Source organism: Bufo bufo, chromosome 2, assembly GCF_905171765.1.
Source record: "Bufo bufo chromosome 2, aBufBuf1.1, whole genome shotgun sequence".
NCBI classification, from domain to species: domain Eukaryota; kingdom Metazoa; phylum Chordata; class Amphibia; order Anura; family Bufonidae; genus Bufo; species Bufo bufo.
This window is the reverse complement of record NC_053390.1, coordinates 659,837,971-659,910,059: the sequence shown is the minus strand read 5'-3', so window position 1 is coordinate 659,910,059 and position 72,089 is coordinate 659,837,971. Positions and strand designations below refer to the sequence as shown.

Sequence of the window (72,089 nt, the reverse complement as noted above, 5' to 3'; positions counted from 1 at the left end):
CCCCCTGTCATTGATTACCCCCCTGTCATTGATCACACCCCTGTAAAGCTCCATTCAGATGTCCGCATGATTTTTACAGATCCACTCATAGATGGATCGGATCCGCAAAACACATACAGGCGTCTCCCTGGAGCCTTCCGGGGGGGGGGGGGGGTGATCACCCCATATAGACTCCCTGATCACCCCCCTGTCATTGATCACCCCCCCCTGTCATTGATCACCCCCCTTGTCATTGATCACCCCCCCTGTCAGGCTGCATTCAGATGTCCGTATGATTTTTACGGATCCACGGATACATGGATCGGATCCGCAAAACACATACGGACATCTGAATGGAGCCTTACAGGGGGGTGATCAATGACAGGGGGGTGATCAATGACAGGGGGGTGATCACCCCATATAGACTCTCTGATCACCCCCCTGTCATTGATCACCCCCCTGTCATTGATCACCCCCCTGTAAGGCTCCATTCAGACATTTTTTTGGCCCAAGTTAGCGGAAATTATTATTTTTTTTTCTTACAAAGTCTCATATTCCACTAACTTGTGTCAAAAAATAAAATCTCACATGAACTCACCATACCCCTCACGGAATCCAAATGCGTAAAATTTTTTAGACATTTATATTCCAGACTTCTTCTCACGCTTTAGGGCCACTAGAATGCCAGAGCAGTATAAAAACCCCACACGTGACCCCATTTCGGAAAGAAGACACCCCAAGGTATTCCGTGAGGGGCATATTGAGTCCATGAAAGATTGAAATTTTTGTCCCAAGTTAGCGGAAAGGGAGACTTTGTGAGAAAAATAAATAAATATCAATTTCTGCTAACTTGTGCCAAAAAAATAAAAATTTCTATGAACTCGCCATGCCCCTCATTGAATACCTTGGGGTGTCTTCTTTCCAAAATGGGGTCACATGTGGGGTATTTATACTGCCCTGGCATTCTAGGGGTCCTAAAGCGTGAGAAGAAGTCTGGGATCCAAATATCTAAAAATGCCCTCCTAAAATGAATGTGGGCCCTTTTGCGCATCTAGGCTGCAAAAAAGTGTCACACATGTGGTATCTCCGTATTCAGGAGAAGTTGGGCAATGTGTTTTGGGGTGTCATTTTACATATACCCATGCTGGGTGAGATAAATATCTTGGTCAAATGCCAACTTTGTATAAAAAAATGGGAAAAGTTCTCTTTTGCCGAGATATTTCTTTCACCCAGCATGGGTATATGTAAAAAGACACCCTAAAACACATTGCCCAACTTCTCCTGAATATGGCGATACCACATGTGTGACACTTATTTGCAGCCTAGGTGGGCAAAGGGGCCCACATTCCAAAGAGCACCTTTAGGATTTCACAGGTCATTTACCTACTTACCACACATTAGGGCCCCTGGAAAATGCCAGGGCAGTATAACTACCCCACAAGTGACCCCATTTTGGAAAGAAGACACCCCAAGGTATTCGCTGATGGGCATAGTGAGTTCATGGAAGTTTTTATTTTTTGTCACAAGTTAGTGGAATATGAGACTTTGTAAGAAAAAAATAAAAATAAAAAAAATCATCATTTTCCACTAACTTGTGACAAAAAATAAAAAATTCTAGGAACTCGCCATGCCCCTCACGGAATACCTTGGGGTGTCTTCTTTCCAAAATGGGGTCACTTGTGGGGTAGTTATACTGCCCTGGCATTCTAGGGCCCACATTCCAAATAGCACCTTTCGGATTTCACCGGCCATTTATTACAGAATTTGATTTCAAACTCCTTACCACACATTTGGGCCCCTAGAATGCCAGGGCAGTATAACTACCCCACAAGTGACCCCATTTTGGAAAGAAGACACCCCAAGGTATTCGCTAATGGGCATAGTGAGTTCATGGAAGTTTTTATTTTTTGTCACAAGTTAGTGGAATATGAGACTTTGTAAGAAAAAAAAAAAAAAAATCATCATTTTCCGCTAACTTGTGACAAAAAATAAAAAGTTCTATGAACTCACTATGCCCATCAGCGAATACCTTAGGGTGTCTACTTTCCGAAATGGGGTCATTTGTGGGGTGTTTGTACTGTCTGGCCATTGTAGAACCTCAGGAAACATGACAGGTGCTCAGAAAGTCAGAGCTGCTTCATTTTTTTTTTACCCAAACATTTTTTTTTTATCAAAGACATGTAGAACAATAAATTTAGAGCAAAATTTATATATGGATCTCGTTTTTTTTGCAAAATTTTACAACTGAAAGTGAAAAATGTCATTTTTTTGCAAAAAAATCGTTATATTTCGATTAATAACAAAAAAAGTAAAAATGTCAGCAGCAATGAAATATCACCAAATGAAAGCTCTATTAGTGAGAAGAAAAGGAGGTAAAATTCATTTGGGTGGTAAGTTGCATGACCGAGCAATAAACGGTGAAAGTAGTGTAGGTCAGAAGTGTAAAAAGTGGCCTGGTTTTTCAGGGTGTTTAAGCACTGGGGGCTGAGGTGGTTAACGGTACAAACAATTTCTCTGAGGGGCAAGAGACCGGGGCGTCCCCCTGGGCCTCTAACACCTTCCCCTCCAGAACAGAGTGTACAGCAGAGACAACCACTCCTCTTTGTAGAATGGGTACCGGATCACTCACATTACCCCCTCCAGGGAAACTACGAGATAGTGCATCTGCCTTAGTATTTTTTGCCCCAGGACGATAGGTAATAAAAAAGTTAAACCTGGTAAAAAATAGCGACCACCTAGCTTGTCTAGGGGTGAGACGCTTAGCTGATTCGAGGTACAGAAGGTTTTTGTGGTCTGTAATCACTGTGACGGGGTGGATTGCCCCCTCTAAAAAGTGACGCCATTCTTCAAACGCTAGTTTAATAGCTAATAGTTCCCTATTGCCAATATCATAGTTCTTCTCCGCTGCAGATAGTTTTTTTAGAAAAGAAAGCACAAGGACGCCATTTGCCAGGGGACGGACCCTGAGACAGTACAGCCCCTACTCCCACCTCTGACGCATCTACTTCAACAATAAAAGGCTAGGAGACATCAGGTTGGATTAGTACAGGTGCCGAGGTAAACCTCTCTTTTAGAGAGGAAAAAGCCATTTTAGCGGCGTCAGACCATTTAGAAAAAACACTCCCCTTCCTAGTCATGTCAGTAAGGGGTTTGACAATCACCGAATAATTTTTAATGAACTTTCTATAGAAATTTGCGAAGCCCAAGAACCGTTGCAGTGCTTTGAGGTTCTCAGGAAGATCCCAATCTAAAATTGCCTGGACCTTCTCAGGATCCATACGGAAACCTGAAGCAGATAATAAATAACCTAGGAACTGTATTTCCTGAACGGCGAAGACACACTTTTCAATTTTCACATATAATTTATTCATTCGTAGGACCTGCAGTACCTGTCTGACATGCACCTCATGTGTTTTCAGATCAGACGAATAAATTAAGATATCATCTAGGTATATCACCACAAACCTGCCGATAAGATGACTAAAAATATCATTAACGAAATGTTGGAAGACAGCGGGAGCATTGGTCAGACCGAAAGGCATGACTAGATTTTCATAATGCCCCTCAGGGGTGTTAAAATGTCACGGCTGAGGATGGGGAAAATCCTCAGCCGTGCGATGGCGTTAGATGTCCAGTCGCTACTCGCCAGGAACACAGAATCAGGGAGCAGGTCACCTCCTTTTGCGTCCCTAACGCTGACCCTGTCTCCTACCGGCATGGGCCGACCTTGATGGTAGGAGGACCCATGTGCAGGAACCTCGGAGCCCTGACTTACCCTCCGACCGGTCCCTGGGCTAAGGAGCAGGGTAAGACAACCCACTCCTCCTAGGCACGGAGGAGCAGGAGTCTCACTGGCCAAGCAGCATGAAGAAGGGGGTACATAAACAGGACTATGGATAAGACAGGTGAACCAAACAGTTCCACACAAACCTGTCTCAGCCTTGCTGACTGGAACCCGTGCTAAGGAAAGGCTGTCCACACAGACAAAGGTAAACAGCACACACATGAAGACACAAAGGGACCAGGACATCCATAGCTGCACACAAACCAAAGACACAAGACATCAACAACACATCACGGTATCAGAACTTATGACCGGAAGGTGGCCCTTACAAGAAGATGGAAATCACAGGAGGCCGCAACAGCAAAGCATGACTGAAGCAACCTACTGAGCCATGCCAAAGTGAGAGGCTTTATAGGCCTAAGAGGCCACACCCAACGGTCAGACACACCCAGTGACATTACACACACACTGGGAAGGGAGTTAACCTTTCCAGCACCACAGGAAAGGGAAAACACCAACTTAAAGGTGAAGTGTCCAACACAACAAACCCACTGTGGTTGTTGCCGCAGGCAACGACATGGGTGGCAACCGTGTCCTGGGAGTCAGCCCCAAGGCCGGGACACTGCCACCACATGTACACAACGACAAACGTTGCCACGGGCAACCACAGTGCAGGAAAGGTGTCCGTGCACACCACACACTACACAGAGTGCACACAGACAAACGACAGTGCATACATACACGCACACAAACTCCAAAGGGACCGCACACATACCTGTTGTCCGCGGCAACCGCACTTGAGGCAAACAACATCAAGCCTCAAGCTGCGGTTGAAACAACAACCCAAACCGCGGGCAACTGTATGCGGCTCCCAAGGAGTCACGGCCAAAACCGTGGCCGTGACACTAAAGCTGTCTTCCACTCATCCCCTTCCTTGATACGAATCAGATTGTAGGCTCCCCTAAGATCAAGTTTGGAGAACCACCTAGCACCCGCAATCTGATTAAACAGGTCAGGAATGAGAGGAAGAGGGTATGGGTCTCGGATGGTTATCCGGTTTAGTTCGCGGAAATCTAGGCAAGGACGCAGGCCCCCATCTTTCTTTTTAACGAAGAAAAACCCTGCAGCCACAGGTGAAGAAGAGGGTCTGATGTGTCCCTTAGCCAAGCTCTCAGAGATATAATCTTTCATGGCTTGTCTCTCGGGACCCAAAAGATTATATAACCTGGTCTTGGGTAATTTTGCACCGGGAATCAGGTTAACGGGGCAATCATAAGGACGGTGAGGTGCTAACTTCTGGCAACCCTTTTCAGAAAAAACATCCTCAAAGTCCAAAACAAATGTAGGTAGAGTAGCTATGGAAGCGACTAAGCAATTGCTATTTAAGCAATTTTCTCTGCAATGCCAATCCACCACTGGATTGTGCGCTACCAACCAGGGAAGACCCAATACCACAGGAGTGGGAAGCCCCTCCAGAATATAACATGAAAGACACTCGTTATGGTGGTCCCCTACCCGAAAGTGTAAGTTATGGACAATTTGAGTGAGGTTTCTCTGAGACAGAGGAGCAGAATCAATAGCGAATATGGGAATAGGTCTCTGTAGCGGACAGAGAGACAAACCCATAGTGCGGGCAAAATGGGCATCTATCAAATTTACCCCTGCTCCACTGTCTAGAAAGAAAGAAATAGTCTCCTTCTTAACACCAAAAACAACAGCTGCTGGCAACACAAATTGAGATGTACGAATGGAGGAAACGTATACCCCCCGGCTGACATCCTCCACACAGCCTGGGGTTAGTAGTTCCGACGGTCTTTTGTTTTTTAGAAAGGAAGGACAGACATTAAAGAAATGACCCCTCCCCCCACAGAAAAAACAAACCCCACGCCTACGGCGAGCCTCAGGAGGACGGACCTGACGAGTAGTTCCTCCTAGCTGCATAGGCTCTTCTAGGTCCGTACAGACTAACTGCTGCTTCGGAGGGGTTACCAATTGCTCAGGATTTTTCAATCTGTCCCTAAGACGTCTATCTATTCTGATAGAAAGGGACATAACAGCATCAAGGGAAAAGGGGGTCTCATACAGCGCAAGTGCATTTTTAACCCTTTCGGATAACCCAGAGCAGAACTGACTCCTGAGAGCTGGGTCGTTCCACTGGGTATCCGTAGCCCACCTACGAAACTCTGAGCAATACTCCTCTGCTGGCCGCTCTCCCTGTAGGAGTCTCCGTAATTTCGACTCAGCCAGGGCGACTCGGTCAGGGTCATCATATATGAGACCCAAGGCCCCAAAAAATTCATCCACTGACCGGAGAGCCTGGGAATCAGTGGGTAAAGAGAACGCCCAGGATTGCGGGTCCCCCTGAAGCAGGGAAGTAACAATCCCCACCCGCTGTTCCTCATTACCAGAGGAGTGCGGGCGCAGCTTAAAATATAACTTACAGGCCTCACGGAACGTCACAAATTTGTCCCTTCCCCCAGAAAATCTGTCAGGAAGAACAACCTTGGGTTCCGCAGCAACCTGGTTACCCATAGCAACCGCTGGGCTTGCGGTCTGCTGCAATTGCTGCTGTTGCTGGAGGACCAACGCCCTCAATCCTGCCACTTCCAAAGACAGGCCTTGAAGTTGTTTTGTCAAAGCAGCAATAGGATCCATGCTGGATTCTAGATAGGGAGAAAGAAAAAGTTGAATATATATATTTTTTTTTTTTCTACCTACACAAAATAAGGGCCAGATATAATGTCATGACCGGCGTGCCGATCACATACGTGACGCAAGGGGAGGGAAAAGGGAAGGCCCTGTCCAAGGGAGAGGGAAAGGTGGTGACCCCTAACTCACCTTGAGGCTGGCACCTGACTGCCCTGACGTCCCTAGACGGGTTCCTCACCCGTACGCCGATCACGTGCCTAAACCCTGGCTTTCCCTAAGATGAGCCCTACGTAGTGAATAGGGCGGTGGGAACACTAGTCCGCGCCACTAACACTAAAGGAAAACACCAAGGAGAGGACAGACAATACAGACAAAACATATAGTCCCCGGTGGGCGACAACAGCAGACCACCAAGGCCCAACAGGGATCCGAAGGGTAACGCTCTGGAACAACAACCAGGAATCTCAGCTACACAGCTCCAGTGGGTCAGTATAGAAGTCCAGGCAGGAAGCTCTATATCTGGCAACCAGAGAAGTGGGAGAGGGGAATATAAGGAGGTTGGGAGTGCTGGACAAGAAACAGCTGAGGAGAAGAAGCTACGGATCCCTGAGTGAGCCAAAAAGGGTTGCAAGGCAAACTACCATTAAGAAACAGCACTATCTTTATACATATAGCGCGCAGCCACCCGCTGCGACTTCCTGACCCCGGGTATAACGGAGTCAGGCGTGGCTCTTGACACCCTCGTGACAACAGGTCACAGAGCATGCCTAGAAAACTCTCCCATAGAAGTCAATGAGGTATGGCTCATGTGCCTGCCGTAAAGCAATTTTCTTTATGCTTTCTAAATGCTGTTAAGAACAGCTCAGGCAAGATGGCCGCCCCCATAATAATGTTCAGGAAATAGAATAAAAAAATTTACAATCAGAATATAAAAAGAGATTAGAAAAAAGAATATTTGTTACGATCTGGTTTTAACTTGCAGAAAATTTGTTGGTGACACATTTCCTTTAAGCACACTTAAGCACGTATTTTGCAGGCCACAAATTACGGATCTGTAAAAGCTGTATGTGGTCCATGCTGCATCCATATTTTTTGAGGACTCATTGACTTAATTGTGTCCGTGATCCACATCACCAGCAAATTAATCCATGTGAGCATGCCCTTAAAGAGAACCTGTCACCATGAAATGCAGTGGAAACTGCAGTCAGCATGTTATAGAGCAGGAAGAGCTGAGCAGATTCATATGTAGTATTGTGGGAAAAGATTTAGTCTTATCAGTGACTGGCAGCTATCTCTGTATACACACTTAGGCCTCATGCACACGACAGTGTTTTTTCACTGTCAGTGATTTGGCTTCAGTGGTCCGTGTCCATTTTGCTTCAGTTGTGTTTCCTTGTGTCTTCCTTTTTTTTTTGTCTGACAGGGGGAAAAAAAGGAAGGTTAATGAAAAGTGTAATCTTATTGCACCAAACGGACACAGACGCAGACACGGATGACATACTAGTTGTGCATCCGTTTTTTTTGACGGACCCATTGACTTGAATGGGTCCATCCTGCGTTTTCCACTGACAAGAATAGGACAGGTTATATTTTTTTGACGGACTGGAATCACGGATGCGGAGAAAAAACGGAGGACTATCAGTTTTTTTCCACAGCTCCATAGAAATGAATGGGACCTCTGCTAAACTGTGAAAAATGACGGAACGGACGCGGATGCACACAACGGTCGTGTGCATGAGGCCTTATATACACAATGCTATCAATCACTGATAACTCCTCCCTCCTGTACCAGTGCTGTTCACAGAAGGCAGAAAATGTAGAGATATAGGGGCACATTCATTAAGACCGGCATTTTAGACGCTGGTCTCAATAAAGCCCCATAGCTGGCAGTGAATCGGCCGAGGTTATGAAGAGGTGCAGGCCTCTCCATAACTTCGGCACATCCAGCGCCTGTTGTAAATGTAAGAGCGCTTCCTAGCTGTCTTACATTTAAACTCTTTTCTATGACTAAAACAGGCGCAGAAAGTGGTAAATGAGCCCACAATTTTAGACCTCTCGTGAGCGGGGAAAAGTCACAGATAGCGCCCATCTCCACCTAAAATATGCCCAATTTAGGCTTATTTCACATTAGTAAATGTATAAATTACTGGTTTTACAGAATCTTTTCCCACAAGAATACATTTACATCTGCTCAGCTCCTCCTGCTCTTTAAAATGCTGCTGTGATATTGCCTTGCATTTTATGGTGACAGGTCCTCTTTCAAGTGATTATCAGTGATTGATAGAATTCTCTGTACAAGTTTTTATATAGAGATAGTCAGGCTCGGACTGGACTACAGGGGTACAGGTGAATCCTCCGCTGGGCCCCTGAGCAAGGTGGGCCCCTTGTCTTCCACCCTCTGCACAAGTGGCACATAACACAGTAGATTTACTGTATTACATACATATATTCAATGTACAGCACCTCAACCAGCCTATGTTCATATAAATAGAATATTTAAGAAACTCCACAGTTTATTATTATATACACGTTCAAGTGGCAGAGGTGATGCATAGGTACAGAGACAGGAGAGCCATTATCCTCCTTTCCCAGAGACCTGCCTCCTCAAAGTTGCTGCAGGGACCCCCATATTCAATCATCCAGTAGCATCTTGCTGCTGTGAGAGCAGGTAATATTTGAATGTATCCCTATGGTGGGCCCCCAAAATAAATTTTACTGGTGGGCCCTAGGCACCTTAGTCGGACACTGGAGATAGTTGTCAGTCACTGATATCATGGCCTTGTACAACTGAACTCAGAAAAAGCAGAGATATAAATATATGTATTATACTAAATCTTTTCCCATAAAACTATACATGAATCTGCTCTATATATGAATCTGTTTGCACTGCATTTCATGGTGACAGGTTCTCTCACTATAGTCGGACTATAGTAGGACTAAACTGCGTTTATATCTAGAAATCTAAAAAGTGTAGAGTTTAGTCAAAATAAACATTTATGTGGACACATTATGCGTCAATTAATTATAATGAATCACTGAAGAAATTGCATAATATACCTGAAAGTGAATTACATTTATGTATTACGGTCACCACTAATATTATGATGTGAGGGATACATTGCTTTGCTATTTCCTACTAGTAGATAAGTAGATATAGAGGGGGTAATTTATTAAGACCGTTGATTTAGACACCGGTCTTAATAATCCCCTGTGCTGGCGGCTGATCCACCGAAGTTATGTAGAGGCTCCGACCTCTATATAACTCAGGCGGATCCACGGCCGCTTCTAAATCAACAACAGCTTCCTTGCTGGAGTAGATTAAGACCATTTTCTACGCCAAAAATAGGCGCAGAAAATGATGAATGAGATGGTCGACCCCCTTCTCCCACCCACTTTTTTTTAGACCTGGCTGAGTGGGGGAAAAGTCGCAGATTGCGGAGCAAAGAACCTTTGCACCACAATCTGCTCCAGAAATAAACCTAATATAGACATATTTCTGTTAGTAAATATTCCCCTTGGGTTTTATTTTGCCATTAAAACCTTAAACCTTGTTATTTTAATGTTTAAAAATCTCAGCAAATAGAACATGGATTTGTGGATATTATTTTACATTCTACAAATAGGAACTTTGATTCGAAATCAAAGTTTTGTGATCCAAAGTTCAGGTATTTATTGATTTAGTTTCAGCAAATAAGCTCTTCAAATATCAAAGTTGAACTGCCAAAATGTTATCACAATGTGAGATAAGACATTGAGTCATCTGAGAACACTCCATGCTGAAGCTCCATCCTCTGTCCAAGCATTGCCCAAAACCTTCTGGTCCATGCAGTTTATTAACCAGTGGTTTCCTCTGTAGTTCATGGCACTGTCCTGGCCAGGCAGTAACATGATGTGGTGGACCACAGGTAGTATCCAAACATCAGTAGTGTTAATTGCTAATTATCTATTGTAATGAACAATTGCTTTGTCAATTTGCACCAGATAATGGGATGAGGGATACTATATGCATAATTGGCAGCTTTTGAGGAAAGACATCAAGGAGATGTGACATTTGAAGTGCCAGCAGAAATGTTTCCACCTTGTGCCCTACTTATTCATGTAGAACATCAACTAATAGCATGTAAATCACAAATTGTGCATATAGCCCCTTTCATTAGACCCCATAATAGACCCCAGTTCAGACCTCCTAAATACAGACAACCTAAAGAAATGCAGGGGGAGATTTATCAAACTGGTGCAAAGTAGAAGTGGCTTAGCTGCCTATAGCAACCAATCAGATTCCACCTTTCATTTTTGACAGCTCCTTTGGAAAATGAAAGGTGGATTCTGATTGGTTGCTATAGGCAACTAATCCAGTTCTTCTTTACACCAGTTTGATAAATCTCCCCCGCAGTACCCAGATCCCTAAACATATAAAAAAAACTCAGACCTGACCCCTAAATAAATAACGATCCAGAACTAAATTAATACAAATCCCAGACCAAAGCAGTCAAAGAAATACAGACTCCAGACTAGAATCCTAAATACTGACACCAGACCCCCTATAAAAATACAGGTCACAGACCGAACTCATGGAAGTGAAGACAACTGTATGAGATGGTAATGGAGAGAGGTAAGTACCGTATTTTTTAAAGTGTTTTTAGGTCTTTTTTTAAGATACACCATCAATGCATGATTATTGTGCCAATCAGCAAAATAATTGGTCAGGGACAATCCTTAGAGCCCATATCTCTGTCACTGTGCCTGGTACTGCAGCTCATGTCATCCACATGAGAAGTATGGCCCCTTTCTTGTGCTGATTCAGGGGTCTTGGAGGTCCAGCTCCCATGATAGTTCACCCATAGATAGTTATTGGACCATACAGTATCTCTACATATCTTTGATTTCATACAGAGGAACACAAAGTTTTTTCCCCTAAAAGATTCTGTTGTACTACAAGAGGTATTCTTCCCTAGAAGTACATCTCCTCATAGGGGTATTATCATCTTAGAATGGACTTCCTCCATCCCCTTCCGTCTGGATGTGGTGGCCATTAGTGCTCAGGACTATGGAAATAGCCACGTAGGTTGTGCTAGCCTATGCTGTTTCCATGGCTCTAATACAAGTGAATCAGAGAAACAGTATATACTATTTCCGTAACTTGAGAGATGGATTGTGAGGCATAATTATAAGGTCAAATTCTCTTGGAACCTCATGACAACAATAAGTGTAGAAAGCCTATAGATAGAATATAAAATGAGCAATCCTGTGAATACAGAAATGAGAAAGTTAGAGCCAAATATCTTTTAGCTATTTACTACCCAGAGCAACAGGGCAACAGCAAAAGAAATGTACTTGGACCAAACTACCACATAGTACTGAGTAACTAAAGATGTGCGTGAAAGGCAAAATGACCACTATTACAACTAGTAACATCAATATGGACTGGGATTTCATTTCCCACTGGACCACCTCTATAAAAAGCTAATTCTATGTGCTACCGGTAGGTTTACAAAAATGGCGCATGGACATATAAAGTACTGCCTTTCACTACAGCGTAGGATTGGTCTAAGCTGTCGTATTTGAAATGTCTGAAATTGAAAGCTATCTTTTTGCATGTGAATTCACGTAATCACTCAGAACAAAGGACAGGTTCAAACACGCTGTTTTGATTCCATTTTTCTTTTTTAGAAAACTTAGGGGGTCATTTATTAAGACCAGCGCCCCTGCGCTGTCGGTGGTCCACTGAAGTTATGTAGAGGCGCTGGCCCCTACTTAACTTCGGCGGATCGGCCGCCGCTTCTAAATCTACGCCAGCTCGCTTCCTGGAGTAGATTTAGACCATTTTCTACACCTAAAACAGGCGTAGAAAATGATGAATGAGACGGTCCTGCCATCCCGTCTCTTTTCCTTGCCCACTCCACGCCCACTTTTTTAGAACTGGCATGAGCGGGAAAAAGTCACAGATTGCGGCGCAAATAAGCTTTGTGCCACAATGTGCGCCAGAAATACGCCTTATATAGACGTATTTCTGGTTAGCAAATTACCCCCTTAGTATCCAGCTAATCTGTGAGTGAAATGGAGCACATTTACTAATAGTTTCATCAAAATGGTCACACTTCTTCTTTTGGCATGTCTATTTTAGTGAATGTGTCCCAATGTGTTTCAGTTTGATGAGTTTATATACATTTTGCGGTCCTTTTCTAAAAAAAAAAAATCACTGCAGGGTCTAGGTGTGGTGATCTGTAGGAAACTATAAAACATTCAAGTGTAATTGTGGCATAAGAGGCGATTTATGAAAACTTGTATTTCTTACACCATTCTTAATAAATAAATAAGCTGATGTGATGCACCAAAGAGTTGCATAATAATTGGTAATTATGCCATATCTCAGAAGACCCATGCACCAGAAAATAAAATCCAGAAAGGAGCTGGCGAACATTTTTGGTGTAATTTACACCAGTTTTCTGGCATCAGGCCACATAGGTTTTTTTTTTTTACTAAAACCTGGAGAGGATCCTAAACAGAGGAAAATCACATACCGTACTCTCTCATATTTTTGGCTCCACTCCTTGTTTTTGCTGAAAAGCATCAAAACTGCATTTAGTGAACAAGTTCCTAGGGAACTTTATATCTGGTGCAGATGGTTTGCTCCGTATTTTGATCTAGATTTTTAAGCCAAAGCCAGTGGATTAAAGTGGATTAAATTCAAAGAAGATGTGTATATCTTTCCATTACACTTTTTCTGTGCTTTGGTTCTGTATTCTGTAGTTGTTGATTGCTTTATTTACTTGCCTTTTTTTGGTAGAAAAAGATGGGTAAAGAATTAGCATTTTTTTTCCTATGGATGTTTTTTACATGTAACCTGGCCACTTATTTTGTCAGTCAGGGTGCTGTCACACGTCAGGTTCTTTGATGCAGTTTTAGAAGCCAAAATCAGGAGTGGGTCATAAAAGGAGTATTAAAGGGGTTATGCAACCAGTACATATTGATGACCTATCCTCAGGATAGCTCATCAATATCTGATCGGAGGGGTCTGACTCCCAGCATCACTGCCAATTAGCTGTTTGAAGAGGAGGCAGCACTGTGTGAGCGCTATTTCCTCTTCAAGATTACACTGCGCGGTCTTGGAAGTCTTGTCAGCACAGTATAATTACAAGTGCTTGTTTCTTTCACTTGTAATTACTGTTAAATCTTTAAGAGAAAGCAGCGCTTGTATGAGCGCCAACTCAAACAGCTGATTGGTGAGGGTGCTGGGAGTCAGACCCCAACCGATCAGATATTGATGGCATATCCTGAGGATAGGTTATCAAAATGTACTGACTGCACAAGCCCTTTAATAGATACAAATTTTCTATTTTTATTTTTGTTATCCACTCCTGGTTTTGGATTCAATAACTGCATCAAAAAACCTGAATGTGTTGCAGCAGCCTCAGTTTGCAGCTTATGCTCATGATAAATAGTAACTATGTAATGCTTCATTTAACCTGTGTTGGCCCTGCAAAAAATCTGAACATCTGTTGCTGTATTCTCTTACAGAATTTGCCTGATGGCTGGAGGTCCCACCAGCCAGACACCCTGTGATCAGATTTCAATCTGTTTAACACTACTGGATTTTGTGCAACAGGAGCGGCGATCCCATTCATTTGTATGGGATCACCGCTACTCAGTGATCCTGGCCACGGCAGCTGTCGAGTGATCAGTGTTGCCATGTAGCTCTAGCCTAAAAGGAATTTCCCAAAGCAGACAACCCCTTTTAATAACTGATGACCCAACATGCCTACATCTCTTTGTCTAATACCTTCTCATCCATTAAACTGAATATATATATATATATATATATATATATATATAAAAAGAGAGAGTTGGGCAGCACAGCAATCTCTAGAGTATAAGCGGAGGGCCAGCGGCTGAGGAGGCGATCCCCCTCCAAACAATTAGACTGAAGAAACTCCATGGCACATCCAAGGAGTAAAAATCAATATAAAGGCTTTATTCACCAGACACGCAACGTTTTGATCCGCTTCCTGGGATCTTTCTCAAGCAGTGACAAAGTGTGGTAGTGCAATGTGCATACTTATATAGCTTCATATAATCAATCAGGGATTATCATAATTAATCCAATAAAATACCAAACATTTCAAAATATCATAAATAAAGTAAACTCAGTGCAGTGATTTGGATACTGTTTCCAAGCAAATAGCAATCATAAATTCATATATTCATAAGTCTTCGACGTGATTATGATCTAATACATCTGTGCAAATATCATCTGTAAGTACCTTAGTGCAGGTGTATGTTAAAAACAATCATGGGGAGAAAGGTCCTAGAGAAAGCGGGGGATGTGGTACACATGGATGTTGGCGTGTAGGTTTCCTTAATGCGCATGTGAAAGGACCTATTGAAACTTCGCGATCACGTGATCATGTGTCCGATCACGTGATCGAGGCTCTAGTGTCAGATGGCTTCATTGCTGGTCCCGCGAGAGTACACACAGTGGAATGTATTTCATTCCACCAAGGTATGAACCGCAAGCATCACTATAGCGACCCAAATGCCAATCACGTGCGATCCACATAGTGTCTGTAAGTCGCGCACTCAGGCTCAAATTGCGCTCAATGAATCTGACGTACTCGCTCCTGTGGATAAACATAACTGGTACACTCAGAGATCACAAGGGGTCGAAATAGTAAAGGTGATATCACATATCCTCTGTAACTAGTAAAAAAGCATAGCGGAAGTACCGCATATAACAAATCGCATTGTTTGTTGAGAGACTGCATCCAATGACGGCAATCAATGTTACTCCAAACAATGCAATGGATCCTAGCTGTATCAGCCAAAAAGCATGTAAATAAATTATAAAGAATGAATAATAAATATGCCAAACATCTCTCAAGACATCCTGTCCCCCAGTTGGTGCCTATGCCGCCTTCTTCCTCCATGGCCACAGACAATTACAGGATGAGACGGTTTATCAAAAATTACATACTTACCCTAGATGGGATATATAAAAGGAAGATCCAAAACATGCTCCAAGAAGCAGTGACAGCTGGATTTATTGAAACTCAAGGAGTTCCTTTCAGTCACACATCCAATGACACCTTTTCTTTACTTACTACCAAAGATCCACAAAGATCTTAAAAACCCGCCAGGGAGACCGATCGTCTCAGGGAGGGGATCATTACTATGTAATATTTCCATCTTTCTAGATAAAGTTTTGCGCCAATATGCTGTGTCATCCCAATCCCAAAGACACTTCAGATTTTCTTAACAAGCTGACAGACACTGCGCTTCCCCCTGATGTAATCTTAGCATCTCTTGATATAACCAATTAGACACAATTTTGGGATTGAGGTTGTTAAAAAAGCCTTGACAGGCTCCGCATATTCTGCGGGGTGTCAGGACTTTATTTTAGTTACTTCATACAGTCCTGACATGTAACTATTTTCTCTTTGGGGATTATTTTTATCTTCAGAGGAAGGGGACCACCATGGGGTCCAATGTGGCCCCTGCGTATGCCAACATGGCGGTCTCCTTCCTGGAAGAATCATTCATCTATGTGTCGCCCTACTTCGGACACGTTTTGAGGTGGTGGCGATACATAGATGATGTTTTCTTAATTTGGACTGGTTCCGAGGACCAACTTTTCAGTTTCTTAACACTATTGATGTGGATATTAAATTTACGTTAGATCATTCGAGAGAACAAATCCACTTTTTGGATACTTTGATAACAGTGACAGATTATTCTTTATCTACTAATTTGTATTCCAAAACAACAGATAGGAACACATTATATCATTGCCCTTGAGTCAATATCTACGTGCTAAACGCATAGTGAGTAACAATCATGAATTAACAGGTACACTTAACCAGATATCCAAGTTATTTCAGGACAGAGGTTTTCCTCTACCTCTATTAGAGGAACATTTGACAGCAATACAAGAGCAGTCCCGCATTGAACTTCTCAAAAAGAAAAAAAGTAACAGGAAACAAACCAATAGAATTCTCCTGGTAACTACCTACACGGAAGACAGTACACGAATTAGACAGATTATTTCTAAACATTGGCCCATTTTGAGGAGTGGACATGGGGAGATTGAGGAATTAAAACTCCCCCCTCTCATGTCATACAAAAGGGCAAAAAACCTGAAAGATAAACTTATACACACTGATATAGGCCCACAAAAGATCTTAGGCCAAACCTTTTTACGCAGTCAAAAGTTGGGGTGTTTCCCCTGCTTGAACTGCGTAAATTGTTGCTATATACAAAAAGGAAGTGCCTTCTCACATCCCATCACACAGAAGAGTTATCTTATTAAAAAAAATTTGACCTGTGAATCTACGTTTGTCGTGTACATACTATGGTGCCCATGCAAGATATTATACGTAGGTGAGACCTCTCTGGATTTTAAAACCAGAATAAATCAATACAGATATACGATCCGGAAGAAACGTACGGATCTCCCAGTTCCTAAGCACTTTGTGGATCTGGGTCACAAAGAAGGAGATTTGAGATGCATGTTAATAGATCATGTCCCTACCCCTAGGAGAGGTGGAAATAGAAACTTACTTTTGAAAAAACGTCAGATTCATTGGATCTCTACATTAAACACATTGAGATCTAATGGGTTAAATGTAGATTATAAACCTTGGTTATTTTCCTGAATAGGCATTGTTTGGGTTCTGTCTTTCTCTTATCTGAGAAATGTGATTGGTGCTCCATGTTATTTACAAGGTGATTTTAACATTTGTCTTTATCTCTTGCAGATAATGGGGAGGAGATGGTTACATTGTGAAGAGGAAGCTGTGGAAGGTGGTGCATCTGGGTGGTCATTTTCGTCATTCAAACATGATCAAACTGGTTTTGTGGAGTGAAAGGCACTGTATTTGAGTGCCCTAATGAAATTGATCAGTTTGTTTTATTATGAATATTTTCCTTTAAGGGGTACCAACTAGATATGTTTTAGACATCAATTGGATGAGATTAATTGTATGAGTCTGCGACCCAGGTCTCAATTAGCGCCTAATGTGCTGTGGTTATTTATACTATTTAATTTAAGCCATTTGGTTAAGGTTGCACAACTTCGGTGGTATACCAGGGATCGACTAGTGGTGATACATGTCCGGAATAAGGATATATGAGATACAGTGACCCTGCCCCCGTAATCTGGAAGATGTTACTCCACATTGTCTGGTTGGACATCCAGGAATGGCTGTCCATTGACAGTGGGGAGGTTCCGACGTGATGCCGTGTGTTACCAGCACATTACATACACTTTGGAGTCTTCATAAGACTGGGGGACAGGATGTCTTGAGAGATGTTTAGCATATTTGTTATTCATTCTTTATAATTTATTTGCATGCTTTTTGGCTGATACAGCTAGGATCCATTGCATTGTTTGGAGTAACATTGATTGCCGTCATTGGATGCAGTCTCTCAACAAACAATGCGATTTGGTATATGTTGTACTTCCGCTATGCTTCTTTACTAGTTACAGAGGATATGTGATATCACCTTTACTATTTCGACCCCTTGTGATCTCCGAGTGTACCAGTTATGTTTATCCACAGGAGCGAGTACACCAGATTCATTGAGCGCAATTTGAGCCTGAGTGCGCGACTTACAGACACTATGTGGATCGTGATTGGCCTTTGGGTCGCTAGAGTGATGCTTGTGGTTTATACCTTGGTGGAACGCAATACATTCCACTGTGTGTACTCTCGCGAGACCAGCAATGAAGCCATCTGACACTAGAGCCTCGATCACGTGATCGGACACATGATCACGTGATCGCGAAGTTTTAAAAGGTCCTTTGACATGCGCATTAAGGAAACCTACACGCCGACATCCATGTGTACCAAATCCCCCGCTTTCTCTAGGACCTTCCTCCCCATGATTGTTTTTAACATACACCTGCACTAAAGTACTTACAGATGATGTTTGCACAGATGTATTAGATAATAATCACGTCAAAGACTTATGAATATATGAATTTATGATTGCTATTTGCTTGGAAACAGTATCCAAATCACTGCACTGAGTTTACTTGCTTTAGGATACTGTCATGTCGACTCTGTAATGTTGATACATGATGTTATTTATGATATTTTCAGATGTTTGGTATTTTATTGGATTGATTATGATAATCACTGATTGATTATATGAAGCTGTATAAATATGCACATTGCACTACCACACTTTGTCACTGCTTGAGAAAGATCCCAGGAAGCGTATCGAAACATTGCGTGTCTGGTGAATAAAGCCTTTATATTGATTTTTACGCCTTGGATGTGGCGTGGAGTTTCTTCAGTCTATATATAGCTTGACAAAGGCCTCATTGAGCAGGCCGAAATGTTGCTGGGGAATAAAGTTTAGGGTCTTCACCCTTTCACTGAAATCTGGAAGTGCTGCCTCGTTTTTTGGAACGCATATTTCGTGGAGGAGAAGCCGGCCTCCAGGAGGAATTGCACCCAGTACACACAGTCTGACTGTGCTGCTGCGGTATTTGCTAAATATATATATACATGACGCCATATAGTTACTGCAAAGCAGTGGAGAAGCTCTTTGCAGTAACTATATGGCGTCATGTATTTGACCCTGTTCACACATTTACCTGTTCACTTAGTCTTAGCGCATATAGTGGTGTGCTGCTACTGTTTTTTGTTTGCTGTATTATGCCGGGTAGCTTGCACCTGTGATTTGTCTCAGGAGGTGCTGTTCCGTTTTTTGATATATATATAGTATAGAGGAATAGGCATCCTCTGTGGAACTTAGCACTCCCCGCCCATCCCCCACCCCTTGGTGCTTTTAATCAGAGAAACAATGGAGCTGGACATTCCGTGTTAGAGTAGGTCCCACCTGATGAGAAGCGACCTTGCCGTCTGGTAGGTGGGCCCGACATATTTTTGATCAATAATATGTGCTAAGAGCTTCTCCACTGCTTTGCAGTAACTATATGGCGTCATGTATTTGACCTTGTTCACACATTTACCTGTTCACTTAGTCTTAGCGCATATAGTGGTGTGCTGCTACTGTTTCTTGTTTGCTGTATAATGCCGGGTAGCTTGCACCTGCGATTTGTCTCAGGAGGTGCTGTTCCGTTTTTTGATATATGTATAGTATAGAGGAATAGGCATCGGGCCAGATTTATCATTAGCTCAGGTCAGAATAATGGAGTGAAAAAGTCCCAAAAAAGTCCCAAACGCTAAAACTGCGCACAAATTTGCGACTTTTTTCTGCTCTGCACTATGCTCGCCAGTTTTCTGAAAGTGGGCGTGTCTTCTTATGTAAATGAATCTCTAGACAGATTTACTATTGGGACTATTTAAAAAAGTCGCAAAAAAGTCGCAAAAAAGTCCCAATTTCACTCCAGTGATGACCATGCTTATCTTATGAGACTTTTTAATAGAACATGCGACTTTTTCATAAAAACGTGCGACTTTTGTAAAGCTGCTTACTGACGGATAAACTGCTACCGTCAAACCACATTTATTACAGTCTTAAAGGGCCGATCATAAATCTGACTTGGCTAAAACTGACTTTAGCCATATGTTAAAGTGGAGTGAGCTGTCAGAGGAATGATAAATCTGGCCCATCCTCTGTAGAACTTAGCACTCCCCGCCCATCCCCCACCCCTTGGTGCTTTTAATCAGAGAAACAATGGAGCTGGACATTCCGTGTTAGAGTAGGTCCCACCTGATGAGAAGCGACCTTCCCGTCTGGTAGGTGGGCCCGACATATTTTTGATCAATAATATGCGCTAAGAGCTTCTCCACTGCTTTGCAGTAACTATATGGCGTCATGTATTTGACCCTGTTCACACATTTACCTGTTCACTTAGTCTTAGAGCATATAGTGGTGTGCTGCTACTGTTTTTTGTTTGCTATGTAGTTAAGGCTGCCGTGCAGCCTGTATTTGTGGGAGGGGCAGAGGCCCCGCCCCTTGGCTTTATTAACCCCCACGCAGGCCAGGAGACGGGACGTGCGGCCAGGTACCTGGTACTTCCGGTCACGTCTGGTTCCTGCACGTCCCGCTCCCTTAAGCCTCGATCCGGGTAAGTATTGGGATCGGCTTCACCTCGTCTCGGTCGCCCAGGTAAGCAAAGTATCCGATGCCAGTAGTCTGGTCGGGTTCTTGCCACGGTGCGGGGGGCGGCATTCGGCGGCGCAAGGCCTCACCTCACAACGGGGACGGCGCATACACGCGGGGGGTTGGGGCCGGAGCTCCGCTCACCTCCTGGTCAGGCCGGGCGGCCAGGCAAGTTGCGGGCAGGCGTGTGTTCCGGGGGCGGCCGCGGGTGCCGGTTGCTAGGCACGCCGGCGGCTCCGCCCCTGGTTACGCTCTCATTGTGTGTTATAACTCTGCCACCGGCCGGGGGTCTCGTTGGGGGGTATGCCGTGGCCCGGCAGGCCTCCATGAGGCAGGCCGATGGCGTGCGGGCGTGTGTTCCGGGAGCGGCCGCGTGTGCCGGTTGCTAGGCACGCTCGGCGGCTCCGCCCCTGGTAACGCTCGCCCCGTGTTGAGAACCCCGCCCACAAATGTTGTTTCCGCCCGGACCACAAGTATAGTTATGTACATATATCCGGCATCGAGGACAGCGCCCCCCGAATTCGATTCTTAGCATATCAAACCATGTGTCATTCATGTATGCATCCTGCAAGCCACAGGTACATCCTATGATAAATACCGTACATATATGGGATGGTATAGGCTAAAAAGATACAGGTATGCTCTATCAGAATATATTAGGCTCGGGTCAAGGTAAATTTTAGTGGGCAGTGATTAAATAGTACAATCATGGGATCCATATACGGCAGTATAGGGGAATAATACATTACTCCTACAGTGAGGTCACAGCTATCCCCAAGTCCAATATGTATTGTTTTAAATATGACCCATAGTCCATGGTCGTGTACCAGACAGTGACATAGATAAATCACTTCCGTATTTAAAAAAAAACAAAAAAAAAAAACCTTACCTTTTGTTTATGTTTCCACTGTTTCCATCAGGCACGTTGCTGATCATCATTGGGGGACATTCTGTGGTTCCCCACTCACTGTTCCAGTCTCGCTTCAATTGTGGCCAAATATGTGACGTTTGCATGCCTACTTGGCAGTCCTGGGCCTCGTACGGTATTGGTTACCCCGCAGCCGGCCGGGGGGTCTGCAGTCGCACGTACAGAGGCGCAGGTACACCAGCACGGGCACATTCCTAGGCTCGGGCCTGGTTTCATGGGAGCTGTCACCCATTTACCCAGTGTTCCACAGATGTGTATTATTGTTGTAGGTGCTCTACATTACTGAACACAACCTCTTGCAAATCTAATGGGGGCATGATATTGTGTCGGGGATTTTAGCTTATTCACGTGCATATTCGCTCAAACGTATGCCACTGTCTACCTGCATACCACATAGATCTGCTATTAGTTCCCATAGGGCAATGTTGGGCAGTTAAGACACAGGTATATTCAGTATACTTCCTAAACACCACATTTAGTTGAATTGGCGGGTCGTGGAAATATGACACACGTCAGGGAACCTAGACATGAATTCATGGTGGCAGTTCTCACTCGGATCATGTGCTTACATTCACGGTAGGATCGGACTTGGTTCCACGGTCCGTGACTGGTAGCGCTCTGGGCGAAGGGAGTTGGGCTCCATGGTCAGACGATCGTGGTTAGGATTGTTACCGTCAAGCTACAGCCGTGTGTCTGCTTTTACATTTTTGTCCTATACGCCATTCACTTCTAGAGCAGCGGTCGCGGTTGCATTGCATTAATACTCTGTTCCCTTCAGCTTGCATTCATACAGCTGCGTTATACCATGCTCCTCATGCTCATACTCAGAGCTGTGCCCGTACCATGTTTTAGGCACCTCTCACATCCAGAGCTGCATTTACCCACTTGTTCTTGCGTCATGTGTTCTACTCTGGTTCCACATTAAGCTGCATTCTTTCATTTCTACATCATGGTTACTCAGTATTCTTGCTAGGGCTATCAGCGCACCGCTCTAATTCTGCTCTTCCGTTAAACATAGCTGCTTCTTCAGGCTTGAGTTTCTTTCCTCAGTGGTGGGTTACGCAGACTGATCTCCTTTACTGCTGGTTCACATTCACGCAGTTGGATCTCCCGCCCCAGTTAACCAAATAGCTCCCTAGCGGACAGTGGGCCGAGAGGAGTAAGTTCCTACTATGTTTTACAGTTGTTCATGTGTTGGTCACGGCTAGGGGTTTTTCTTAGCTAACTGCAATGCCTCTGGCTCTGGTTTTTCTCCCATCTGTTTCAATTTCACGGTTGGTTAATGTTTCATTCATGCAAGTGGTTCGGATCACTAATGTCTATGTATTTGCCTTTAGGTCGGGCTCACGTTTAATTACTTATCATCACGGTAAGGTCTTCCGGGTCGATCCCTTGGCTTCGGGGGGCCTCAGGGGCCCGGTGTTCGTTCTTCATGTTGTTCGGGGGGGGGGGGCAATATGGTTGTAGGCTGGTTAGCGTCCTAGGTCATTGTCGGAGAGGATCATGGTTATGCGAGTTCCCAAGTCATACGGGTGCGGCATAGTTGTTGTTAATTAATTAAGAGGGTAATTAAGCCGCCATATGACTCCGCCATTAGGGTCTCTCACGCATGGCTTAGCCATTTGAGTCTCACGTATGGCTTCTCCCTTTTTAGTGTTACATATAACTCCGCCATTAGAGTCTCTCACGCATGGCTTTGCCATTAGAGTCTCTCACGCATGGCTTCCCCCTTTTAGTGTCACGTATGACTCCGCCATTGGAATATCTCACGTATGGCTTCTCCCTTTAGTGTTTCATATGACTCCGCCATTAGAGTCTCTCACGCATGGCTTGGCCATTAGAGTCTCTCACATATGGCTTCCCCCTTTTTAGTGTTACATATAACTCCGCCATTAGAGTCTCTCACGTATGGCGGTGCCATTAGAGTCTCTCACGCATGGCTTCCCCCTTTTAGTGTCACGTATGACTCCGCCATTGGAATATCTCACGTATGGCTTCTCCCTTTAGTGTTTCATATGACTCCGCCATTAGAGTCTCTCACGCATGGCTTTGCCATTAGAGTCTCTCACGTATGGCTTCCCCCTTTTTAGTGTTACATATAACTCCGCCATTAGAGTCTCTCACGCATGGCTTCTCCCTTGTTAGCGTCACATATGACTCCGCCATTAGAGTCTCTCACGTATGGCTTCTCCCATTAAGGGTACATATGCCTCCGCCATTAGAGTCTCTCACGTGTGGCTTTTCCTTTTGAGTGTTACATATGACTCCGCCGTTAGAGTCTCTCACGCATGGCTTCTCCATTTAGTCTTACACGTATGACTCCGCCGTTAGTCTCCCACGCATGGCTTCGTTTTAGTGTTACACATATGTCTCCGCCGTTAGTGTCCCACGCATGGCTTCTCCGTGTTAGTTTTTACACATATGACTCCGCCATTAGTCTCTCACGCTTGGCTTCCCCCTTTTAAGGTTACACATGTGTTTTGCCATTAGAGTCTCTCACGCAGGGCTCCGCCACTTGAGTCTCACGTATGGCTTCTCAAAAAATTAAAATAAAAAAAAATAAAAAAATAAAAATATATACACACCAGGGCCGGATTAACGTAGGGGCTGATGGAGCTGCAGCTCCAGGCCCCTACCATAAAATAGGCCCATCCGCCAGCCAAAAGGCCGTTGGGAGCGGCCCGCGCTAAAAGTCCTCTGTTGTACACAGCGCAGCGTGCAGGAGGGATAACCGCGGGCGCACTGAGGTCTAGTGATGTCCGGTTCATGAACGAATCGTTCATTTGAATCGATTCAGTTCACTGAACCGGAGGTGTCAATTCACCTGACTGTCAGTCACATAGCGCACAGACAATGCAGAGACGCTCACCTCACTCTGGCAGCAGGGAGCCTGAGGGAGGGACTCGGGAGGAGCGTAATATGATCCTAGAGTGGAAGCTGCTTCTGCCAGCCCCTTCCCTCCCCGCCCACCAACCAATCAGAGCTGAGGCAAGGCAAGCACTAGCAGCTCTGAGTCGTCTGAGTCACACAGTACAGGGAGTCTAAGAATAGGAATGAAACGAATGAGTCACAAGTTAAAAGCATCTAAAGATCCGACTTAGTTAGAGACTCATTCGATTCTTTGAGTTAAAAGAGCCGTGAGTCAGACTCTAGAACAGGTTACACTGAGGCTCTCGGCTGCTTTTGTTGCAGCAGTGATAAGATTAAGGGACAGGAGCAGAGAGATAAGAGAAGTGACAGATGACACAGAGTTTAGATTACAGGTTGAATTAACCCTTTAGGATCAAATTGGCTTCTCAGGAGATATATATGTTAAAGGCATCTCATTCAGTAGCTATATAACTAAGGGTGGGTTCACATCTCCTTTATGGATTCTGTTAAGTGGGGACTATTTTATTATCAGCCAGTGACTGTGTTACTGTAATACTGTTATCAATTCAGCACATAGTTTTCCCTGTGCTGCATTCACATTTCACTTTACTTGGTTCGTTGTACTACTGTCAGTGTCAGACTGTTGTCACTGTGGGTAACAATGCACAACAGACAACAATGCACACCACAGTGACAGCTCCTGAGTCCTGTCCTGAGTCCTCCTGTCCGGCGTCAGCCTCAGCTTCCCTTCACTATCACTATAATCAATCACTCTTCCTGATCCTGACTCACTCATTAGAGAGCTGAAGAGCCGACTGAGTCAGCAGCAGCAAGTGAATCGGATGGATAGCATCTGCGCATGCGCATCGGCACCTAGAGTCTTCGGTTCACTTGCGAGTCAGCTCAGCAGTCAGTGACTCAGCAAGTGAACCGAAGATCCGATTCATGAATCGGTTCATTTGAATGAGCTGATTCAAATGAACCGATTCATCTGAAAGATCCGAACTTCCCATCACTACTGAGGTCATATCCGGCGGGCCGCGGAATTACAGGAACAGCACCAGCTGCTCTGACGTCCTGCCGCCGGATATACGTCACAGGATATCCGGCGGCAGGACGTCAGAGCAGCTGGTGCGGTTCCTGTAATGCCGGCCCGCCGGATATGACCTCAGTGCGCCCGCGGTTATCCCTCCTGCACGCTGCGCTGTGTACAACCTGCTCAGCAGTTTCGACCAGCACACGGCCCACAGCGCTCAGCCACACCAGCCCGCGAGACAGCAGCAGCTTCTGGAGCAGGGCAGGTATCAGATAAACTCATCCAGTTGGAAGGGAGGGCAATCATAGTGCTGTTATGATTTATGGACACAGCTCTCAGCATGCTTAGCCAGCCTTCTGTCTGGCTTTGCATCTTGAGAGTCACAGTCCACAGGCTGTTTCTGAACTGTGACTCTCAAGAAGCACTAGAAACAGTAATTTCTTTAAAGGGATTCTGTCACCAGGTTTTACCCCTGTCAGCTAAAAATATGCTGATGTTCAGGGCGTCTTTACGATTCCTAATGTGGGCTTATAAATGTCATCTGTGGGCTTATTTAGCTAAAAAACAGCTATTACTAACCTGTCAGTCAAACAAATAAGGTGCCCAAGGGAATGTTAATGGATGCAAGGTGCCGGCCGCACCCGCCGTCGTTCGTGCCCAGCGCCGCCTTTCCGGACTTCTGCGCCGCCTCCTAATCCTCTGTGCCGCCTCTCGCTCTCCCTCCCTCCCCCCTCCTTCTGCTGTAAGATCTCGCGCTTGCGCACAGGGCTCTGCCTTCTCCATTTGGCTTCTTACAGCGAAGTGCGCATGCGCCGGCACTTCGCTCAACCCCTGTATGCGCGAGATCTTACAGCAGGAGGAGGGGGGAGGGAGGGAGAGCGAGAGGCCACAGAGGATTAGGAGGCGGCGCAGAAGTCTGGAAAGGCGGCGCTGGGCACGAACGGCGGCGGGTGCGGCCGGCACCTTGCATCCATTAACATCCCCTTGGGCACCTTATTTGTTTGACTGACAGGTTAGTAAAAGCTGTTTTTTAGCTAAATAAGTCCACAGATGACATTTATAAGCCCACATTAGGAATCGTGAAGACGCCCTGAACATCAGCATATTTTTAGCTGACAGGGGTGAAACCTGGTGACAGAATCCCTTTAATGTGTTATGTTATTTAGACACAGCTCTCAGCATGCTTAGCCAGCCTTCTATCTGACTGGCTAAGCATGCTGAGTGCTGTGTCCATAAATCATAACACAGCTCTATGAAAATTACTGTTTCTAGCTGCTGTTGTCCACAGTCCACAGCAGCTAGGAAACAGTAATCTTCATAGTCATGTTAAATGATCACTATAGTGTCAGGAAAACAAAGCGGTTTTCCTGACACTATAGTGCCCTGAGGGTGCCCCCACCCGTGGTCCCCCTCCATGTTGCCAAGATAGACGCCAAATGAAGGGGTAGTTGCAGGAACAAAATACTTTAATGGTATCGATAAAATATATATGTAATTAAGACACTGAGTGCAGTTCCATAAAAAGGCCCAGCAAAATCCTCAGCACCAGGCCCATGATGCTCTTAATCCGGCCCTGATACACACACAACGCCAGTCGAGGCCGGCTGCGTGGTCCCATAACAAGTAAGTTCCATGTCTTTTCTGTCCTCAGTCCCGCTCGCATGGCTCGGTCACCTGTGGCTCGCAATACAATTTTCTTGGGGTGGCTCGCACGTGTGGCTTGTGCCATTAGAGTCCCACTCTCGTTATTGTTTTCTCTGACTCTTTTATTTTCTAGGTTGTTGGGTTTCATTGTTTTCTTTGTAAACAGTCATTCCAAGCCTGCCTTTGCGGACATCATCTTCTCCCAGGCATGCTTACTTCATCTATAAACTCGGGCTGAGGGTGTTGGTGTCCGGCCTAAGTCCTGGGTATCGGTCCATCTTCCAGTTGGAGGTACAGTAATAAGGCGCAAGTTTACGAAGTCTGTCGTGTCGCCTGACACGACAAGTCCTATCACGACTACAGGCGCAGCATACATAGTTTATCGCGACCTTAAGCATTTTCTGTCACAACTGCAGGTATTGAGGTACGTCCTGTCCTTAGTACAGGCACATTAGCTCATTGATCGTAATAGCCATATATTTCTGTGGATGGTTCCCCAGGCCTGGTGGGTTTACACTTCACTGAGTTTGCTACTTCAGTAGGACAACAGGCACCATGTTCTGACTTTTTTGGCCCTCATTAGGAAGTGTGGCCTGGGGAATAAGTAGAGGTAAGTATTTTGCCACCAGGAACAGATGGTGCCCGATCGGGGCCCTTGGTGGATGGTTGGGGTTCATCTGGGCCGGGGGTCGTGGGCTGCGGCCCTCCGGCTGTTGCGGGGTTGTGGCTCCCGCGGTGCCCGGACAGCCTGCAGGTATCTGCCTGCAGCAGGGCGTTGTGGGGGTTGTGGTTGCGGCAGCGGAGGGGCCGCGGTTTGGGATGCCTGATCTAGGCACTTCCAACCGTTTCACCATTGTTTGTTTCAGTCTGCAGCTCTCAGGATTCAGACCTTCTCGTATATGGTCATCTGTTAGTCAACATAGGAGTAAACTGGTCCTGGTTCCATACACTCTTTCAATTGCATCAGCATTTAACCAGCTTCAAGAACGGTGTGGCGGTACACATGACAAGGAGGTAAGGTAGATGGGAGTCACTGTGATATAAGGCGGTATATCCCGCACCTCCATCGTGAAGGGTCTTTTCGTTCAAAACGGGTGTCGTAATGGTAGGTGTATATTTACTCCAAACAGGGTCTGCTTCACTCCTTTCGTTCTGAGGCGGTGTCTAAGCACCAGATGCCTCCTCAGGTTATCAAGTGCATGGGACGTTGGAGGTGTCGTGTTCTCCAGATATGGTCCAAATCCTCCGATCGGAGTTCCGTGATGCTTTCTGTTCACTTGCCCTGTACGGTGCAATGAGTGTTGGATGGTATGGTTGGGTCTCCTTTTTGGCCCCTTTTAGGCCTATCCTCGCTACGGGCTCCCGGCATTTCCCAGCCTGAGGTTAGCTCTAGTTCCTACGTCCAGGGGCCGTCGCCCTCACCACAAGTAGTTAAGGCTGCCGTGCAGCCTGTATTTGTGGGAGGGGCAGAGGCCACGCCCCTTGGCTTTATTAACCCCCACGCAGGCCAGGAGACGGGACGTGCGGCCAGGTACCCCTCCCTCCCTTCCCTTTTCTTAGCTCTTCCTTAAGGATAGGCCCCCTTTTAGGCCTATCCTCGCTACGGGCTCCCGGCATTTCCCAGCCTGAGGTTAGCTCTAGTTCCTACGTCCAGGGGCCGTCGCCCTGACCACAAATATATATATATATATATATATATATATATATATATACACACAGGTGAAGTTCATTTATTTCAGTAATGCAACTTAAAAGGTGAAACTAACATATGAGATAGACTCATTACATGCAAAGCAAGATATTTCAAGCCTTTATTTGTTATAATTTGGATGATTATGGCTTATAGTTTATGAAACCTCAAAGTCACAATTTTGAGGTACCCTTTGCTCAGGGGATATGGATTAATTAGCTGACTAGAGTGTGACACTTTGAGCCTAAAATATTGAACCTTTTAACAAAATTCTAATTTTAAGCTGCATTAATGCAATTCCTTTTAATTTGCATTACTGAAATAAATGGACTTTTGCACTATATTCAAATTTTTTGAGTTTTACCTGTGTATATATATATATATATATATATATATATATATATATATATATATATATACGCATGAAGACATCACGTTTTTTTCGAGTCTTGGAGTGCTGTCCAATTTCATGCTATATTAAGGGTGAGAAGCTTATTCCCTTGGACGTTGCACCTGAGCCAGTTTACTGGTGCAGCCGAATCCTCTTTTTTCTATATATATATATACACTCACCTAAAGAATTATTAGGAACACCATACTAATACGGTGTTGGACCCCCTTTTGCCTTCAGAACTGCCTTAATTCTACGTGGCATTGATTCAACAAGGTGCTGATAGCATTCTTTAGAAATGTTGGCCCATATTGATAGGATAGCATCTTGCAGTTGATGGAGATTTGAGGGATGCACATCAAGGGCACGAAGCTCCCGTTCCACCACATCCCAAAGTTGCTCTATTGGGTTGAGATCTGGTGACTGTGGGGGCCATTTTAGTACAGTGAATTCATTGTCATGTTCAAGAAACCAATTTGAAATGATTCGAGCTTTGTGACATGGTGCATTATCCTGCTGGAAGTAGCCATCAGAGGATGGATACATGTTCTCATTCTGTTTACGCCAAATTCGGACTCTACCATTTGAATGTCTCAACAGAAATCGAGACTCATCAGACCAGGCAACATTTTATAATAGTCCAATTTCGGTGAGCTTGTGCAAATTGTAGCCTCTTTTTCCTATTTGTAGTGGAGATGAGTGGTACCCGGTGGGGTCTTCTGCTGTTGTGGCCCATCCGCCTCAAGGTTGTGCGTGTTGTGGCTTCACAAATGCTTTGCTGCATACCTCGGTTGCAACGAGTGGTTATTTCAGTCAACGTTGCTCTTCTATCAGCTTGAATCAGTCGGCCCATTCTCCTCTGACCTCTAGCATCCACAAGGCATTTTTGCCCACAGGACTGCCGCATACTGGATGTTTTTCCCTTTTTCACACCATTCTTTGTAAACCCTAGAAATGGTTGTGCGTGAAAATCCCAGTAACTGAGCAGATTGTGAAATACTCAGACCGGTCCGTCTGCCACCAACAACTATGCCACGCTCAAAATTGCTTAAATCACCTTTCTTTCCCATTCTGACATTCAGTTTGGAGTTCAGGAGATTGTCTTGACCAGGACCACCCCCCTAAATGCATTGAAGCAACTGCCATGTGATTGGTTGACTAGATAATTGCATTAATGAGAAAAAGAACAGGTGTTCCTAATAATTCTTTAGGCGAGTGTATGTATATATATATATATATATATATATATATATATATATACACACATAAATTTGCCATTTCTTAATTATAGTTTATTTTCTTCTAGAGATGTTAACATTTTTCTACTTAGTTGAGGCGGCCATTTTTCAAAAGTGAAAACAGAAAGTACAGCCATATCGGTTGTCTCTTTTTATTTAACTTCTCAAAAATTTAAGGTTTCGCTGTTATATCAAGATGTTTTATCATTAAAAGTGTTTTCCGAGATTTTTATACTGATGACCTATCCTCAGGATAGGCCATCAGTATCTGATCAGTGGGGTTCCAACACCCGGGACCCCCAACGATCAGCTATTTGAGAAGGAACCGATGCTCCTTTGAGCGCTGCGGCCTTCTCTCAGCTTACCAAGCACATTTCCGTACATTGTATAGCGGCTGTGCTTGGTATCACACTCAGACTCAAACAGCTGATCGCTGGGGTTCCAGGTGTCGGACCCTTACTGATCACATACTGATAACCTATCCTGAGGATAGGTCATCAGTATCAAAATCTCAGAAAAACCCTTTAAAGTGCTAACCTTTTTTTCTTCAGACTCATTAAAGCTAATACAAAATTGGCAACCAAAATTGCTTCACTTCCTGCTGACACTTCTGCAAAAATGTTCATGCCATTAAAAAAAATAATAGAAAAATGTCAATATCAAACAATATTCATGTGTTTCTGTAACAAAAAAACATGAGAAATCAACCACTGTAGACAATACTTCAGCTTCTTTATTGTTACACAGCTTTTAAGTGACATCACCATAACAACATGTTTCAGTGATCAACCTGGTCCTCAATATGGTCATTTGTTTGTCGTAGCCACAGTGGGCAACCGCTAGTTGATTTACTAACAGCTAGATAGAAAATCATATAATCAGTCATAAATAAGAAAAAAGGAAATGTCGGCAAATTGTTGCCATTATAACACTCACTGAAGGACTGCATCAAGCATTTTGAGTTTGGATTGTGGTGTAAAATGTTAACAGACTTCTTATATGCCTTCTTTATTTTTACTGTTAAGGAGAGCATTGTGGGATGATGACCCTGGGTGTTGGATGTTTTGGCTCATACATTACATCTACTTAGTTGCTTTCTAATACATGACTCTAGAACAATGCATAGAGTCATCCTGACAGATGACCTGAAGTGTTCCACGTGTTGGATGATGTACTTTGGCTCAGACTGCTGTGTTGATGTCTTGCTGTTTCAGGCACCATATGACATGTTTTTAATTGCTGAAGAACGGGCGGATTTTTATGCTCATCTTCATCATTGAATACCAGGATTTCTTCCAGTTCATCCATACAACACCATCATCTGTACCATGTTTTGCCATATCATATGTGTAATATCCACCCCAGTAATATCTGCCATTAGGATTAGCAGAGTGGCATCTGTTGTACCACCAACCACCACCATCTTCTTTGGCGCACTGTTTGTTTGGATCTGCATGCAACCTGGAAATAAAACATGGCTTTCAATGTATGAAAACAGTAATATCAGAATTTCTAGATAGAGGAGACACTGTCATGTAGATTTGTGTGTTTTGTTTCCTTGTGTCCCATAGAGCAACCCATACTGTTGTTAAAAAATTGCAGTACACAAGTTAGATTCATGAGGTGCAATTGCAACCACTATCTAAGGTATACATCTATAGGAAGAATGTGACTTTGGGCAAATGAGGATTTAAGAAAGGAGAAAGTTCCATACGTACCATCCGTCATTGTCTCTGTCATGAGTACTGAAGAACATGCCATTGTGTATTGTCATGGTTCTGTTTTCTCCTCTAAGTTCTGAAGCCCCTTCCATGAGAGCATTTCCGGCAGTACCCTTGTAGCCACTCACAGAAAGCTGATATTTGTTTGCTTCATTTTGCACAGTGAAACTAGTATACTTGGCTGAAACTTTGTTGCTGTCCCAGTCTTCCATTTCAATCAAAGCTTCGGTGGGTCCTAGGTTAGTAATCTGGCTAATTCTCTCATTACCGAGCCAATATTCACCTGGAGAAAGTCAGACACTGTTACATTCTGATTATAGAAATTGCATGGAGCTCTTTCAGATATTCTGACACCATTTCCCAAAATTGAATATACGGGTTTTCCATGTATTAAAGAAGCATTGCTGCCCTGCAATGAACCCTCAGAAGAATGAAGCCTTTATTAATTCAGTGGTGTCAAAAATCTGCTTGTATTCTGCTAAAAGGCTGAACCAGTGGAGAATTGGAGTCCTCCTACTCTTATGACAATGCAACATTAATATATAAGCAAAAATATAGGCAATAATACATAAGGATTTCTCTAATATGGAAATAAACGTTCATCAGAGACTGGCTTTCTAAATCCTTAAAGGGGTTGTTCAAGAATTGTTTTTTTTGGCAAGACCTGTAAAGGAAAGATTACTTACCTGCTACCCGGAGGTGGCTCCCCGCTCCTTCTCCTCCAGGCCTGCGATGCTCTGCTAGGCAACCTCGCTGTACACATCTGGTTTGACTTTGCCGCAGTCAATCACTGGTCGCGGCAAAGACCAGATCCCTTTGTATCATGTGACAAGAGGTCATGACAAAAGGGGAGCCAGTCACGGCCATGGCCAGTGATTGGCTGCAGGCAATGCCAAACCTGATGTTTACATCAAGGGAACCCAGCGAAGCATCGCCGGCCTGGAGGAGAAGGAGCACAATACTTTCTCAAAAGGCCCAGATTTACTCTCCACTGGAATTAAAGGAATTTACTGACTACCACTGTGTAGTTTGTTCTTTTGGGCGTTCCGTGACCATAGCCCATAATACACATGTAACTAAAATGTACCTGGAGTATCGCAGATTCCTTTTCCTCCATTGAAAGCAACATTTCCAAATCCATTCTTATAGCTGTCCCATGTTCTTCCAAAGTTAACGCTGCCATCTTGTCTGTTCTGGATTACTGTCCATCCTAAAAATGGATCAGTAAATCAAGTTTACACCACATCCAAGCTGCTAGCATAGGATCCTTTAATTAATATCTAAACGAAACAATTTTGTCAATCACATCTAAAAAGGGATGCTGGAAATCACCCCCAGTATCCTATGCAAGAAGTCATTCATCATATATCTATCTTAAACTCATGACTAGATAGGTTATGAGACTGAATAGATTAGGGACAGTTCACATCACCGTTATTTTTCAGTTTTTCTGATCCATCGGAAGAACAGAAAAATAAAGAAAAAAAAATCAAATCCTATAAAAAAAAGTTGGCACCCGTTTTAGCCACTTCTGCCTGAGATCCGTTTTTACAGACGAAAAAAAAAGGTCCTGCATGCAGGACTTTTTTTTCGTCTACAAATCGTATCTCAGGCGGAAATGGCTAAAATGGTTGCCAAATGTGCATAATGGAGGCACAGGATCCGTTTTTTTCACAGGATCTGTTTTTTTTTTAAGGATCTTTTTTTTTTTTTTTTAAGGATCTGTTTTTTTATAGGATCTGTTTTTTTTTTTATTTCTCTGTTCTTCTGTCAGATCAGAAGAATGGAAAAATAAACGGTGATGTGAACGCTCTCTTACTAGACAAAGGGCCCGATTACATGGGCAGATTAGGGCTAATTATTAGGTGTGAACATTCAAAAAAAAAAAGGTAGTTCCTGATAACAGCCCAATGTAAATCTGCTGCCGATCACCCGACAAATGATCAAACACTCATTTGTCACGACATACAATCATATATGCAGCACATAAAAACATCATTTTCCAGGCACATCGCCCTGTGTAAACAGGATGGGGCTCCCAACAAACCGTAGAACTGTATGGGGATAAATGACCGTAGTAATGATCATTCATTCCCATACAGAGGGGGCAATTGCTGCATGTAAATGCAGCAATATAAACAAGCAATGATTGGGAATGAACTGTTAGTTCCAAACCATTGCCTTGTGTATTAGCCCATGTAAATGAGCCCTAATTGTCACTATTTACCAAGTGTTATCAATAATGGCCACTAATAAAATGCTTTGCTCAGAAGGAGAGCTGTTCACAATTTTATGGAAAATGCAATATGAATTCAATAGTTTTTCGGTCTTCCTTGAGGAAACGCCACCTGCAAGTTAGGCCTGAACTGTTCAAAAGTTTTCCTTTGTGGCCATCTACCATTTGTAGAACTTACTGTATTACTGGCATGCTTACCGCCATCTTGTGTGGTCATATCACAGTAAACTTTGTATGGCCTGAAGAATGCATCTGGCTGTATGAGATACATCTCTGATGTCTCCCCACCTTTCCTGTAGATTTCTTCGCACTCTGTAAGTATATATGAAATTAATTGGCTGGTGATCAGCAAGGACAGGAACGTAAAAAATTCATGTAGACCTTAGTAAAGTAATCATGCCGATGAGTTACAGGACTCTGTTTTGCTCATCTGAAGTACTCAATCTTGCATTGTTTCAACAGCTGGATATGAATGTGACAGGACATTACCTTTGCCAGATACCACTGGAATGTTGCAACTTGTAACACATGGAGTTCGGCAGTTCTCCACCTGGAAGGAAATTGTGGTTTCTAGTTTCTGGATTTTGGATCTCAGATTCTCTAACACTTGGCGGAGGATGCGGATGTTGGATGGAATATTGTTATCCACATTTTCCTTGATATAAGTGTAGTGTTCCTCCAGATCTATACTGTATTCATTAATAAGATTCTCATTTTCTGAAAAGGAAACATTTATGATTTACATGATGTATCTTCATACATGTCCATAGTGATTCAACAGACAGCAGAGAGATTTAAAGAATCCATTCACATGGATAGCACATCTGGCACAAACTAATAAATATATATGCTAAGCTTTAAAGCAACCCACAGAAATGCTATATACTGTATATTAGTTTAGTAAAATGGGTATTAATAGTATCTTCTGTATTCTAACTCTGTGATATATCCTACATTTTTAAAGAGACAGCTATGATACCTGTGATTTGTAGGGTAAGATCATGCAAAGTAATATTTTCTCAAATTTTGATATTCTTTTTAGAAAAATCTGATTAATCTCACAGTCTAAGATTAGGACAGTATGGTTTAACTGTTGCCAAAATGCTTCCAGCTTCACTATTGAATGTGCATTGCTAATACAGCATGCCTGACAGTCTGGGTGCTATGGAAGCACTTATTTATCCACATTATGTGGTTGTCACGCAACATTTACCCCACAAATATTTCAAATTAAGGTCTAAGGACCTCTTTACACAGGCCAACCAAGCAGGCAATTATAGGGAACAAACAGTTTTTCCAGATAACTGCCTGCTGATCAGCGGGGTGAGAACTACATTTACATGCAGCAATCACCTCTGCTGTATGCAGATCAATTGTTCTTTCCCATACAGTTTAATTGTTTCTGGGCAGCAAATTCCTGTTTACACAAGACAAGGTTCTGCTGCCCAGAAACAATAATGGAGTGTTCCTTCACTATAATTGCCCCAACTTTCACCCCGAGTAAAAAGGCCTTAAAGGGGTTGTCTCACTTCGGCAAATAGATTTTATTATCTAGAGGAGGTTAATACAAGCAACTTACTAATGTATTGTTATTATCCATATTGCTTCCTATTCTGGCTGGAAACATTTTTCCATTACATTATATACTGCTCACTTCCATGGTTACGACCACCCTGCTTACACACTATAGGAAAAAGCACTAGCCTATGTGCGCTCCCACGGTCCTGGCCATCAGAGACGCCTGCGCTTTTTCCTATAGAGTGCAAGCACAACCACTACTGATGGATTGCAGGGTGATACTTGTAACCATGGAAGCGACCAGTGTATAATGTGATGAAAAAATGAATCCAGACAGCAAAGGAGGCAATATGGACAATCACAATACATTAGTAAGTGCTGTGTATTAACTTTCTATACATAATAAATGCCACTGACTGAAATGAGACAACCCCTTTAAGTAATCTGAAATAACTGCAACTGGGGAACCAACAAGCTTGGCTATATTCTTTCACAACTACCAACTTAATTGTATAGGATGAGTTAGCTAGTTGTAGACCTAAAGGGGTTGTCCCACGAAAAATATTCTACAATTTTTTAAACCATTACCTGGATCTGAATACTTTTGTAATTGCATGTAATAAAAAATTTGGCATAGCCACTGAGTTAATCAATAAAATGTATATGTATAGTGCCACCTGCTGTTTAGTTTTTTTCTTATTTCTTCGACCTGCTCACTGAGATGGCCCCACATGCTCAATTTCATCCTTCAACTGCCTCCTGAGCTGTGATAGGGAGAGCATGGACACGCCCCCTTAACTGCAGCAGGAAAGACACTTCCCTGAGCTGTCAGCTTGATATAAATCTAGCAGAGTAATGAATGGGGAGATCTCTGGATCCATGTGAGGTACAGGGCTGGTTGTAGCTTTGTTAGAAAAAGGTTGTCATGCACTATATGATTTATGATTTAAATTTTTTACATTAGTCATGGGATAACCCCTTTAAAGCTAACCTGTCACATTGAAAATGTAGTGCATTTTATAGAGCAGGAAGAGTGAGATAAAGTTCCAATACTCTCTGTTCTTTCTGGGTTTAGGAACCATGTGGGTGGTCCTACTCGGTGATGGACTGGCTTCTCTGTATAAGTGTGCAGACATACAAAAATAGTCCTAGTATACATATATAGCTGCCAATCACTGATAGGACCGCTCACTGGACTCCTAAGCCAACAGTAAAAATGTAAAATAATAAACAAGTAATCCTGGAACTTTTCTAACAAAATTATATCAATTTACCCACCGTTTCCTGCTATATCTGCTCTATAAACGCAAACTACAGACTGGACTATATTTTCAATTTGACAGGTTTACTTTAAAAATGATCCTTAAAGGGGTTCTCCGGGAATTAAAAAAATGAAAATACCTAAATATTACTTTATTAGAAATATATTCTCAAATACCTTTCATTATTTATAATGGCTAGTTTTGTCTGGGGGGGGGGCAATCATCAGGGGAAACAAAATGGCCGCTGTCCCATTAGTTCATACAAAACCTGTCCTGATCACACATGAGGACAAGTTACTTTACATCACTGAAGTAAAGAGCTGCCTCATCCTCATCCTCCTCTCTACTTGTCAGGGATTCCGATCCTGAATACAGATGATAAGAACTTTAGCTGAATCTCTGGGGAATTAAATTCATGAGGAAACATGAGGTACACAGAGGACAGACAGGACAGGACACCTCACCTCCTCTCATGTCTCCTCATCATCTCCATTCCCACAGAGATTCACCTATATTCATGATTCCTGACAAGCAGATCAGAGAGGAGGATGAGGCAGCACTATAGCTCATTGTGGTGAAGTAACTTGTCCTCCTGCGTGATAAGGTTTTGTGTGTACTTATAGGACGGTGGCTATTTTATTTCTCCTAATGCTTACTCCCTAGACAAAACAAGCCATTCTAAGTAATGAAAGATATTTGTGAATATATTTATTATAAAATAACATTTAAGTATTTTTTTTTTTTTGTTTTGTTCCTGGAGTACCTCTTTAAAGAGGATTTCCACAAGACCCCCACAAAAAATGGGTATATTAGAAAGAACATGTAAAAGAGTTGATTAATGATAACATCTTTACTCATTGCCATGGTCTTATGGTCACCATTTTAAAATGTTTAATATTTTGGGTAAAAATTATCTTTAACAAATCAAATGATGTGCATGAAGAATAATTATCATGTCTATTTTTTCAAAAAGTGTTTCATTGGTAGGGACATTTATTTGATCTGGTCCATTAAAGTCAGTATTGTAGGGCTTTAGAAAATTCTTGGTGGGTATTTACCTGTAGAAAGGCAAGGAAATTATATTTGCAACTATGGCAATGGTGTGTATGGGTTTTCTAGGGATTTTTATGGGCCTAAAAGTGAAAACTAATAATAATGTATCCTCTACATGTTGTGATTTCTCTAGTTCCTATAGAAGCAGTCAGGCTACTTTAAGACACAACCATACAGTGATGACATTAAACATAAAATTACTGCTTAATTTATCCTTCCTGATATATATTGGCAAGCTATCTGGCACATTAACTACATGTTGAGATACAGAAGGCAGAAAGTCCACCTTTGTTGAGTTCCTGTCGTTCTTTGAATTTTTCTCCAAGTATAGAGGCATACTTGAAAATATTGGTTGATGAATGAGACAGTGACTCCAGCCTGGGACGAATGTTAGCCACAGAGTTTTTGACATTCCTTTGTTGTTTTAGAAGATTGGTGCGCAATTCACAACCAGTGGGACATAACACTCCCTGAAAGAATGAAAGGCATGAATTGTTATGCATAACAGAAAACTTTTAGTTACTTAAAACTGAGGTTCAAGGAGAAGAATTTCTCCATTAAAAATCCAATTACAATTCTTGGTCAGATTTTTTCTCATCAACTCAACCCACTAAAAAGATTCGCCAAGATATCCAGGCTCTTCTCTGTCACTCTACGTTCCCAGTGCCCTTGCCAAAGAGTGTAATTCCCCTTACGTTTTCTTTTTCTTCTGCTAGAAAAGACCCTCTACAATTTTTTTTCTGCCCCATTTACATTATAAGGTGTTCCTACCAACTCATCCTGTAGATGTTTACATCCTCCACTGTCAGGAAACACTACGGGTCCTTTCTTCTCTCCTTTGGCTGGAGCTTTGGTCGGACGTGCTCTGTAGCCACCTCCACTGAGTGGTGGTGGAGGAGGCTTTCTGGTTGGAGGCAGTTTTTGTCCTGAAGGGAGTGGCCTGTGTCCTCTTGCATCAACCGATGTTTCCGTGTTCTGGAATAATATTCTAAAATCAGTGCAAATACATAATAATAATAATAGTAGCAGTCATTAGTAAGGGGGCCTCATTTGAAGACTCTTTATTCATATCCAATATCTCAAGAAATGTCAGATTGTGGAAACTACTAAATTGCAACTTTTTGACATACTAATATTTTCTAAAAACAAGTAATAGGGAATTTTCCTCCAATATGCTAACAGAATTGTAAGTCTGCACATTGGTACAAGCTATACTATACATATGTACATGTATGAAGGGCCACATACATTTTTATATGCAAACTCCAAAAAATGGCGTGGTGTTAAAAGGCAGGAAGTGCTCAACCCCATATGCAGTTGTGAATCTATACCCAGGGAAGCAGATCCTGCACTTGTGGCCCGTTGCTAATGGCGATCCCCAGCAAAAATGCGCACAGTGGAGGATGCCCACAGCGGACCACAAGTACCACAAATAGACATCTTACACAAGATAGAAAAAAGTGTGGGTGTAAATAGCTATATGAAATAAACATTAATAAGAAAGGTGCACTACTGTGGATGCAAACAACCAAGTCTGACTAAACCCTCAAACACCAGGGTATCTTAAGTAGCTCGGGACCTAACGCTAACCTACCTGTGCCATATGGGCAATACTAGGAGCCAGTTGGCGAATTACAGGAGCGTAAGGTCTGACTCACAGCAGTCTCCCAGTTACCTCCAGCATGTAGTCATGCTTGCAATGGGAGGAGGGAGGAGGCTGTGAGTCCCACCCAAGACTTACTGATAAGGCCCAGGCCTCACAGGTGCACCTAAATGTGGCCTGCGGATGAGAATCAGGCACATTTATATTTGGAGTTTATATACCTCCAGGCATATCTATATACAATCTACAAAAAATGGCGTGGTGTTAAAAGGCAGGAAGTGCTCAATCCCATATGCAGTTGTGCATCTATACCCAGGGGAGCACATACATTTTTACCTACACATACTAAGCCACATGTGGCTGGTTAAGCAAACTTTCACCAGTTTTCTGATACAAAAGTGCATGTGTACAATGCCAGCTTAGATCCAGCGCTGTCATGCATGTATGATGCTCTACTGCCAAGTCGCCTGACATGCCTGCTTTTCATTATGCTCATATGATCAAATCTGATGAAATTCATAGTGTTATATTGTGTTTGTTAGTGCTTATTCTCCACTGTCTTGAATAGGTAAAAACCACATTAGGAAAAAATATATGAGCACCAAAAAAAAAATTCAAGAGCAAACAGTTCTACGTACATTTTACATAAATACATGCATGTTGCATGTAATAAATGGTAAGAAACAACATAACTGTGTAATAAATGAATAAATGCATTATTACCTTTTCTGCTTCATCCCCCTGCAAATGATAGGAAAACAACAGTTAATACAATTACACACCCTAAACATGGGTAAATAAATGCAATCAACAAAAATATAATTCGGTCACAACCATATAATTACCCCATCGTCTTCATCATAATCACTGGTGCACCACACTGCTGTGGTGCAGAGGACTAGTAATACGGCCACCCTCAATAATTTAGCCATGCTTAGCTGTGATAGCCTCTCTGGAGGTACCCTTCTCTTTATAAAGCCTCCAGGTAATGACACGTGACCCCTGAGTTTGCTCTCATAGGATTTCTATTGCACACTGACTGTGGTAAAGTTAATAGATAACCAATCCTATCACTTATGGGAACTATGAGCTTGCCTGTGTAGGTGGACACACTGGTGTCAGGGGAGTTGGTCAATTGCACAACATCTACTCTGATATTTTGTAAGACTGACAAGCTATAGCCTTTTATTTAATCCCAGATGCAACAATTTTGCAGATAAGCAAATAGTATCTGGTTGACTTAGGGCTGCAGATGTAGAGATGATCATTATGAGGCTTATTAATTTCTAACATTTATGGTCAGTTATAGTTAACATTTAATTTAGAGAATTTCTAATGACCAATTCAATAATTTACTTTGTTACTATTATAGTATGACTAAAGAGATTTTATTTTGTAATATCAAGGATGACAGCATTTATACAGAAATGTGATGTTTGAGTCCCATAATCCTGGGCCACTCTTAAAATGGAAAAAAGGACTCTTTATCAATGGAGATACTGTCATCCTTAATACTATATGTCTACTGGGAGAGAAATGTCCGGCTGTGCATCTATCCAAAATGTGGAGCAAGAACTGTTCCAATCGATGGCCATAATTTTTAGCTTATTTATAGCTTTGCTAAGAAGACTCTTACACTATGTTTTCCAGTACAAACATCTTTCCCTAATAAAGTATATTAAAAATATTAAAATCCCTGTCCCTACACAATGTTAAAAATAAAGCGTCTACTGTCTTTTGCTGTTTAGTGGCGCAGGTCCTCAGTAGAGGGTGTGAGCACTTCTCTGTACATTCCTGTTCTAGGAACTACCTGGTACTAGCAGCTCTTGTATTAGAGCAGTCTCCTGGCTGTGGCATGATCAAAGAGGGCTCCAGTTTCACAGTGACCGAATCAGAGACTACAGGACCCTTCTGCAGTCAGCCTTGGGGACATAGAAAGTATGGAAAAGACAGTAAAAGACAATAAACTAATGTTGCCCGTGTGGTAATAACACATAGGATAACGTACTAGCATACAGGAGTATATTAATACATTATAGTTGCAGCTACATGGTGCATTTTCTGCAGTGGAATTTGTTCAATTTGTTCAAAGTGTGAAGAGTATAAAATAATAAAACAAAAAACAAAAAATTGCTTTCTATAATGATTCTACAGAAATGATATAAATTACAAAGTCATCTATATGTACCCCCAAACAGCAGTAAAAAAAATCTATATCATTTTTCCCCACAAAAAGAAAAGCGTTATATAGCGTTATACACCACTTTGGCTTCCTGTTAAGCTTCGGTTTACAGATAGGTGCAGGTCCCATCTCTGAGACCCGCACCTATCAGACAATGGAGGCATATCCTAGCGATATGCCTCTATTGTCTGAGATGGGAATACCCCTTATTAAAGGGGTTGTACGTTTTATTTACATTGATGACCTCTTCTCAGGATAGGTCATCAATATTAGATTGGCGATGGGCCGACTCCCAACACCCCTGCTGATCAGCTGTTTGAAGAGACCGCAGCACTCGTGCGAGTGCAGTCATCTCTTCACTGTTTACCTGCTTGTGGATGCAACTGCAATGGTGAGCAGGTGTAATTACAACTATGCCGTGCCATTCACTTCAAGGGGATGGTTCCCTCCAGTTCAAGTGAATAGGAAGGAGAAGTCCCACTGAATTGAATGGAACGGCACAGTTATAATTACACTTGTTCACCACTGCAGTTTAATAGTGAGCAGGTTGGCCTAGGTTGTCTAGCTTGTTAGTTCCCTACAAAGATGCAATGTATTTGTTTGTCTGCCCATGTGCTGACTTCTGTCCATTTCCCGGATACTGGCCCTCTGCTTCCTGACCTGACCTCACCTCTTTATTAAGCCTTTGATGTGTTCTGACATCAGCAGGACTTGTGACACAACACCACACCCCTCGTACTTACCAATGACACTTGTGTGTCCTCCATTACAAGACTCCAATGCAGGACAGAACCAACAGCAACTGAATATCAAAACCAATTTGCCAGATGCAATGGTCAGCTAATTACTTTAGAATACGGCAGTTTTGATAAATGGTGGTATTTGGGGAAGTGATAAAGAAGTGATATCTGTTGGGTGGGATACATTTATTTTAATGGCACAACTCTTTCAAGGGTATGTTCACACAGGATGTAATTTGCAGCTGGAAAATCTGTTAAAATTCTGTGGCAAAATCTCAGTAGATTTGTTGCTTATTTTGCTATGGATTTTCTGTGAATTTTACTCTCTGCATTGCAAAGGGTGAAATCTGGGATGGAAATCCACAGCATAAATTGACACATGGCACATCACTGCTTCTGTCAGTTTCATAGGAATGGAAGGAGAGGTAGTGTGCATGCTTGGTTTGCCACTCTTTTCATTTTAGGGTTTCCCGCAGGGTATGGGGGCCCCAGTTCTCATGATTGGGGGTCTCAACCCAGGCTGAAAACCTGGTAATGGATGTGATCTTGGTGGAAGTTGGATTTTCAGAAGAGGAGAATCACATGACTGGGTTCCTGAGAGGCCGATCAACACAACTTTGGAACGGTAAGCAAAGGTTGATTCAAAAAGGCTGGTGCAAAAGTAAAGGCGTTTGGTTAAAGTAAAGAAATCCTGCTCTTGAAAAATGAAAGCTGTGCCCTGATTGGCTGCTATAGACAACAAATTTTATGCAGTTTTCATAAATCTGCCCCTTTAAGTGGAGGTTAGTTTAAACCTATAAACAAAGAGGCAGGTTTAAGATGGTGACATTGCAGCAAGAAAAAGTTTTTTGTGTGTTGGAATTTGACAGTACAGCAGGATTTTCCGAATAAATTTGGGAGAAGTACAAGCAGCCCAAAGGCTTTGGATGAGACAGTGAACAGGATTTGAAATATGTACGAGCACAGTTCACCATAGTCGACCAGGTGGACTAGTATGGAACTACAAGTACCGGAAACCGTGGCATGGCGTATCTTATGAAAACGTCTGTGTTGTAAACCATACAGATTACAAATTCTTCAGGAGGTGAAACCTGATGACAAAGCTGTGACTTGACTAGCAGGGCCAATTGTAAGAGGAGAATTTGCTGACAGGCCGGTGTTCAGTGATGAGGCTACCTTTCACCTCAGTGGGAAGATCACTTGTCACAACGTTAGAATTTGGGGCTCAGAACATATGAGGGGCTCACCCAAAGTAAATGTTCTGTGCAATAAGCAGGCACAAAGTCTACAGTTCTTTCTTTTTTGCAGAAGATAGTGTCACTGGCCGCTCCTACCGGGAAATGTTAAGGGAATGGCTTATGCCTCAGATAGAAGATCTGGATAGTGTTCCTCTTCATTTCCAGTTGGATGTTTCCCGATACCTGAATGAAATTCTACTGGAAAGGTGGACTGGCCATGCTGGAATAAACTATTTACCAGTGTTGAGCTGGCCTCCACAATCACAAGATATAATAGCGTACAACTTCTTTCTGTGGGGCTAGATCAAGAACTCAGGGTATCTACCCCACCCAGCTGTAGGATCTGAATGACCAGAGATGACTTTTTTTATGGGAATAATGACATATTGTACTGGAATTCACCACAAATCATGTATACTGGCATCTGCCTTTCTGTCCCTGTGATGCAATGGTGTCCAGTGAATCACTCCTAAATCTGTAGAACAGAACAAACCTCATTGTGCAAGATTCGCATTTCTGTAATATGTTACTATAACTATAATGCACAGGCCATAAGTGCATACAGAGGGTGATCACCCATCCTGTGGCTTTCCCAATCCGTGTACAGAGGTGTAGCTAGGCTTTCCAGCACTCGGGGCAAGGATTCAGCATGGTGCCCCATTCCCCCCACCGTGGGAACTTGCCAGTCAGGTTTACAGCGAGTGTAAACAGTAAGTGGCATTTTATCTTTACACTAAGCAAATCCTCTAACTCTGCCCAATGCATAACTATACTCACCCAGTCCTACCTGATAAAATCTGTCGTAGGATACACAGTGGAACCAATACATCTCAATAAATGAAAGAACCAACTGGTCCTACTGCACCCAGGGGTCTGCTGGATCTGGAACCAGCTCGCTGTAGTGAAAAAGCAAAAAGAATAACCACATAAACAGGGGATGGTGACTGTCTCTGGTAAATCCCCAGCAGGGGCACTGTGCTGGACCTGTAACAACGAGCCAATGGTATAACAGGGTAATCTAAGGCATTGCTTTCCCCTTAGTGCTATCACACAGTACTAATGCCCACATTGTGCCACCTCACTGTAGTAATATCCACATTGTACCCTCTTATAGTAGTTGTGCCCACATTGTATCTCCTTCACAGTACTAATGCCCACATTGTGCCTACTTCACAGTAGTTATGCCCACATTGTGTCTCCTTCACAGTAATTATGCCCACATTGTGTCTCCTTCACAGTAGTTATGCCAACATTGTGTCCCCTTCATAGTAGTTATGCCCACATTATACCCCCTCACAGAACTAATGCCCACATTGTGCATCCTGACAGTAGTTATGCCCACATTGTACCTTCTTCACAGCAGAAATGCCCACATTGTGCCCCCCTCACTAAGGTTTTCGATACATTATGCCCCTTCACAGTAGTATTGTCCTCCTTGTGGCCCCTTCACAGTAGTATTGTTCTCCTTGTGGCCCCTTCACAGTTTCGTCCTTTTTGTGGCCCCTTCACAGTAGTTATGTCCACATTGTTCCCTGTTACAGTAGTTATGTCCTCCCTGTGCCCCCCTTCCTGTAGTTATGTCCTTTTTGTGGCCAGTTCACAGTAGGTATGTCCTCCTTGTGCCCCTTTCACAGCAGTAATGCCCACCATTGGCCCCTAGTGCCCCCCTCCATCTCCATAAAAAAAAAAAGAAATACCTGTATCCCTGGTGATCATGCACATTCTGCGTTTCCCAGCAGCTGCAGCAGCCGCACACCACACTGCTGGCTGTGCAGGAGGCTGATTCCCAGGCTTTCACCGCTCGCCCCACACAGCCAGCAGCGGCCTGCTAGGAAGCGCTGGAGCTCAGCTGAACAGTTGAAGCAGGGAGCCGACGACTTCCTGCTTCACTATGTATATAGTTTCACTGCTCGGACGCGCCCTCAAGTCTCTGCGTATGATTTTTGTTTCTAAAACTACATCAACAAAGCTAAGCATATTTTTTCGAATGTTCAGTGAAACATTAATGACTTAGCATGCAAGTTGAATCAGTTTTGTCTACGACAGTGTTGAGGGTTACTGTTTTATCCACCTGGATTGCATCCATTTGTCTTCCATTTTTCAGGAGTTTTTCATAGACAGCAAACATTTCACACATCCTTGTATTTCCAGTGACCATGGCTCATGGAAAAACAATGGAGACATGCACGCACACTGAAGTCCATGAAAACCACTGACATCCATGTTCTGTCAGGTTTTCATTGACCATTGGTAGATGATACTCTGGAAATCCTAATTTTTCAGCCCAGCAGTGCACATGGAAAACAGATGAAAATAGAACCTGCTGCATCTTTTTAAGAACTGACAGATGGTCAGTGAAAAACAATGATCAAGTGCATATTGCCATTAACCCCTTGGATACCAGAGGTTTTTGCATTTTCATTTTTATTCCCTATCTTCCTTGAGCCATATCTTTTTTTATTTTTCCATTCACATATCCATATGAGGGCTTATTTTTTGTGGGGCAAGTTATACTTTATATTGCCATTTAATATGGCATACAATGTATTGGGAAAAGGGAAAAAATTCCAAATGGGGTGGAATTGGAGAAATAACGCAATTACTCAACCGTTTTAAGGGGTTTTGTCCCTACAGCGTTTCCTTTACAGCAAAACTGACCCATGACCTTCATTCTCTGGGTCAGTATGATTACAATGATACCACATATGTATAGTTTTTTTTTTATGTCTAAATAGTCTTTTTTTACATCACCATATTCTGACCCCCATAACTTTTTTATGGTTCTATCTATTGGGCTGTTTGGGGGCTAATTTTTTACGGGATGATTTGTAGTTTTTATTTATACCATTTTGGAGTGTGTGTGACTTTTTGATCACATTTTACTAAATTTTGGGGGGTAAGAGAAGCAATGAAAAAATGGCGAATTGCCAATTTTTACCCTATTTTTACAGGGTTCGCCGTATTGGGAAAATATTTTTCAATGTTAATAGTACAGGAGTTTTCGGATGTGGTTATGCCCATGATGTTTATATTTTTTATTATTTATGTAAAACTTGCTTGTCAACTGGTTAGGCCCAGAATCTGCAGAACGTGTAAAGACATTAGGAGCAGTTCATGCAGGCCACTCAGAGGAAGGTCTCGCTGCAGCATGGGAGAGACTTGAACAGACTTATGGCAGTTCTGATGCTATAGAAAGAGCCTTATTCAAGAGACTTCAAGCATTCCCAAAAATAACTAGCAAAATAACTAGCAAGGAATTAGAATTGACTAAAATGGACCCACGTCTGCCAGGACTGAGTTACCTTGATACTGTCCATGGTGTCAATCCAGTTGTGTCGAAACTACTACATGGCATGCAAGAAAAATGCGCAGACCAGGACTCCAGATGCAAGAGAGAACACAATGTGTCTTTTCCCTCTTTCTCTTATTTTTCCAGATTCATCAGTGACCAAGCTCAGAAGAAGAATTATCCCAGCTTTGACTTCACAGAATCCACTCTACCTGCTTCATCCTCATGCTCAAGGTATGACAACACAACAAGTAAACGTAGAGACTTAAGTGGAACACTATCCGTTAGGGCTCTTTCACACTTGCGTTGTCCGGATCCGGCGTGTACTCCATTTGCCGGAATTACACGCCGGATCCGGAAAAACGCAAGTGAACTGAAAGCATTTGAAGACGGATCCGTCTTCAAAATGCTTTCAGTGTTACTATGGCAGCCAGGACGCTATTAAAGTCATGGCTGCCATAGTAGTAGTGGGGAGCGGGGGAGCAGTATACTTACAGTCCGTGCGGCTCCCGGGGCGCTCCAGAATGACGTCAGAGCGCCCCATGCGCATGGATGACGTGTCCATGCGATCACGTCATCCATGAGCGTGGGGCGCCCTGACGTCACTCTGGAGCGCCCGGGGAGCCGCACGGACGGTAAGTATACTGCTCCCCCGCTCCCCACTACACTTTACCATGGCTGCCAGGACTTTAGCGTCTTGGCAGCCATGGTAACCATTCAGAAAAAGCTAAACGTCGGATCCGGCAATGCGCCGAAACGACGTTTAGCTTAAGGCCGGATCCGGATTAATGCCTTTCAATGGGCATTAATTCCAGATCCGGCCTTGCGGCAAGTGTTCAGGATTTTTGGCCAGAGCAAAAAGCGCAGCATGCTGCGGTATTTTCTCCGGCCAAAAAACGTTCCGGTCCGGAACTGAAGACATCCTGATGCATCCTGAACGGATTTCTCTCCATTCAGAATGCATTAGGATAAAACTGATCAGGATTCTTCCGGCATAGAGCCCCGACGACGGAACTCTATGCCGGAAGAAAAGAACGCAAGTGTGAAAGAGCCCTTAGGAAAACAAACGTCCCACTTATTACAACCTCCACTACTAGGAAGGACACCCCCGTCCTTAAAGAAAGGGACCCTGATCACATGTGCCCTATCTACAAAATACCTCATCCTTTAAAAGAATGTCGTGGGCTCAGTGCAAACAGAGACACTCAAAGAGCTTGGAGTGTGTTACAAGTGTTGTGCTTAGTCAAATCATATGGCAAAAGACTGTAAAGCTATCATCAAGTGTGCAGAATGCAGCAGTGACAAGCATGTTACATCAATGCATCCTACTTTGCCTCCAGACAACGCACCATCTCAAGCCGCAACCAGGGCCGCTGATAGGCCAGTACAGCTGGCCCAGTTGTACCGGGCCCGGCTGGCAGGGGGGCCCGGGCTGCCGACTCCCGAGCCATTTTAATTTTTTTGCTGTCAGTGGGCTGGCTCCAGTAACAGCAGGCAGTGTGGGGGCGGCGCTCACTCACTGACGTCACACGCCTGCTCCTCCCACTAGGCGGCGCAGGCGCGTGACGTCAGTGAGTGAGCGCTGCCGCCCGCACTTGTTACTGGAGGCTGGAGGGTGGAGGGAGGAGGCAGGAGCTGAATGTAAGGTAGTATTTTAGTAAAGAGATGAGCGCTGTGCCTGTGCTAAAATTAAAGTTACTGTCTGCAGCCTGCACGGCTGCACCGATTTATTAATGTATACTACTGTGAGTGGCGGGGGGGGATCTATATGGATGACGTCATGACGGCACTGTTATAGGGAGGGCGGGGGATCCGTGGATGGCACTGTTATGGGGGGGAGGGTCTGTCATGTGGATGACACTTATGGGGGGGGCCGGGGGGTCTGTGGATGACACTTATGGGGGGGATCTGTGGATGGCACCATTATGGAGGGGGATCTGTGGATGACACTGTTATGGGGGGGATCTGTGGATGACACTGTTATGGGGGGATCTGTGGATGACTGTTATGGGGGGGATCTGTGGATGGCACTGTTATGGAGGGTATCTGTGAATGGCACTGTTATGGAGGGGTATCTGTGGATGACACATAGCATAAGATGCTATATACGGTATGTGTCATCCACAGATCCCCCTCTATAACAGTGCCATCCACAGATCCCCCCATAACAGTGCCATCCACAGATCCCCCCATAACAGTGCCATCCACAGATCCCCTCCATAACAGTGCCATCCACAGATCCTCTCCATAACAGTGCCATCCACAGATCCCCTCCATAACAGTGCCATCCACAGATCCCCTCCATAACAGTGCCATCCACAGATCCCCCCATAACAGTGCCATCCACAGATCCCCTCCATAACAGTGCCATCCACAGATCCCCTCCATAACAGTGCCATCCACAGATCCCCTCCATAACAGTGCCATCCACAGATCCCCTCCATAACAGTGCCATCCACAGATCCCCTCCATAACAGTGCCATCCACAGATCCCCTCCATAACAGTGCCATCCACAGATCCCCTCCATAAAAGTGCCATTCACAGATCCCCTCCATAACAGTGCCATTCACAGATCCCCTCCATAACAGCGCCATTCACAGACGACCCCCCAGCGCCATAAATATCACTTGTAGACAAATCTGCATGTTGTTTCAAGGCGGCGTCTGGGGAGGGGCCAAGGGCGGGGCCAGGGGTGTGGCTGAAGGAGGGATCAGGGGGTGGAGCTGAAGGGGGCCCCGTCATGTATGCTGTACGGGGCCCCATGATTTCTATCAGCGGCCCTGGCCGCAACCAATGCCGTCGCACTTCATGGCGGCGAGCCACCGGCTCAAGAGCTAGCTACAACAACTGTCTCCTCCTCCTGTATGGAAATATGTGGCAAGGAGATTGGTTCCAAGTGCTGTGCAAAGGTGTGTTTGGTCAACGTCTACCCAGAAGGGCAATCTGAAAAGGTTACCAGAATGTACGCCATTAAAGATGAACAAAGCAATAGGTCTCTGGCGAAACCTAAATTCTTTGAGATCTTCGGGATAACGGGAGAAGCAACTCCATACACCCTCAACACTTGTTCTGGTCGTGTAGAGACTTATGGCAGAAGAGCCACTGGATACCTTATCTCCTCCATTAAAGGGAGTGTTTATATACCCTTGCCAATGTTTATTGAAAGCGATCATATACCTGATGAAAGAGATGAAATTCCTACTCCAGAAGCTGCATACCATCATTCCCACTTGAAACATCTAGCTAGCGAGATTATGTCACGATCAGTTTGTGGTCTCTGAATCCGTAAGACTGTTGCGCAGAGGTCAGCTACCTCGAAAGACAGTCCCTGCAGCTGTTCGACCAGTACAGACATAGGATCCATAGCTGCACTGACCTTAACAAAATGGCGGTTTTTGTGGCGGTTGATAATGTCACGATCAGTGTGTGTGTGGGGGGGAAACTCCACTGAACACAGGAGGGAAGCATTTAGTGAAGCCGCCAGGCATCTTATAAAAGTGCATCTTATAAAAGTGCATCTTATAAAGCGAAAAATACGGTAGTGTGAAATCCTAGGATTTTGGACGGGGAGTGTGCTGTTCCAGCATTTATTTCTTCCATTTAAGATTAATTGCTGTATTTGTATTATCATATCATTACCATGTTATGTAATGCTGCCACCCTGTGGTGATTCTTGTTATAGGTTTCCTGAAGCAAAGCGCGAGACAGTTGCAGAGACAGTAGAGCATCTAGAGCGTCTACGGCAACACCCCCGTTGCCCCTAGACGCTCAATTGCATATATTATAACGTCATTTTTCTCAGCAATGTGGACACATATGAACATGGGACCAACACAGATGCCTTCAGCTGCCAAGCGCACATGTAACAGATCAGCCAGTTTCATAGGTACAAATCTGCTGACAGATGTCCTTTAAAATGAATCAGTCAGTGTTCAAAACAGACTGCATCTGGACTGAAACATCGCCCATGTGTCCAGGATTTTTGGCTCAAAAAAAAAAATGGCATGCAAGCTTTTATGGCATTTTTTCTATGCAGTTTTTTTTGCAAAAGCAATGTTTATATGGTGTTTTTTCTGCTGGTTAATAAATTTGTCGCACATTGGGCTGTTATAAAGACTGAAAATTACATCTACACTTAGCATAAGCATCTGTAATAATGATAAATCTGTCTGAAAGTTGCTGACTAGTGTTGATCACGAATATTCGAGTTTTTATCGCGAATATAGGTACTTTGAAAATTTGCGAATATTTCGAATATAGTGATATATATTCGTAATTTCGAATATTCGAAAAAAAATGTAATCAGTACACATGATCCCTCCCTGCTTCTAGCTTGTGGGCCAATGAGAAGACTGCAGTATATTTGACTTTAGGAGTAGTGTTGTTTGCGAATTTTCATAATGCAAATTTATTAAATGCGAATATTCGAAAAAAAAAAGTATATAGAGCTATCTAGCTAATATAGTGCTATAATCTTTTTTTTTAATAGTTGTAATTTTTTTCCAATCTGAACTTCAGATGAGAAAAAAATTACAAATATTAGACAAAGAAGATTATAGCACTATATTAGCTAAATTGCTCTATAATCGTTTTTTTTTCGAATATTCGTTATATAGCTATATATTCTTGTTTTAGAATATTACGAATATTCGAAAAAACAAAGTTATAGCAATATAGAGAATATTCGAAAAAAAACTAAGGAATATAGAGCAATTTAGCTTATAGTGCTATAATCTTCTTTGTCTAATAGTTGTAAGTTGAAAAATTCGCAATAAAAATTCGCATTACGAAAATTCGCATATTACACGATCATTACCTTGCCGATTTTTCGAGTAAAAAAAAATCGTAGAATATAACGAATATTCGAATTTACAAAATCGCGAATTCGAATATGACCCCTGCCGCTCATTACTATTGCTGACCACATCTCTCCTGTTTAACCCCAACCACTTTCCTCACCACTTTTCAATAAGGCCTTATGCACATGACCGTATTTTCTGTCGGCATCCGATCTGCCTTTTTGCGGATCAGATGCAGACCTATTCATTTCAATGGGGTTGCAAAAGACGCAGATGTGAAGTCCTTATCTGTATATCTGTTCTGCGGCCCATCAAAAAAAAATATTAAAAAAATAACATGTCCTATTCTTGTTGTTTTCGGGACAAGAATAGGCATTTCTAACATAGAATGCAATGTGTGGAAGGAGGAATGCGGGATGCACGCGTCTGGTATCCATGTTTTGAGGATCTGCAATTTGTGGGCTGCGAAACGGATAAAGTTGTGTGCATGAGGCCTAATGGCCAAAAAGTCTACAATTTCAATGCAACTATGGTGTGCTGCAATTTGCTGTAAAATGCATGCAATTTTGCTGTGTGGTAATTGACTGTGTGGCAAACTAGGTGAGAATGTGCCAAAGGGTCCTTTTACGCACATACATGATATGGCAGATTATCGGAAATGAAGTAGGTGCTCCCGATCACTGTCAGATTATCAGAAGAGATAAGGGCTACATTTACATGCAACAATCTCCTCCTCTATATCGGGACAAGCGGCGATATAGCGATACATTGTTCCCATAGAGCAGGGATGCAAAACTACAACTCCCAGCATGCCCTAATAGCTGTAGGCTGTCCAGGCATGCTGGGAACTGTAGTTTTGCAACAGCTTGAGAGCTGCAGGTTCGGCATCCCTGTCATAGAGGATCATTATTCCTGCATATCTTTATCTCGTCGGAACGATCTGATGATTTTCTGTGTCGGCAGAATAACAGGATCATCAGAGGAACGAACAGTTACTTGTTCATTGGGTGATTGCTGGCACCTTTCACACAGGCAGATTATCAGTAGCGAGTGTCTCATCCCTGATAATTTGCCAGTCTTGATGGGCCCTGTGCCCCCAGAGGAGGCCATAAATTTATGTTGAGGCGCAGACCTTGTCATAAATGAAATGTCTCCTCTGACAGTCTGTGCTCCAGACTGCTCAAAATGCCGTAGATTTAAGCCAGTTTCTATACTAAATAATGGGGGAGATTTATCAAGCTGGTGTAAAGCAGAACTGGCTTAGTTCCCCATAGCAACCAATCAGATTCAACCTTTCATTTTCCAAAGGAGCTGTGACTAATGAAAAGTGGAATCTGATTGGTTGCTTTGGGCAACTAAGCCAATTCTACTTTACACCAGTTTGATAAATCCCCCCCAATGAGTGGCAAAGCCGTTAACAACGCCCCCAAACCACTCCTACCGTGCCCCCTTTTTAGAAACTGGCGAGGGCGGCAAAAAAAAAAAAAATTGCAATAGGATGTAAAGAGTTGCAAAACTGGGTTTTGTGACTTTTTAACGCCAGAAAACTGATGTAGGAAGAATGATACATCTCCCCCCTTAGTGTGAAACCACCCTAAATAATGCAAATATACGGTAAATGTCAGTGTCTACACTGCATTAGAGCTTAGCTAATTTGTATTTTTATCTTAGGGGGCAACGGTTGTTATCTTTTCTAGTCCGTCTGGTTCCAAGGGCAATGCACCTTCCTCGGCCCACAGAGATTTGAAGGACAAACGTTTGTACAAATATCATCTTGCTTAACCCTCTGTGTGTAGGAACAACTTCACAAACATCTAGTAACATGTCAAGTGTGGACATAGATAAAAAAAAAATGCAAACACTGGCAACGCAAATAACTGTAATTACGGTAGGCTAACGTGTGCACGTTTTGTGAATATGTTCTGCATTCATTTGGCAGACAGGACAGAGAATCACTGCTTAAGGCCTCATGCACATGACTGTTGTTGTGGTCCACATCCAAGCCTCAGTTTTTGCGGCTCGGATGCGGACCCATTCACTTCAATGGGGCCGCAAAAGATGCGGACAGCACTCCGTGTGCTCCATTCCGTGGCCCCGCCAAAAATATATAGCAAGTCCTATTCTTGCGGACAAGAATAGGCATTTCGACAATGGCCCGCCCGTTCCGCAAATTGCGGACCGCAAAAAAAGGAACAGTCGTGTGCATTAGGCCTAACACAGTTCCTGGGATGTGGCCAATTTTGCGGAACGTAGGTGGACCCATTCATTTCAACGGGGCTGTAAAAGACGCAGACAGTACACCGTGCGCTGTCCGCATCCGTACTTCCATTCTGTGACCCCGCAAAAAGAAAGAGCATGTCCTATTCTTGTCCGGACAAGAATGGGCATTTCTATCATACGGCTGGACAGGCCGGTATTCGTGTTTTGCGGACCGCAAAACACATACCACATGCCACATGTATCACAGTTTGTGGGTGTGTCTTCTAGTAAAAGCGAGTGTGGTCTTTCACAGTTTTCTGTTCATAAAAAATGGCAGAAACCCTCAGAGATCAGTGGTTATCCCACCTATGCATTTCAATGCAGTGTTACAAAGCAGTAAAAAATACCTAATAAAAATCACTGGGCTGTATGTCATGACATCAGGGGCATATACACAGATCTTATTGGCGACCATAGCAAAACTTAGTAGGAGCCCCCCTGCCCCACTCAGTTTCTCAGGACATGTGCGTCAATCACTCCCAGGCAACTCAAAATGCAAAGCGCTATGCCACAAGCAGAAGAAATTTTAATGTAAAAACTGTAATAAAACAAGTTACGCCCACTTTATCCAACTTCTGTGTTTGAAGAATTGGAACAAGTGCCTCAAAAATAAGGCGACTGGCATAAATTCTGCACAGTAATAAATCTTCTCATGCCGCTCTATGCCTGCGGCTTCCCTGTATTATGAAACTGTCTGCTGGAAGCCACCACTAGGGGGAGCTCAGAGCCTAGGAATTTATACAATTACCACTGACTGCAATGGAAGCTGTAATAATCTCTTTGCACTGAGTTCCCTTTAGTGGTGAGTACATAATTATGAAGCGTTTTCATGTCGGGAAGAAAAGAAGGAATTCAGTGCCAAGCCCTTCCCCATAACAGTGTAGTGATCTGCCTTCATTGAAGGTACGCTACTGGAATTGTTGGGTCCCAAATAAGATATATGGAAAGGGGGAATATCCCTATAAGTTTGGGTGCCAGGAATGCATTCCTATACATGTTTCATTGTTTAGTATATATTCATTCATACATTTTTAGTAGCAATAACTGAGGAATTCAACAATATAGAGTCATTAGAATAGATGCTACATAATTATTACATGGGGAATGCAAGCAGTTACTAAACCAGAGAAGTCAGGAGAGGCGACTGGTCGTCTTTGACTCATCACTCTCAGCTTAGGCTTGATTTATTGTCTGCATATTCTTCAATTGTTTTCACCAAAAATAACCTTTCCATGACAGGTCTGCCAAGATCTGTTCTTAGTGGCAAAATATGGTAGGTAAAGGGCAGGGCTGGCAAGTTGGGTTAAATGAACCCCCTGCTTCCTGTAATAGAGTTAAAAAATAAAGCTCTGGCTGCAGGCACCATTGTGGGGAAATCCCTGTATACAGATTTATACAGCTCCTACTGAGTTCAATGAAAGCTGTAAAAATCCATATGCAGTAAGCTTTCTCTACTGGCCGCTGCAGACGGGCAGCATGAAATCCTGCCAGGCTCTTTCAGTACAAGAGATCTATGGTTTACTCTTAAATGCTGTGCCATTTCAGAGATCAAAAAAAATCTGAAAGGAGTTGGGAACAGGGTGAAGAGTCCAGTCACTGGGAGAAGAGTCCAGGCACAAAGAGAAAAGTGAGATGTGCTTCTTCTCCAAGCCATGCTCGGTTTGCTTGATAGGTCTCTCCCTCTTTGCTAGTAGGGAGACAGCTATAAATTAACCTGAGCAGGGTACTTTTTTTTTATCATGGGTAGAATGAGGCTCATGAGTCTTGGGGCTCTTTCACACGAGCGGATGCCGTGCGGGTAATCCGCTGCGTGAAAGAGAGCCAAGCCCTATTCAGGACAGCAGAGACACGGAGCATTAACATGATTGATAATGATCTGTGTCTCTGTGATCTTTTTACTACAAAATCACAGAGAGATAAAGTTGTCACTATGATTTTGTAGTAAAAAGATCACAGAGAGGCACGAAGCATTATCAATCATGTTAATGCTCTGTGTCTCTGCTGTCCGGAACGGGGCTTGGCTCTCTTTCACGCAGCGGATTACTCGCACGGTATCCGCTTGTGTGAAAGAGCCCTTAGGCATCTTTCACGTGAGAGTGTTTTCCGTCAGAATGCGATGTGTGTGGCAAACATCCAGAATGAATCCTGACCCCTTGATTTCAGTGGGTCTGTGCACATGAGAATTGCTTATCACATTGCTGATCATATCTGCGTTCAGGAAAAATTGCAGCAAGTTCTACATTGTACAGAATTAGGCCTCATGCACACGACCGTATTTTGTTTCCGTGTCTGATCCGTTTTTTTTGCGGATAGAATGCGGACCCATTCATTTCAATAGGTCTGCAAAAAACGCGGACAGCACACCGTGTGTTGTCCGCATCAGTATGTCCGTTCCGTTGCTCCGCCAAAAAAATAGTGCATGTCCTATTTTTTTCTAGTTTGCGGACAAGGATAGGCATTATTACAATGGATCCGCAAAAAAAATGGATCCGCAAAAAAAACGGATGCCATACAGAACGTCATCCATTTTTTTTTCGGATCCGCAGTTTGCGGACCGCAAAACACATACGGTCGTGTGCATGTAGCCTAATTCTGTAGATCATTATAATGCCCCGAAATCCAGTGAAACAATCAGTGTCCATAATAAATCACCCTCAAACACAGGGAACAGGTCTGTTCCCCATTCCATTCTCCCGGGATCTCAGAAGACTAACATTCCCAAGGAATGACTGCAAGTGCTTTCCATCAATTGGGGAGAGGTTATAAAGGAAAATATAAAGGAGAACAAAAATTCTACACTAGTGTAACTCCATATATATATTAATCAAATACAGTCGCTTATCGACAGGGATTTCAGAAGTTGGATATTGTTTCACTTTGAGATGAGTTTGTCATGATGGAAGTATATATCCACATCAATAAAAGCGCTACATAGAAATTACTTGTAGAATTTTATATTCAGATGCAAGCATTAAAACATGCAAGTACTAGGCTTGTACTGCTTAATCCTGCATAACAAGGTCACTACAACCTCATGCCATTTGTAAAGCCTGATGATTAGTGTTGATAATTGTCTCCCTCTAGTGTTAAAAAAGTACAACTACAGGAGACCGAGGAGTAATTCAAGGTGTAGAGACAGAAAATCCTGCAGTATTGTAGTTGGTTTAAATGACTTGTTCTATATAAATCAAATAGCTGGGATATTTTTAAAGCTGTCAAGACACTTAAAGGGATTGTCTCATCATGGACAATGGGGGCATATCGCTAGGATATGCCCCCATTGTCTTATAGGTGCAGGTCCCACCGCTGGGACCCGCACCTATATCTAGAAGGGAGCCCAGCAAGGTGGTGGCTGGAGGACTCCGGTCCGGCCACCACCAAGCCGGCTCCCCATAGAAGTGAATGGAAGCATACCGCGCATGCAAGGCCCCCGCTCCCATTCATTTCTATGAGGCCGATGGAAATAGCCGAGCCAGTGCTCGGCTATTTTCGCCGGCCCCATAGAAAATGAATGGAGGGCGGCTGCGCATGCGCAGTGCACCCTTCTTCACTTTTAGGGCTCCGTTCTCGATATAGGTGCGGGTCCCAGCAGTGGGACCCGCACCTATAAGACAATGGGGGCATATCCTAGCGATATGCCCCCATTGTCCATGATGAGAAAACCCCTTTAAGTCAAGGTCAAATCAAAGTCTCTGGAGGGCCTTAGGCAGGGGCAGACTTGTAACTTGAAGTGGCCCTGGAGAAATTACTAAAAGTAGTTGGGTCCAAACTGATGGAAGGCAGCGCTAGCAATACCATATTGTGGCACATTATACCGCCCCAACTGAGCCAAATACCACAGTCCATCACAAAATACTGCCAGCAGCACAAAATCCATCCCCAAAAACTTCCACTGGCCGGCTGTGAGGATAACTCAGGCGGCCCAACGGGAAATTTCCCTCTAAGGTCTATGGCCAATGCGCCCCTGGCCTTAGGATTCTGGATGGCTTCCGTGAAAAACACTGCGTTTTTTCCTGAGCACAGAGATGACCAGTACAAAGCTCATGTGCACAGACCCTTTGAGGATTCAGTCCGGATGCTATATGTTCACTACACGCATCATATCCGGACCGAAAACTCTTAGGCCCCTTTCACACGAGCGCGTTTTCCGTGATGCGAACGCATTGTGCCCGCACTGAATCCAGACCCATTCATTTCAAAGGGGCTGTGTACATGAGCGTTGTTTTTCACGCATCACTTGTGCGTTGCATGAAAATCGCAGCATGTATAAATTCAGCAATTTTCACGCAATGCTGGCCCCATAGAATAGTGTTGATCGCGAATATTCGAATCGTGAATTTTTATCGCGAATATTGACATTTCGAGAATTCGAAAATATCCTGAATATAGTGCTATATCCTCGTAATCGCAAATATTCTAGATTTTTTTCCCTCAGTACTCCGTGATCCCTCAATGCTTCTTGCTTGTGGGCCAATGAGAAGGCTGCAATATCTTTGACTTTTGGAGTAGTGTTGATCCTGAATTTCCCTATCACGAATTTTCCAATTGCCGATTTTCGGAATCAAGAAAATAATGACTGGAGATCACGAATTCTCGAATATATGACGAATAGTCGCCCAAATATTCGCGAAATATCGCGAATTCGAATATTGCCCCTGCCGCTCATCACTGCCATAGAAGTGAAGGGGGAGGCGTGAAAATCACATCGCATCCGTATGAAATGCGTTGCGTTTTTAATGCAAGTAACTTAGCAACAGTGAAGGTATTTTAGACAGGAAGTTGAGTTTCTCAGCGTCTGGCTCCAGGCAGCACATGAGGCAGGAGTTTGCTGCTGAATTTTCCAGCCCTTGTGGACCATTTTAAGGCCATGCCAAAGACACCACGGTCAATGGATGTGGAGAGGCTCATTGTCCTCGTCCAGGAGAGGCCCTGCATTTGGGATACGCGGTCAGGGGACTATCACGACTGGTAAAAAAGGGATGCAGCCTGGTTGGAGATAACCCAGGAGCTTTTTTCCACCATCTGGGAGAAAACCAAAGGGCAAAGTCGCCAGAATTTGGGTAAGTAGCCAATGTATACATGTGTGATCCTTGCTGTCCTCCCTAGCATAGGCCATGTCATAGGTTATCCTCCCTAGTATAGCATATGTGATACGTTATCCTCTGTAGGATTGTATATTTGCCTACATTTTCCTTTCTTGTCTTTTTATTACAAGTCGATGTTGCCGGAGCTGTAGGGACTAGTTCCGCAAAGAGATGCAGCACCAGGGGTGGAGTGGTTCCGGGCCCCCAAAGAAAAGGCCCTATATGTTCAAGGAAAAACTGATGTTCCTCCGTGAGGTCATGGAGCTGCGTCCGTAAGTTAATTCTACACACTGACCACTGTATGTAGACCATGTAACCATGTTTGTCGTATAATGTGATTTACAATAAAGGATCTAATTCAGTACCAGCGGTCTGGCATTTTCTATGTAGGTGGTTTATTACAGTGGGGGAAATAATTATTTGACCCCTCACTGATTTTGTAAGTTTGTCCAATGACAAAGAAATGAAAAGTCTCAGAACAGTATCATTTCAATGGTAGGTTTATTGTAACAGTGGCAGATAGCACATCAAAAGGAAAATCGAAAAAATAACTTTAAATAAAAGATAGCAACTGATTTGCATTTCATTGAGTGAAATAAGTATTTGAACCCTCTAACAAAAAAAGACTTAATACTTGGTGGAAAAACCCTTGTTTGCAAGCACAGAGGTCAAACGTTTCTTGTAATTGATGACCAAGTTTGCGCACATTTTAGGAGGAATGTTGGTCCACTCCTCTTTGCAGATCATCTCTAAATCCCTAAGGTTTCGAGGCTGTCTCTGTGCAACTCTGAGCTTGAGCTCCCTCCATAGGTTTTCGATTGGATTAAGGTCCGGAGACTGACTAGGCCACTCCATGACCTTAATGTGCTTCTTCTTGAGCCACTCCTTTGTTGCCTTTGCTGTATGTTTTGGGTCATTGTCGTGCTGGAACACCCATCCACGACCCATTTTCAGTTTCCTGGCAGAGGGAAGGAGGTTGTCGCTCAGGATTTCACGATACATGGCTCCGTCCATTTTCCCGTTTATGCGAATAAGTTGTCCTGTGCCCTTAGCAGAAAAACACCCCCAAAGCAAAATGTTTCCACCCCCATGCTTGACGGTGGGGACGGTGTTTTGGGGGTCATAGGCAGCATTTTTCTTCCTCCAAACACAGCGAGTTGAGTTAATGCCAAAGAGCTCTATTTTGGTCTCATCAGACCACAGCACCTTCTCCCAGTCACTCTCTGAATCATTCAGGTGTTCATTGGCAAACTTCAGATGGGCCTGCACATGTGCCTTCCTGAGCAGGGGGACCTTGCGAGCCCTGCAGGATTTTAATCCATTGCGGTGTAATGTGTTTCCAATGGTTTTCTTGGTGACTGTGGTCCCTGCTAATTTGAGGTCATTAACTAACTCCTCCCGTGTAGTTCTAGGATGCTTTTTCACCTTTCTCAGAACCATTGACAACCCACGAGGTGAGATCTTGCGTGGAGCCCCAGAGCGAGGTCGATTGATGGTCATTTTGTGCTCCTTCCATTTTCGAACAATCGCACCAACAGTTGTCACCTTCTCTCCCAGCTTCTTGCTAATGGTTTTGTAGCCCATTCCAGCCTTGTGCAGGTCTACAATTTTGTCTCTGACATCCTTGGACAGCTCTTTGGTCTTTCCCATGTTGGAGAGTTTGGAGTCTGCTTGATTGATTGATTCTGTGGACAGGTGTCTTTTATACAGGTGACTAGTTAAGACAGGTGTCCTTAATGAGGGTGACTAATTGAGTAGAAGTGTCTAACCACTCTGTGGGAGCCAGAACTCTTAATGGTTGGTAGGGGTTCAAATACTTATTTCACTCAATGAAATGCAAATCAGTTGCTATCTTTTATTTAAAGTTATTTTTTCAATTTTCCTTTTGATGTGCTATTTGCCACTGTTACAATAAACCTACCATTGAAATGATACTGTTCTGAGACTTTTCATTTCTTTGTCATTGGACAAACTTACAAAATCAGTGAGGGGTCAAATAATTATTTCCCCCACTGTATATTTGTTGCCATAGGCTAGGTTAGCACTTTAATGTGTATTTAATTGATGGTTACGGTATCTATTTCGGTAGTGTAGACTATGTAGGTAATGTCATTGGTAACAATTGTTCATTTTGAAATGTCATAGTTGCCGATAACAACCATTCCAATTCCTCCTTTCATTAGCAAAAGTAGGTGAACAACATGACAAGTGGATTAGGAATTGTTGCTATCGCCAGCTATGACACTTCTAATTTCCCCAATGTTGCTAAATGACCCCATATGTAATATGTTGGTTAGTTTATGTAGTACTATGTGCTAAATGTATTTTGCTGATGAAAGTAATATGTGGTGTGAATATTTATAATACAAAATAGTGTTCATATAGTAATGTACTATGTTTTTTATATTTTTTTAAGAACGGAGAACAACCTAGAGGAGGAAGGGGATGAGTCGGCTCCGCAGCAATCCAGCGCCAGCGAGGAAGACACTCCCTCTGGGCCAGCATGGATGGAGAGTGGCCCAGGACCCACTACGGCACCATTCAGGCCTCCAGCTGCTTCTGGAGGCGATTCCCAGGTTCTGGAGTATTTATCTAGAGCCCGGCAGGAGTATCATTTAGACCTTTTTGCCCATAGTCTGGCCCATTATTTGCGCCGGCTGCCTCTAGAACGATTACTAAGAACCAAATCGGCTCTCGGAATCGTTCTGGATGCAGCCACTCCCTCCAACGACCCTACCGAAATGTTTGTGGCCCTGGACAATTGGTGCCTCCATGGGAACATGTTTGTCCCCCGGGCAATGCCAATTTCCCAGGGCTCACAGGGTCCCCCACAGTTCCCTCCTCTAAGGGATTATTATGGGCCACCTATTCAGCCATATGGCCCACAGTATCAGGGGGAATCTTCTTATGGGCAGCCAATCCCCTCCTCCTCACAACCTGGCCCATCACAGTACTCAGGCCCCCCTTCCCAACCAGCCTACTCTGGCCCGCAGTATCAGGGTCCCCCCTCGCCATCTGAGTGTTTTTTTTTAATTTGTGAATTTAAAAAAAAATGTATTTGTTATTTTATTACACTGATCCCAAAAATTAGTCGAGTTGACTATTTTGTCTGTGAATAAACAGAGTTTTATTTTGCTGAATTTTATTGTTAATTCTCTTTATTATATACAGTGCATAATGATATTTATGTCGCACCAACACACACACTACATTAATAATATAACATGTTATAAACAATATAATGTCCTTTAACCCCTTCTACCCCAGGCCAGTTTTCACCATCCTGCCAGTTCAGGTCTGAAGTCACTTTGTGGGGCTTACATAATAGAAACCCCCCATAAATGACCCAATTTTAGAAACTACACCCCTCAAGTTACTCAAAACTGATTTTACAAATGTTGTTAACCCTTTAGGTGTTCCACAAGAATTAAAGGAAAATGGAGATGAAATTTCTAAATTTCACTCTTTTGGCAGATCTTCCATTTTAATCCATTTTTTTCTTTAACACATCGAGGGTGAACAGCCAAACAAAACTCCACATTTATTACCCTTATTCTCAGGTTTACAGAAACACCCCAAATGTGATCGTAAACTGATGTTAGGGCGCACGGAAGGGCGCAGAAGGAAAGGACTGCCGCATGGTTTTTGGAAGGCAGAAAACAGTTTTTTAGACACCATGTCCCATTTAAACCCCCCCTGATGCACCCCTACAGTGTAAACTCTCAAAAGCGACCCCATTTTGGAAACTAGGGGATAAGGTGACAGTTTTATTTGTACTATTTTGGGGTACATATAATTTTTAATTGCTCTATATTACATTTTTTGTGAGGCAAGGTAACCAAAAAATGGCTGTTTTGGCACTGTTTTTATTTTTTATAACGTTCATCTGACAGGTTAGATCATGTGCTATTTTTATAGAGCAGATTGTTACGGACGCGGTGATATCAAATATGTCTACTTTCTTTGTTTTACATAATAAAGCATTTTTGAAAAAAAAAATGTTTTTGTGTCTCCATTTTCTGAACGCCATTTTCTTTTAATTTTTCTGCCAATCGTCTTGTGCAGGGCTCTTTTTTTGCAGGAAGAGTTAACGTTTTTATTGGTACCATTTTTGGGTACATATGATTTTTTGATCAATCATTATTACACTTTATGAGGCAAGGCGACCAACAAAATTGGTTGTTTTGGCACAGTTTTTATTTATTTAGTTTTACAGAGTTCACCTGAGGGGTTAGGTCACATGATATTTTTATAGAGCAGGAAGTTACAGACATGGCAATACCTAATATGTATACTTTTTCTTATTTATTTAAGTCTTACACAATAATAGCATTTTTGAAGCAAAAACATGATCTTTTAGTGTCTCTATATTCTGAGAGACATATTTCTTTTTTTTGACTGATTGTCTTAGGTAAAGACTCATTTTTTGCAGGATGAGATGACAGTTTGATTGGTTCTATTTTGGGGGGCATATACCTTTTTGATCGCTTGGTGTTGCACTTTACATGATGTTAGGTGACAAAAAATGGCTTTTTTGGCTCTTTTTTTACCATGTTCACGCAGGTTGTTACGGACATGGCAATATGTAACATATCAATTTTTTTAATTTATTTCACTTTAACACCATAATAGCATTTTTGAAGCAAAAAAAAATAATCATATCTTAGTGTCTCTATTGTCTGAGAGTCACAGTTTTTTTTATTTTTTGGGCGATTGCCTGAGGTAGGATCTCATTTTTTGCAGGATGAGGTGATGATTTTATTGGTACCAATTTGGGGGGCACACGCCTTTTTGATCGCTTTGTGTTGCAATTTTTGTGATGCAAGGTGGCAAAAAATAGTTTTTTTTGGCACTGTTTTTATTTTTTTACTGTGTTCACCTGAGGGGTTAATTCATGTGATATTTTTATAGAACTGGTTGTTACGGATGCGGCGATACCTAATATGTATACTTTTTTTAATTTATTTTACTTTAACACAATAATTGCATTTTTGAAACAAAAAAAATGATGTTTTAGTGTCTCCATGTTCTGAGAGCTATAGTTTTTTTATTTTTTGGGGAGATTGTCTTATGTAGGGGCTCTTTTTTTGCGGGATGAGGTGATAGTTTTATTGGTATCATTTTGGGGGGCATACGCCTTTTTGATTGCTTGGTGATGTACTTTTTGTAATGTAAGGTGACAAAAATGGCTTTTTTTTTTACAGTTTTTATTATTATTTTTTTCACTGTGTTTATCGGACAGGGTGGATCATGTGATATATTTAAAGAGCCAGTCGTTACGGCCAGTAGTTTTTTTTCTTGAAACGCTATTTTTTTTAATTAAAAACTCTTTTTTGACTTTTTTTTTTTAACTTTATTTCTGTCCCACTCTGGGACTTTACTTTTGGGGGTCTGATCCCCTCTGCAATGCATTACTATGCATCTGTATTGTAATGCATTGCCTGTTAGTGTATTACACAGAGTAATACATTAACAGGATGTCTAGGAGACCCAGCCTGAGGCTGTCCCGTCTGCAGTTTCTACAATAGTGGATCTCAACTGCGGAGTAATAAGATCAATCAGATAGGAATCTCAGGCGTCACTCACAATCTCAACGGTGAGTTTGAGATTCTACCATCACGTGATCAAAGGAAAAACCAACACAAATCAACACAGTACTATTGCTTCATAGCCGGTGGGTTGGTAGTTGAAACACTATAATGCAGTGGCTGCGGCAGGGTTAAGATCGGGTACTCAGTAAGTCGAATACACAGTTATTGCAGCCTGCATGCAGGCAGAGGAGAGGTGCTCTCTCTCCGATAGGGTACTTGCGATTGGCAGTAGCTGTGTGATGGCTGAGACTCCCAGGTGACTCTAGTATCAGGACAGAGCGGGTCCGTCTTCCAGATGGCAGCCGAGGGATGAGAAGGGTCCGGTTGGTGATAGTCCCATACACAGGTTCGTGAGGCAGCAGGCGTTCAGACAACAATCACAGCACGCCATGCTGCCTCATCAGTGCCCTTAAGTAGGGCCAGGAAGTGATAAGGGATCGCTGATTGGTCCGGACGACTTCCGCGTTCCACCGTGGAACGCAGCCGCCGCGTCACAACCCGGAGTTCGCGCGTCTTCCGCGTTCCACGGTGGGACGCAGAGGACCGCGCCAGACAAACAAGAGGCCGCCCCGTCGGTGGCATTACAGTATCCCCCCCTCAAAGGAACACCTCCGGAGTTCCCCCTGGGAGTAGGCGGATCCGGATACCTACGATGGAACAAATGGGTCAACCTAGGAGCATGTACATCCTGTGAGTCTTCCCAAGAGTCATCCGCAGGAGCATAACCTTTCCATCGTATGAGATATTGTATAGATGATCCCCTTTTTCGGGAGTCGAGTATTTTGTCGACTTCGTACTCAACCTCACCCTGGACCTCAATTGGAGGGGCAGGAGGAGAGGCCCTAAGAGGGAGCCGGTTAGGTTTGTACGGTTTGAGCAAGGACACATGGAAGGAGGGATGGATTCTCCAGTTGGGAGGAAGAGTTAGGCGTACCGCATTTTGATTCAGGACTTTCTCGATGGGAAATGGGCCTATGTACTGACGACAGAGTTTCCTAGTGGGCACGTTAAGGCGGAGATTTCTCGTAGACAACCACACCTTGTCTCCTACACAGTATGTGGGGGGACTAGAGTGTCGAGTGTCATAATGTCTTTTTTGTCGTTCTTTCGCGGTCTTTAGGTTGTCTTGTATTGCGAGGGAAGTTTCTTTTAGACATTCGAGGTAGTCCTGAACTACAGGAACGTTACCGGGTAAGTAATCAGGTGGCAGGTTGGTCGGGTGGAAACCGTAGTTTGCATAGAAAGGAGAGTATTGAGTGGAGGAATTCATTGAATTGTTGTATGCAAACTCGGCTAGAGGCAGTAGATCAAACCAGTCATCTTGGAGATGGCTGCAATAGCATCGAATGTACTGTTCTAAACACTGATTTACTCGCTCTGTCTGGCCGTTAGTTTGTGGATGATATGCGGTCGACATCCTGTGGTCAATTTGGAGGGCTGTGCAAAGTGCCTTCCAAAATCTTGATACAAATTGACTGCCCCTGTCGGAAATAATCCCGGAGGGTAAACCGTGTAATCGGAGGACTTGGCTGAGGAAGGTCTGGACGGTTTCTTTTGATGATGGTAATTTTTTAAGTGGGGAGAAGTGAGCCATCTTGGTTAGTAGGTCGACAGTAACCATGATGGTGTTGCAACCCTCTGAGCGAGGGAGGTCGACTATAAAATCGACAGAGACAATCTCCCAAGGTCTGGTGGGTGTTTCTAATGACATCAGTAACCCATAGGGAGGCTTTCTATCGGTTTTGGTAGAGGCACAGATATCACAGGTGGAGACATATTCGTGGATTGATTTGGTCATGTTTGCCCACCAGAATTTTCTGCGTACAAGCTCCAACGTTTTGGTGATGCCCGGGTGGCCCGCTAGGGGTGTGTCATGCATGAGTCGAATGACAGGAGGTTGCATTATAGGAGGGATGTAAAGTTTGTCGTTTTTGAGAAAGAATCCTTCGGTTGATGTCAACCCAGGAGGAACAGGAGGATCCCCTTCAGAGAGAGCATGTTTTAAGAGCTCCTTGAATCCCGTGGCGAGTCCCACAAACCGGTTTGCCGGGAGCAGTAAGGCAGGAGGCTCTGCGACAGCGCTCTCTTCGTATAACCGGGAGAGGGAGTCAGCCTTTGTGTTTTTAGAACCTGGTCTATAGGATATGTGAAAGTCAAAACGATCAAAAAAAAGGCTCCACCGTAGTTGCCTTGCCGACATGGTTTTGCAAGTCTTGAGGAACTGTAAATTACGGTGGTCAGTGAAAATCATAATGGGATGTTTGGCTCCTTCCAAGAGATGTCTCCAGTTGCCCAGAGCATCCCTAATAGCCAACAGCTCTTTTTCCCCAATGGGGTAGTTCTTTTCGGCAGTATTAAGAGTCCGGGAGTAGTATGCAACTGGGTGCAGAGGTTCAGAAGAGGATGGTTGTTGAGATAGAACTGCCCCTATGGCGAGGTGGGAAGCATCAACCTCTAGAACAAAATGGAATTCGGGGTTGGGCAATTGGAGTATGGGAGCTGAGGTATATCTCTGTTTGAGTATTTCAAAAGCCTCTTGGGCCTCGGAGGACCATGTATAGGGTATTTTAGTACTGGTTAGTCTTGTCAAGGGTTTTACTATCGCCGAGAAATTTTTTATGAATTTCCGGTAATAGTTGGAAAAGCCTAAAAATCGTTGGAGTGCTTTGCGTGTGTGAGGCACAGGCCAAACCTGGATGCATTCCACTTTGGACTGATCCATCTGAATCCCTTGGGGGGAGATGTTATATCCCAGGAAGGAAATGGAAGGCTGTTCGAAGATGCATTTCTCTAATTTTGCGTAAAGGGAGTGGACCCGAAGACGGGACAACACCCATCTCAGGTGCCTCCTGTGGTCGGTAGGACTGTCCGAGTACACCAGAATGTCGTCCAAATAGATCACCACGCAGACGTCCAGCAGATCTCGAAAAATATCGTTAACGAAATGCTGGAACGTCGCTGGGGCATTGCACAACCCGAAAGGCATTACCATGTACTCGAACAGCCCGTATCTGGTTCTGAATGCCGTCTTCCACTCATCCCCTTCCCGCATCCTGATCAAGTTATATGCGCTTCTGAGGTCAAGTTTGGTGAAAATACGGGATGTTTGTAACCTCTCGATCAGTTCGGGGATAAGTGGAAGTGGGTAGCGGTTTTTTACAGTAATTTTGTTGAGTCCTCTATAGTCAATTATTGGCCTTAAACCGCCATCTTTGTTTTTTACAAAGAAGATCCCTGCGCTAGCAGGCGAGGTTGACGGCCTTATGAATCCCTTTTTTAAGTTCTCGTCTAAGTAAGCCTTCAGGTGGGCTAATTCAGGTTGGGAAAGCGGATAGATACGCCCCGTAGGGACAGGACTGCCCGGAATAAGATCAATAGGGCAGTCATAGGGTCTATGTGGGGGGAGTGTGGCTGCTCCACATTGGCTGAAAACGTCTTCGAATTCAACAAGATGGGGGGGTAGCCCCGTGGGTGCGATCTGCATGAGTGCAGTGTTTGGATAACAAGTGGTGGTACAGTAGTGGGAATCCAACTGTACCTCCCCTTTAGGCCAGAGAAGAGAAGGTTGGTGAAGTCTGATCCATGGAAGCCCGAGCACTACAGGGAACATGGGAGAGGAGATGACATCAAACATAAGGTGTTCGATGTGACCCTCTCCACAGGCCACCAGCAGTGGTTGGGTGTGGTGAGAGATTGGGCCTGAAGGGGATGTGGACCCATCTAAAAAAGTAATTGTGACCGGTTTTTGCTTCAATGTGTGGGGTATTTTATTGGACTTAACCAGCTGTGAATCTATAAAGTTGCCACAGGCTCCGGTGTCTATCATGGCCTTAGCGATGATCCTCTCGGTATCCCACTGTAGGATGAGAGAAATATATATGTAAGAATTGCGGTGGCAGAGACTACGTGTCAATTTGCAGATATGCATTTCCCTACCTCCTGTCTTCTTTTTAACCGCCGGGCAGTCGTCCACTACGTGGTCGGGGGAGGCACAGTAGAGACATAGGTTCAACGTGCGTCTCCTGGCCTTTTCAGTTGGCGTGAGGGGTCCCCGCATGGTTCCTAGCTCCATTGGCTCCTCCTTAGGGGGAGGTCTGGCTCCTCTTGGGGCTGAAGACCCTTTCTGCTCTCCGTTCACGGAGGCGGCGGTCAATCGTTACAGAGCATTGGATTAGCTTATCTAAGGTGGAAGGTAATTCATCACGGGCAATCTCATCTTTCAAGGGCTCCGAAAGGCCGAGGCGGAATTGGTTACGGAGACTGAGATTATTCCACTCCGTCTCCCTAGCCCACCGCTTAAATTCGGCAATATAATCTTCTACTGGTCGTCGGCCTTGTTTGAGTCCTCTGATGGTAGTCTCAGCGGTCAATTGTTTACTAGAGTCATCATAGAGGAGTGCCATGGCCTCCATGAATCTGGGGAAAGAATCTAGGACCTCATCCTCTTCATCAAAGTAGGTCTCGGCCCAGGCTCGGGGTTCCCCTTTAAGGTAGGAGATGAGTGTGAGTACCTTTATACGATCATTGTAATAAGTGCGTGGGCGTAGGTCGAACATGAGTCTACACGAACTCAAGAATTGACGAAAGATTTTCCTATCCCCGGAAAAAGGTTCGGGGGCACAGACCTTGGGTTCAGGTCCCTCTCTGGGAGGTGCAGCTCCTGTGTTCTGGTTAACCAAAGTACGCAATCTTTGGTTCTCTACCTGCAGGTCCTGCATAGAGGTGGATAGGGTCTCGACTCTCTGGGATAAAGTAACCATATGTCTAGTGAGTTCCGCTGGATCCATCTTTATCGGGTGCTGTGATTCTGTCCCGTCTGCAGTTTCTACAATAGTGGATCTCAACTGCGGAGTAATAAGATCAATCAGATAGGAATCTCAGGCGTCACTCACAATCTCAACGGTGAGTTTGAGATTCTACCATCACGTGATCAAAGGAAAAACCAACACAAATCAACACAGTACTATTGCTTCATAGCCGGTGGGTTGGTAGTTGAAACACTATAATGCAGTGGCTGCGGCAGGGTTAAGATCGGGTACTCAGTAAGTCTAATACACAGTTATTGCAGCCTGCATGCAGGCAGAGGAGAGGTGCTCTCTCTCCGATAGGGTACTTGCGATTGGCAGTAGCTGTGTGATGGCTGAGACTCCCAGGTGACTCTAGTATCAGGACAGAGCGGGTCCGTCTTCCAGATGGCAGCCGAGGGATTAGAAGGGTCCGGTTGGTGATAGTCCCATACACAGGTTCGTGAGGCAGCAGGCGTTCAGACAACAATCACAGCACGCCATGCTGCCTCATCAGTGCCCTTAAGTAGGGCCAGGAAGTGAGAAGGGATCGCTGATTGGTCCGGACGACTTCCGCGTTCCACCGTGGAACGCAGCCGCCGCGTCACAACCCGGAGTTCGCGCGTCTTCCGCGTTCCACGGTGGGACGCAGAGGACCGCGGCAGACAAACAAGAGGCCGCCCCGTCGGTGGCATTACAGAGGCTGGATCTCCTGGGCACCCATAGAAGTTCCCGATGCTGTGCAAGGGAACTTCCCGATGCTGTGCAAGGCATTGGGCAGCCTCTGCACAGCATCGGGCTGCCTTCTCACCCTTCGATGAGCTGAATCCCGCAAATCCCTTCTATGCCACGGTCAGTGCTGATCGCGGCATAGAAGGGGTTAATCCACCGACTTGTACAGCGATACCGGCGGATACAGCAGGGGCCCGGCTACCAGGGACTGCCGGGCCCCTGCAGTGATCAGGCGCGCACCACTCCATTGCCCGCCCGATCACCATGACGTAATAGTACGTCAAAATGCGGGAATGCACCTGCCGCCATGATGTACTATTACGTCATATGTCGGGAAGGGGTTAAGCACATGATAGAAAAACAATACAGATGGAGTTTAAGCGCCATGACACATGTAATGATACTTTTTATTACATCATAATGAGGCCAACTACAACTTTTTTAATGATGATGGGAAAACAATCATACATTTTACGCTAAATTTTACACTTTCTATGAATGAGGTATTAGTACATATTTCACATACCCTGTGCGAAACAATATATGTAAGCAAAATAAGTAAGCTCGCAACCCACGTCAAGGGTCCTCATTATATTGTGAGTCCCTAACTAAAAAATACAAAAACTAACTAAAAAATAACCATCCAGGTTAAAAATAAAATATCTGGCAAACACAGCCGTAGCCGAGTACTACTGCCGAAAAGGGAATGAACCTGAAGGGGACATAAAATATTCAGAAAATAAGTCCCTCACTCTCAGTCCAGCAGATCCAGATCTTTCAAGTTGGAAAGTGTCTCTTTCTGATGGCGGACTATAGACTTGGGCGTCTTCATCAGGTGTCGACTCATAGGTACGTATGTAGTTGTGCAGCACTACACACGCTTTGATGACCACATTGACATTTTCGGGGGCCAGCTGTATGGCCGAAAGAAAAACCAGCCATTTATTAGAAAATAATCCCAAAGGCGCACTCCACAAACCTTCTGGCCCTACTTAACCGATAATTAAAAGTGCTCCTCTTTGCATCCAAACCTCGCCTAAGAAAGAGACGCATGAGGTGGGTAGAAAGGGCAAAACCCTCATCCCCTACAACCACATAAGGTGCTGGTGGACCAAAGGAGCCAGGAAGGTTTGCTGGCTGTGGTACTGAAGACACCGACCCATTCTGGAAGCCCTGAAGATGCGAGCATCTGCAGTACATCCATAGGACCCAATATCTACAATTATAAACCTGTAGTTTGTGTTAGCCAAGGCCAACAAAACTACAGAGAAAAACTGTTTATAATTATAGAATCGGGACCCTGGGTTCGGTGGCTTCTTAACCCGTATGTGCTTCCCGTCAAGGGCACCAATACAATTTGGGAATTGAGCCCTCTCCAGGAAGCCCTGGGCTGTATCAAGCCACTGCTGCCTCGTAGAATGTGGCAGCACTGAAGCTTTGAGTCTCAATCAAATGGTGGCACATATAGCCCCTACCACGCCAGCAATTGTGGAGGTCCCCATTCTAAACTCAAAATGTAACGAAGAAAAATAATTGCCAATCGCCAGATATCTGAAATGAAAAAAATAATAATAATAATTGCATTAATACACAAAATATCACATGTTTTAAAATGTACTACAATACTTTACATTATTTAATGACAATATGTCTGGCAAATTGAAATAAAAATAGGTCATACTCCAAGATTGGGACTCAATACTTTATATTGATA

The 72,089-nt window shown here is 43.7% G+C and overlaps 2 protein-coding genes across 2 annotated transcripts; one reads left to right on the top strand and one right to left on the bottom strand.

Annotated features, from left to right (window-relative positions):
* Positions 1-30,991: 30,991 nt before the first annotated feature.
* Positions 30,992-42,625, bottom strand: FGB (fibrinogen beta chain). Its single transcript, XM_040419886.1, has 10 exons — positions 42,602-42,625; positions 40,522-40,701; positions 40,400-40,417; positions 38,845-39,048; positions 38,360-38,543; positions 34,730-34,957; positions 34,439-34,552; positions 33,092-33,214; positions 32,002-32,287; positions 30,992-31,744 (listed from the first exon to the last, which is right to left on the bottom strand). Exons 1-10 carry the CDS (start codon positions 42,623-42,625, stop codon positions 31,516-31,518), a joined length of 1,590 nt encoding a protein of 529 aa, XP_040275820.1. The 3' UTR covers positions 30,992-31,515.
* Positions 42,626-59,172: 16,547 nt separating this feature from the next.
* LOC120990052 lies at positions 59,173-62,443 on the top strand. Its single transcript, XM_040418563.1, has 3 exons — positions 59,173-59,540; positions 61,685-62,091; positions 62,142-62,443. Exons 1-3 carry the CDS (start codon positions 59,440-59,442, stop codon positions 62,285-62,287), a joined length of 654 nt encoding a protein of 217 aa, XP_040274497.1. The 5' UTR covers positions 59,173-59,439; the 3' UTR covers positions 62,288-62,443.
* Positions 62,444-72,089: the final 9,646 nt, after the last annotated feature.

What these genes read in the sequence shown, in the direction of transcription:
- LOC120990052 (XM_040418563.1), top strand. Translation starts at nt 59,440, where the DNA reads ATGCAGCACCAGGGGTGGAGTGGTTCCGGGCCCCCAAAGAAAAGGCCC. An exon ending in GAGGTCATGGAGCTGCGTCC is followed by an intron (nt 59,541 to 61,684) that starts GTAAGTTAATTC and finishes TATTTTTTTAAG; the next exon opens with AACGGAGAACAACCTAGAGG. An exon ending in AATTTCCCAGGGCTCACAGG is followed by an intron (nt 62,092 to 62,141) that starts GTCCCCCACAGT and finishes CCACCTATTCAG; the next exon opens with CCATATGGCCCACAGTATCA.
- FGB (XM_040419886.1), bottom strand. Translation starts at nt 42,625, where the DNA reads ATGGAGGACACACAAGTGTCATTG. An exon ending in AACATCTACAGGATGAGTTG is followed by an intron (nt 38,544 to 38,844) that starts GTAGGAACACCT and finishes TCATTCTTTCAG; the next exon opens with GGAGTGTTATGTCCCACTGG. An exon ending in TATGACCACACAAGATGGCG is followed by an intron (nt 33,215 to 34,438) that starts GTAAGCATGCCA and finishes ATCCATTTTTAG; the next exon opens with GATGGACAGTAATCCAGAAC.